General features: G+C 45.3%; 1 protein-coding gene across 1 annotated transcript; it reads right to left on the bottom strand.

The window, feature by feature from the left end:
* Positions 1-25,866: 25,866 nt before the first annotated feature.
* On the bottom strand, positions 25,867-64,109 carry LOC115099380 (alpha-2-HS-glycoprotein-like; the record flags this gene model as incomplete). Its single annotated transcript, XM_029616982.1, is given in 2 exon segments — positions 25,867-28,062; positions 64,023-64,109. Coding segments are annotated over 2 exon segments (345 nt in total), but the record flags the coding sequence as incomplete, so codon positions are not given.
* Positions 64,110-72,089: the final 7,980 nt, after the last annotated feature.

The following is a 72,089-nucleotide window of genomic DNA, read 5'->3' as shown; positions in this document are numbered from 1 at the left end:
ATAAACCAGGAAATAAGATGAGAGGACAAACTGAAGAGTAGTAAATCACCTGGACCGGATGGCCCCAGGGTTCTGAAAGAACTAAAAAATGAAATTTCAGACCAATTAATTTGTAAACTATCATTAAAATCATCCATTCTACCTGAAGATTGGAAGATGGCCAATGTAACCCCCAATATTTAAAAAGAGATCCAGGAGTGATCCAGGAAACTACAGACCGTGAGCCTGACTTCAGTGCCAGGAAAAATCGTGGAAATGGTTATAAAGAATAAAATCACAGAACATTTAGATAGACATGGTTTGATTGGACACAGCAAACATGGATTTACCGAAGGGTAGTCTTGCCTCACAAATCTACATTTTTTTGAAGGGGTGAATAAACACGTGGACAAAGGTGAACTGGTAGATGTGGTGTATTTGGATTTTCAGAAGGTATTCGACAAAGTACCACAAGAGAGGCTTCTAAGAAAACTAAAAGTCATGGGATAGGAGGCGATGTCCTTTTGTGGATTGCAAGCTGGTTAAAAGACAGGAAACAGAGAGTAGGATTAAATGGCCTGTTTTCTTAGTGGAAAAAGAGAAACAGTGGAGTGCCTCAGGGATCTGTACTTGGACTGGTGCTTTTTAATATATTTATAAATGATCTGGAAATGGGTATGATGAGTAAGGTGTTCAAATTTGCAGATGATACAAAATTATGCAGAGTAGTTAAATCTCAAGCGGATTGTGATGAATTGCAAGACGATCTTGCGAGACTGGAAGATTGAGCTTCCAATAGGCAGATGAAATTTAATATGGACAAGTGCAAAATGTTGCATACGGGAAAAATAATCCTTGCTGTAGTTACACAATGTTAAGTTCTATCTTAGGAGTTATCACCCAGGAAAGAGATCTAGGCATCATAGTAGATAATACACTGAAATTGTCGGCCCAGTGTGCTGTGGCGATCAAAAAAGCAAACAGAATGTTAGGAATTATTAAGAAGGAAATGGAAAATAAAATGGAAAATGTCATAATGCTTCTGTATCGTTCCATGGTGAGACCTAATACTGTGTGCAGTTCTGGTCACTGCATCTCAAAAAGGATATAGCTGCACTGGAGAAAGTGCAAAGAAGGTCAACCAAAATGATAAGGGGCATGGAACGGCTGTCCTGTGAGGAAAGGCTAAAGAAGCTAGGGCTGTTCAGTTTGAAGAAGAGACGACTGAGGGGGAAATGATAGAATTCTGCAAAATCATGAAAGGACTTGAACAAGTTAATGTACATCACTTATTTACTCTCTCAGATAATAGAAGGACCAGGGGGCACTCAATGAAGTTAGCATGTAGCTCATTTAAAACAAATTGACGAAAATTCTTTTTCACTCAGCGCATAGTTAAGTTCTGAAATTCATTGCCAGAGGATATGGTTACAGCAGTTGGTGTAACTGGGTTTAAAAAAAGATTTGGTAAAGTTCTAGAGGATAAATCCATAAACTGCAATGACGGTAATTAATAAGTAATAGTAGCTTGTGATCTATCTAATGTTTGGGTACTTGCCAGGTACTTGTGACTTGGATTGGCCACTGTTAGAAGCATGATACTGGGCTTGATGGACCCTTTGTTGATCCAATATGGCATATTTTATGTTCTTATGTTTTAATTAAAATAAGTCACAAATGTTTTCTAATATTTCTCAAACACCAAATATTTCAAACAGCAGACATATGAAATAACATCCAAAACTTTTAAATAGGATTAAAAATTTTCAGCTCTCCATACTGGGATCTTTTAAGAACATAAGAACATGCTATACTGGGTCAGACCAAGGGTCCATCAGGCCCAGCATCCTGTTTCCAATAGTTGCCAATCCAGGCCATACGAACCTGGCAAGTACCCAGAAACCTGTTCATTGTAAAACAAGACTTTGTCTCTGTTATTTTTTGCTGGTTGTAATGTAAACCGAAGTGATAATTAATCTTGTTAATTGAACCTCGGTATATAAAATGTTATAAATAAATAAATAAATAAACTAAGTCTATTCCATGTTACTGTTGCTAGAAATAGCAGTGGCTATTTTCTAAATCAACTTAAGTAATAGCAGGTAATGGATTTCTCCTCCAAGAACGTATCCAATATTTTTTTAAATACAGCTACACTAACTGCACTAACCACATCCTCTGGCAACAAATTCCAGAGTTTAATTGTGTGTTGAGTGAAAAAGTACTTTCTCCGATTAGTTTTAAATGTGCCACAAGCTAACTTCATGGAGTGCCCCCTAGTCTTTCTATTATCTGAAAGAGTAAATAACCGATTCACATCCACCTGTTCTAGACCTCTCATGATTTTAAACACCTCTATCATACCCCCCCCCCCTCAGCTGTCTCTTCTCAAAGCTAAAAAGTCCTAACCTCTTTAGTCTTTCCTCATAGGGGAGCTGTTCCATTCCCCTTATCATTTTGGTCGCCCTTCTCTGCACCTTCTCCATCGCAACTATATCTTCTTTGAGATGCGGCGACCAGAATTGTACACAGTATTCCAGTCACCCACAGATTGTTATGGATTGGGAGAGGGGAACTCACAGTCTGTATCCTCTCTCTCCCCCCCCCCCCCCCCCCCCCTCAACATACACACATGCCCTGTCACCAGGGCCGGTGGAAGCACTAGGCGAACTAGGCCCGGGCCTAGGGCGCCGAGCATTAGGGGGCGCTGAGCCGCTGATGGCCGACATGAAGTCTCATGCGGCCGCCGATGGACCTCATCCCACTGGTGGCTGAGCAGTGAACTACTGCTGTACTGTGTGCCGGATACACACAGCAAGAAGATCAGCAGGGTCGTGGTGGAGCTCACGTCACCACGGTCCAAAGAAAAAGATCTCGTCTAAAAGTGCAGGTGCTCCTCCTCTTTCCTGCCGGCGTGGCCCTGGAAGAAAAATGTTGCCGGAGCCACATGGGCAGAAAGGGAGGAGGAGCATCAACCGCGTGCAGAAGAGGAGCAGCGCTTAATGGGCCGCCGCAAATCCCAAGTCGCAGCAGCCTGAGAAGAGGAGGAGGCCCGGTAGCAGGGCAGCCACCGCAGATCCCACATTGCGGGTGGCCCGAGAAGATCAGGGCCGCTGCAGAGCCCATCCTGAGGCAACCCATGAAGAGGAGGCCCAGAGGTGAGAGAGAGGCTGAGGTCCTGTAGAGTGTGTATGTGTGCGTGTATGAGATGAATTGAGAGATTGTGTGTGAGAGTGAGTTGAGAGACTGTGTGTGGGAGTGAGGACCTGGTTGTTTGCAGAGACAGCATGTGAGAGCCTCTGTGTGTGTGTGTGTGTGTGAGAGAGAGAGAGAGAGACAGCATGTGACAGTGAGAGCCTGTGCTTGAGCAAGACAGCATGTGTGAGAGAGACAGCATGTTCTAGTGAGAGACTGTGTGTATGAATGATTGTATGAAAGAAAGCATGTGAGAGGGTGTGAATGTGTGAGAGAGAGAAAGCATGTGAGAATGAGAACCTGACTGTGTGTTTGTTACGACTGTCGCTGCCCGACGTCTCCACTCCGCCCACCTTACCTTTTTTGTGACTCCTCCCGTGGTTAATGGACGTCTGGCTGCCACGGCATCTGCCTGCCGTCCTCTCCGGTCCGGCTTGGGCGCTGCATCCTGCCATATTGTCCAGGTACCATAGGGTAGGGATGTGAATCGTTTTTGAATGATTAAAATTATCGTCCGATAATTTTAAAATCGTCCAAAATCGTTAGAGTGCACGATACAATACAAATGCCCACGATTTATCGTCAGGGGCATTTGTATTGTATCGTTAAATAGGGGGTGGGAAAACCGGCACACCAAAAAAACCCTAACACCCACCCCGAACCTTTAAAACAAACCCCCACCCTCCCGAACCCCCCCAAAATGTTTTAAATGACCTGGGGTCCCGGCGCGATGATCCCGGCGCGATGTCCCGCTCTCTGCCCACGGCTGCTGTGAAGAGAAATGGCGCCGGTGGCCCTTTGCCCTTATCATGTGACAGGGCAAAGGTAGCGCCGGCGCCATTTTGATTCCTAGCTCCCGACGTCACGCGTCCAGGAGATCGCTCCCGGACCCCCGCTGGACCCCCAGGGACTTTTGGCCAGCTTGGGGGGGCCTCCTGACCCCCACAAGACTTGCCAAAAGTCCAGCGGGGGTCCGGGAATGACCTCCTAAACCCGAATCGTTTTGCCGTACAGCAAAATGGCGCCGACCGTACGGCATGGTCAGCGCCATTTTGCTGTACGGCAAAACGATTCGAGTTTAGGAGGTCGTTCCCGGACCCCCGCTGGACTTTTGGCAAGTCTTGTGGGGGTCAGGAGGCCCCCCCAAGCTGGCCAAAAGTCCCTGGGGGTCCAGCGGGGGTCCGGGAGCGATCTCCTACGCTCCTGACGTCGGGGGACAAAAAAACAAAATGGCGCCGGCGCTATCTTTGCCCTGCTGTCATATGACAGGGCAAAGGTAGCGCCGGCGCCATTTCTACAATGCACCGGAGGTCCGAGAGTAAAAGATCACACCGGGACCCTCCCTCTGGACCCCAGGTAATTTAAGGCATTTTTGGGGGGTTCGGGAGGGTGGGGGATTTATTTTAAAGGGTCGGGGTGGGTTTTAGGGATGTTTTAGTGTGCCGGTTTTCCCGCCCTTCCCCGATTTACGATTTACACGATATTTTAAAAAACAAAACCGCGACGATAAGATTCCCTCCCCCCCAGCCGAAATCGATCGTTAAGACGATCGATCACACGATTCACATCTCTACCATAGGGCGGGCGCACCGCGTGGCCCTGCTTCTTATTCTCTCTTTGGCGCGGACCTCAGGGGCGTCCCCCTGTAATGATGTCACGCATCCCGGATACAAAAGCCTACACTTTTTGCTAGCTAATCGAGTTAGCAAGGGAATCCTTACGGATGGGATTCGCTCTCCGTACCTAGCTACTCTGCCTCTCCAACTTTTGGACTTTATCCTAACAGGGTACCCACTCCTTGGAGGCCTTTCTCATTTCTTGCAGGCCGCTATCAGGAACCGGTACTCGCTCCTCGAGGGCCCATTAAGAAAGGTGGAAGGAAGGCAAAATGATTACCATCATGGTTAAAAGGTGAGGTGAAAGAGGCTATTTTAGCCAAAAAAAATCCTTAAAAAATTGGAAGAAGGATCCATCTGAAGAAAATAGGATAAAACACAAGCTAAGTGTAAAACATTGATAAGACAGTTGAAGAGATAATTTGAAATGAAATTGGCCATAGAGGCAAAAACTCATACTAAAAACTTTTTTAAATATATCCAAAGCAAGAAACCTGTGAGGGAGTTGGTTGGACCATTAGATAACAGAGGGGTTAAAGGGGCTCTTAGGGAAGATAAGGCCATTGCAGAAAGACTAAATGAATTCTTTGCCTCCGTGTTTACTAATGAGGATGTTGGGGAGATACCAGTTCCAGACATGGTTTTCAGAGGTGATGAGTCAGACGAATAGAATTAAATCACTGTGAACCTGGAAGATGTAGTAGGCCAGATTGACAAACTAAAGAGTAGCAAATCACCTGGACCGGATGATATGCATCCTAGGCTTCTGAAGGAACTAAAAAATGAAATTTCTGATCTATTAGTTAAAATTTGTAACCTATCATTAAAATCATCCATTGTACCTGAAGACTGGAGGGTGGCCAATGTAACCCCAATATTTAAAAAAGGCTCCAGGGGCGATCCGGGTAACTATGGACCAGTGAGCCTGACTTCAGTGCCGGGAAAAATAGTAGAAACTATTATCAAGATCAAAATCGTAGAGCATATAGAAAGACATGATTTAATGGAACATAGTCAACATGGATTTACCCAAGGGAAGTCTTGCCTAACAAATCTGCTTCATTTTTTTGAAGGGGTTAATAAACATGTGGATAATGGTGAACCGGTAGATGTAGTGTATTTGGATTTTCAGAAGGCGTTTGACAAAGTCCCTCATGAGAGGCTTCTACGAAAACTAAAAAGTCATGGGATAGGAGGCGATGTCCTTTCGTGGATTACAAGCTGGTTAAAAGACAGGAAACAGAGAGTAGGATTACATGGCCAATTTTCTCAATGGAAAAGGGTAAACAGTGGAGTGCCTCAGGGATCTGTGGACCGGTGCTTTTCAATATATATATAAATGATCTGGAAAGGACTACGACGAGTGAGGTTATCAAATTTGCGGATGATACAAAATTATTCAGAGTAGTTAAATCACAAGCAGACTGTGATACATTACAGGAGGACCTTGCAAGACTTGAAGATTCCGCATCCAAATGGCAGATGAAATTTAATGTGGACAAGTGCAAGGTGTTGCATATAGGGAAAAGTAACCATTGCTGTAGTTACACGATGATAGGTTCCATATTAGGAGGTACCACCCAGGAAAAGATCTAGGAATCATAGTGGATAATACTTTAAAATCTTGGCTCAGTGTGCTGCAGCAGTCAAAAAAGCAAATAGAATGTTAGGAATTATTAAGAAGGGAATGGATAATAGAACGGAAAATGTCATAATGCCTCTATATCGCTCCATGGTGAGACCACACCTTGAATACTGTGTACAATTCTGGTCGCCGCATCTAAAAAAAAATATAGTTGCGATGGAGAAGGTACAAAGAAGGGCAACCAAAATGATAAAGGGGATGGAACATCTTCCCTATGAGGAAAGGCTGAAGAGGTTAGGGCTGTTCAGCTTGGAGAAGAGACGGCTGAGGGGGGATATGATAGAGCTCTTTAAGATCATGAGAGGTCTTGAACGAGTAGATGTGACTCGGTTATTTTCACTTTCGAATAATAGAAGGACTAGGGGGCATTCCATGAAGTTAGCAAGTAGCACATTTAAGACTAATCGGAGAAAATTCTTTTTCACTCAATGCACAATAAAGCTCTGGAATTTGTTGCCAGAAGATGTGGTTAGTGCAGTTAGTGTAGCTGGGTTCAAAAAAGGTTTGGATAAGTTCTTGGAGGAGAAGTCCATTAACGGCTATTAATCAATTTTACTTAGGGAATAGCCACTGCTATTAATTGCATCAGTAGCATGGGATTTTCTTAGTGTTTGGGTAATTGCCAGGTTCTTGTGGCCTGGTTTTGGCCTCTGTTGGAAACTGGATGCTGGGCTTGATGGACCCTTGGTCTGACCCAGCATGGCAATTTCTTATGTTCTTATGTTCTTATATTCCCTGACTCGCTGCCTGACTCGCTGCCTGAACCTATCTCTTCTGCTTGGAAGAATCCGCTGCCTACATCATCAGTGAGTTACCAACTTTATTTCCTCAGAGCTGTTCCCTGGAACCAGGTACTCGCTCCTCGAGGGTCTGCCTCTATTCCAGCTTCTGTGTCACCTTCCGGGAGAAACCGCTGTGTGAGTAACTTTACCAACGAGGCTCTATACCAGTACGCTGTGTATGCTCCACTGTTCTCACTATCTCAGTTTTCTCCACTACAGCACAGCCATAGAGGGAATTGCTGCTCTAATACCCTGAGGAACCCTAGCCCAGCCGGGCTTCATCTCTACTCACTACTGCCACCTCTGGTGGCTTCTCAACTCTGTCTAATAAAAGATATAACTCTGTGTTGTGTGTCCCAAAGCTGAGTCTGGCCTGTAGCCCCTCACAGGACTTCCCCCCATGGGCGTGGTCAGTTGCCACAGTGTCCAAGGGTCCACCCAAAACCTTACACACAATAACAGTGTTTGAGGGAAGAAGACAGATGGAGAGAAAAGAAAAAGAAAAAAAGACAATATAAAAGGAATTGGCAAAAAAATAAGAAAGGGAAGGTGGGAAAAAAAAGCCTGTGACCAACCGATTAGAAAACTAAGATCAGACAGCAAATGTAAAAAAAAATAAATTACTGATTGGCATGTCACCACAGCCCGCAGAAAAAGGTCGCATCTAAACCTACCTACTTTTTACTGATTGGCACGTAATCTTTGGGAATGTGCAAGAATAGCACTTTCTCTATGTGGATCTCACAATGTACAAGATCAGCATGGAGGAAGTGGAAGCCCACGGGGCCTGCAAAGAGGAGGCAGCAGAATGGGTTTCAGTGCCAGTAGCAGCAGTCAGCACCTCCCCAATAGCCATGCGGCAGCAGTGACAGTGGCAGCAGAGGAATGAGAGAGGCTCTGAGGTTGCTGGTAAAAGAAAGAGAGGGGGGTCTGCCTATAGTGTGTGCATGTGTATGAATGGGAGTCTGCATGGGGGTGTATGTGTGTGAATGCATGGGTGCCTAACTGAGGGTATGTCTGTCAAGGTAAGGAAGAAGTACAAAGTTAAAAATAATTAAATGAACAGGAAAGTGGAAGTGAGTAACAATTGAAAATGTGACTGGGAAAGCTATAAAGTCAAGATTTCAAGCAGAAGGGGAGAATTAAGTGCATGAGTGTTGGATAGCTCTCAAGCCAGTTCTGCCAGAAGGGACAAAGGGGAAAAAGCTGGACTGAACCAGTGAGAAGCAACTTTACCCCTTTTTGCCATCTATGGGGTAGATTTTCAAAGGGGTACGCGCGTATCTTATAAAATTCAGCGTACTTTTGTTCGCGCCTGGTGCACAAACAAAAGTACGCCCGCGCGTACATTTATAAAATCTACCCCTATATACTGAGATGTAATGCCACTGAAGGAAAATCAATGTTTTGAGCCAGTGTTACTATTTTATGAATCATCAAAAAGACATTAAACAGGACAATTAAATTGTTTTTTTTTAACCAAGCCAGGCAAAGAGCCAAAATTCTAAAGGAGATTCCAAATCTAGACAAAATCCTCTCTGCATAAGGAAGGAGTGGGACATTTTGAAAGAATGATGGGAAAAAGAATTAAATATTTTCTGTTCCCACCGGAAGAGAAAAGGCCATTAGTTAAGGACAATTGCTTATTCTTTCAATATCTTTTCAATATCTTTTCAATATCTTTGTGAGCGACATTGTGGAAGGGATAGAAGGTAAAGTATGTCTTTTTGCGGATGACACTAAGATCTGCAACAGAGTGGACACGCCGGAAGGAGTGGAGAGAATGAGACGGGATTTAAGGAAGATGGAAGAGTGGTCGAAGACATGGCAGCTGACATTCAATGCCAAGAAGTGCAAAGTCATGCATATGGGGAGTGGAAATCCGAATGAACTGTATTCGATGGGGGGAGAAAGGCTGATGTGCACGGAGCAGGAGAGAGACCTTGGGGTGATGGTGTCTAATGATCTGAAGTCGGCGAAACAATGTGACAAGGCGATAGCTAAAGCCAGAAGAATGCTGGGCTGCATAGAGAGAGGAATATCGAGTAAGAAAAGGGAAGTGATTATCCCCTTGTACAGGTCCTTGGTGAGACCTCACCTGGAGTATTGTGTTCAGTTCTGGAGACCGTATCTCCGAAGAGACAGAGACAAGATGGAGGCGGTCCAGAGAAGGGTGACCAAAAAGGTGGAAGGTCTTCATCAAATGACTTATGAGGAGAGATTGAAGAATCTAAATATGTACACCCTGGAGGAAAGGAGGAGCAGAGGTGATATGATACAGACTTTCAGATACTTGAAAGGTTTTAATGATCCAATGACAACGACAAACCTTTTCCATAGGAAAAAAATCAGCAGAACCAGGGGTCACGATTTGAAGCTCCAGGGAGGAAGATTCAGAACCAATGTCAGGAAGTATTTCTTCACGGAGAGGGTGGTGGATGCCTGGAATGCCCTTCCGAAGGAAGTGGTGAAGACCAGAACTGTGAAGGACTTCAAAGGGGCGTGGGATAAACACTGTGGATCCATAAAATCAAGAGGCCGTCAATAAAGAGTGGGTGGCTCGCCAGAATGATGGCTACTGCCTGGAGATAATACCCTTATTCAATAAACATACACATGGTTACTGTGACTCCAACATCACTCTAAGCTACAACAGCAAGAGGAAATGTGGAAAAAAGGATTCGCACTCACAAAGTGGGGAGTAGCTGGCTTGTTACGGCGGTTACTACCCCAAACCAAATAAGCCTGATACTTCACTTTCAATACATATCCAGCATAGCTCTCTGCTTCAACGGCAGGGGAGAAGAAAAACTGATACTTCACGCATAGCTCTCTGCTTCAACGGCAGGGGAGAAGAAAAACTGATACTTCACGCATATCCAGCATAGCTCTCTGCTTCAACGGCAGGGGAGAAGAAAAAAGGATTCGCACTCACAAAGCGGGGAGTAGCTGGCTTGTTACGGCGGTTACTACCCCAAACCAAATAAGCCTGATACTTCACTTTCAATGCATATCCTGCTTCAACCGCAGGGGAGAAGAAAAACTGATACTTCACGCATATCCAGCATAGCTCTCTACTTCAACGGCAGGGGAGAAGAAAAACTGATACTACACGCATATCCAACATAGCTCCCTGCTTCAACGGCAGGGGAGAAGAAAAACAACCAATAAGGGCTGAATAACACAGTCTGGGTAAAACAAATAAACATGGGTGTAGCTTGCTTATTGCGGCGGTTACTACCCCTACTACCCCTAACTAATCAAGCTTGATATTTCACTTGGTTGCAGCTCCATCACTGCTCTCTACATTAATGGTGGGGGTGGAAGGGAAATAGAACCAAAGAGCTAAGAGAAACAGATAAGTATGAGAAAAAAATGTGAAGCTTGCTGGGCAGACTGGATGGGCCGTTTGGTCTTCTTCTGCCGTCATTTCTATGTTTCTATGTTTCTATGTTTCATGTTATTAGTTAGAATATCAATATATGGTAGGTTCCTGTGTACACAATATAGGGCCACATTTTTAGATTGCTGGAAGATATATGGTGAGAGGCAGATAGTTTCTCTTTTTGATTTTTTTAAAGTCAGGCCAATAGGTTGTTTCTGTAGTTCCTGAAAAGTGACCAAAGAGAAGAGGACCAGAATAATAAAGCCAGGAGTGCTTCGCCCTCAATCAGTTCCATGAGCACCTATTTGGAGCATCAGAGACAACACACCCTGCATCATATAGCTTAAGTTTGCATTCTCACAACAGCCTAGGTCTGGCCAGACACTAGTGACATTCACTAAAAAAAAACCCCAAAAGAAATACATAACAGAATTACAGGAAGAAAATTATACTTACATAAGAGAAAATGTTCAAAGATACTGCAAGCTAGAGAGCAGTACAAAGCATCAAGTTCAGAGAATGCATTGGTGTTAAGTAAAATACAATCTAAAGAACAAGAGTGGACAATATTGTGGCTTGCCTGAATAACTGTTTAAAATGCATCTTGCTTCTTTTGAGAGAGACTTAGAAAAAAGTGCTAATTACTATAGTAACTTAGTTGGTAAAGACTGTTCTGAGAACTGTTCTATCTCATTTACAAAAGATTTAAAGTGCATTGCATTTACTGTTGGCACACAATAGCTATTGAACCTGGTTTTAACATCATTGCCAGCTGGTAAACATTTTTTTGTTATTTGCATTTCATAATTGTTATCACAATAAAACTTTTGTTAATTTTAAATGATTCTTTCCTACATAATATCTTTCTTACTCCCTGCTTCCCCTCCCAACCTCCGGGAGCTCCACTGATTGGGTGGGATTTCCCATTTTGGGAAGAAGGCAACCCCTTTAATTGCAACTCGACTCCAGTATCATCGACCTACCCCACTGCCACTCGGAAACTCAAACCACCGTAGTGGAATAGTCGCCATTTCCACCAGTTGCATCTAGGAGGTTCTACACCAGTATGTCACCAGTTGTAGAGATGGTGGGCCCAGAAAGTCAGCATGGTAAGCAGAAACCAGGCCAAAAAGATGACATATCCAGTAGCAGCAGAAGCAATGGGATTGAGAAGCAATCAACTTGTGTCTCTTTGACTTTGGCCATTATTCCTCAAGTCTTCCTCAATTATACCAGAAAATTTTACAGAAATCAAGGCCATGTGTCTGTCCCCTCTCAGGGTAAACAGCTCCATCAAGGCTCTGCTTTTCTGCCTGGGGGCCCAGAAATATATGCCACCACCCGCTATGCTACATTTCTACAGAAGAATTGGAACTGACTTACCTCTCCAGCTCTGCTGTTTCTGTGGGGGGAACCAGAACTAATTTACACCACCAGCCCTACTCTGCTTCCTTGAGTCCCAGAAAAAAAGATGGCAGAATATCATTCTGGATTGGTCCACAAAAAATTAAGCCCTGGATAACAGACATTAAAAAGTATTGAATTAGCACATGTTCGAAATTTGTGAGCTGTAGTGCCAATCATCCAGTCCAGGGTTAAAGCTTTGACAAATGGCACTATTGCTCAAAAGTTTCAGACTTGTGCTAATTCAAACCAGTGCTTTAGCTAGTGGGGGGCAAGAGAGGGCTAATGCCCCCAGGCACTGGCTTAAGGGGAGGTGCAGCATCTTCATCTTGGAGAGCAGCGGCAGCAGGAGATGTTGCGAGGCCACTAGCGGCCGAAGAAGAGAGGCTGCAGGCCACCAGTGGAGTTCAACCTGACAGCAGTCAAAAATATGGAGAGGCCATGATGTTCCATTTTATCTGCGGGACAGGAAAGTGGAAGTTGTGCACGTCTGATGCTAAAGTTGTGCATGGATATGCACAACTTCCACTTCCCCATCCCAGCTCAGGAACACCAGCAGCCATGGTGGAGCTCATCCCACCACATTCCAAAATCAAGAGGAAGCCTATAGGGCAGTGATGGAGCTCATCCCACCATGGCCTGAGGTCAGGAGGAGATCATGCATATGTATGTGTGTGTGTGTGTGGGGGGGGGGGGGGGGTGCATGAGGATCTGTGTCTCTGTGAGCACTTGTATAGATGTGGGTCTGTGAGAGCATGGATGTGTGTGTCTATGTGAAAGCCTATATACATGCATGTTTCTGTATGAGAGCCTGTGTGTATATGTATATGACTGTGTGAGAGCCTTTGTGCCTGTATGTCACTTAGAAGCTCTCATAGGCATGCATACACACAAACATTTTTTTTAAATTTAGATTTATATTCCACTTTTAGCATTTTTTTTCAGCACTTCATAGTGGATTACATTCAGATACTGTAGGTATTTCCCTATCCCCAGAGGGCTTACAATCTAAGTTTGTACCTGAGGCAATGGAAAGTAAAGTGACTTGCTCAAGGTCACAAGGAGTGACAGTGGGACTTGAACCCTGGTCTCCTGGTTTATAGCCCACTGCTCTATCCACTAGGCTACTCCATTCAGGGACAAATCCTGTGAGGAAGAGAGAGCCTGTTTATGTGAGAGATAGGGAGTATATGTGGGAGCATAGATTTGTATATGAAAGAGAGCTTGGCAGTGTTGCGTCCATCGGTCTTTGACGGCTTCGCCCCGCCTACCTCTCTCTATTTTCAGCTCCTCCTGCTCACCCTGGATTGATGGCCACAGCGGAGTCTGCTTGCCATTCTCTCCGGTGTCCCCAGAGCGGCTTTGGTGCTGCCTCCCGCTATTCTCCTTCAAGGTACCTCTTCGGCGCGCACGTGCGCATGCCACCCTCATCTTTAACTCTACGTTGGCGCGAACCTCAGGGGCGTCCCCCTGTTCTGACGTCACAACTGCTGGGTATATCTGCCTACAGTATTTGCTAGCTCGAGTTAGCAACAGGATTTCTTACGGATGGGATTCACTCTCCATTCCTAAGCTATTTTGCCTCTCCAGCGCTATCTGGAACTCTTACTACCCTTCGGGGTCTCTAACAGGGTACCCGTTCCTCATGGGCCTCTTTGCTTCTTTCAGGTGCTATCAGGAAACCGGTACTCACTCCTCGAGGGCCCATATTCCCCTGCGTCGCTGCCTGCAACCTCTGCCCTTCTACTTGGAAGAACTAACTTACAGTTACCATCAGTGAGTACAGATACCATCTCTTTCCACAGTACTGCTTCACTGGAACCAAGTACTCGCTCCTCGAGGGCCTGCTCTCTGCTTCGGTGCCAGACCTCTCGTGTAGTGGAATGTCTGTTACTGCTAAGTGAATACAACGCTACTGAGTCTCTCTGCTCTAAGGGATCAGGTACTCGCTCCTCGAGGGCCTGCTTTCCCTGTCTCGGAACTTCTCCTATTTCTACATTGGGACTCTGAATGTTATTCTTATTGTGTGCTCATAAGTCTGTCTCTTTCCACTCCAGCACTGCCTTGCAGAGGATCCGCTGTTCCAGCGTTCTGTGTGAGACGCGCCCAGCCGGGTTCTACACCTCTACTCACTACCCGCCACCTCTGGTGGTCATTCAAACTGTTTAATAAAAGATTCAAATCTGTGTTTGTGTGTCCAGAGTCTAGCCTGACACTGTGGTCCCTCACGAGACTGCCCCCGTGGGCGTGGTCAGCTGCCACAGTGTCCATGGATCCACCCAAACACCATTAACCATAACAGATTGCTAACTCCATGGATCCGGCTCAGCTCAACGCCTTGTGGCCATTCCAGGCCTGGCCTTCCGCATTGCTGAACAACAAGACGCATTGGAGAAATTGACTACTGCATTTCATCAGCTGCATGCACAGAGGAATCAAGGCTCTACATCTAGTAATGAAGGTCAGTTATCTGAAGTAACTATAAAGACTATTGTGCCTCTGTGCCTCTTGCTGCTCCAGTACGATTTCTGGGGAGATTCAGAGAACTAGAGGCTTCTTAAACCAGTGTTGTATGCATTTTGCATTACAACCCACTCATTTCCCCACAGCCTATGCCAAGACTACTTATATTCTATCCTACCTGGATGGAAGGGCTTTGACTTGGGCTTTCTCACTGTGGGAATGCAAATACCCCATACTTCAGGATATTGACGGATTTATGGACTTGTTTAAATCCGTTTTTTATGATCATGCCCGATACACTGTTGCTGGTTCTGCATTGGTGGACCTGAAGCAAGGCAACTGATTTCGCTAGAGTTCAATACTCTTGCGGCTGAATTACAATGGGACCCTAGATGCCTGAAAACCCTCTTCTTCAAAGGTTTGGATTCCCGCTTGAAGGAAGAGCTGGCTGCTCGCGAAACACCTGACTCGCTGGATGAGCTAGTGGCCTTAGCTACTAGAATTGATCACCGGCTTCATGATAAGGTGCAAGAACTCAAGCCTTGTAAAGGACTTGTTCAGAATGAAGTTCGTGCTAAACCTGCACTCAGGATGGTTCCTTTGACTCCCGTTGCCAGTGGGGAAGAACCGATGCAACTTGGTCGCAGTCACCTGACATCCAAAGAAACATAGAAACACAGAAATGATGGCAGAAGAAGACCAAAATGGTCCATCCAGTCTGCCCAGCAAGTTTCGCATTTTTTTTTTCTCATACATATCTGTTACTCTTGGCTCTTAGTAACCTTTTGGTTCTATTTCCCTTCCACCCCCACTATTAATGAGAGAGCAGTGTTGGAATTGCATCTAAGTGAAATATCTAGCTTAATTAGTTAGGGGTAGTAACCACTGCAATAAGCAAGCTACACCCATGCTTATTTGTTTACCCAGACTAATCCAGTCCTTGTTGGTTGTTGTCTGTATATAGATTCACTTTCCTTCATTCCCCCTGCCGTTGAAGCAGAGAGTTATGCTGGATATGCATTGAAAGTGAAGTATCAGACTATCTCCCCTGCCGTTGAAGCAGAGAGCTATGCTGGATATGCGTGAAGGCTAGAGTGGCAGACCTGGAGGAGCTGAGGCAGAGAGAGAGGTATATAGATGAGACCTTCAGGGACATAGTAGCCAAGTCCCAACTTCAGACTGGCAGCCCTGGTGCTGCCTTGGAGGAAGAAGGTCTCATGATGGGAGAGCACCAACCAGGTGCAGCAGGAAAGGATCCTGTAGCAAGGACCTGCTCTCCAGGTGATGCATTGTCCTTTCGCACTGAGGATATCTCCCCAAGGCCTACTGCCCAGGAGGGAAGGGTTAGGTTGGCCATCATAGTTGGTGATTCAATTATTAGGAATGTAGATAGCTGGGTGGCTGGTGGGTGTGAGGATCGCCTGGTAACATGCCTAACTGGTGCGAAGGTGGCGGACCTCATGCTTCACCTAGATAGGATTTTAGACAGTGCTGGGGAGGAGCCGGCTGTCGTGATACATGTGGGCACCAACGACATAGGAAAATGTGGGAGGGAGGTTCTGGAAGCCAAATTTAGGCTCTTAGGTAGAAAGCTTAAATCCAGAACCTCCAGGGTAGCATTCTCTGAAATGCTCCCTGTTCCACGCGCAGGTCACCAGAGGCAGGCAGAGCTCCGGAGTCTCAATGCGTGGATGAGACGATGGTGCAAGGAAGAGGGATTCAATTTTGTTAGGAACTGGGGAACCTTTTGGAGAAAGGGGAGTCTCTTCCGAAGGGATGGGCTCCACCTTAACCAGGGTGGAACCAGACTGCTGGCACTAACCTTTAAAAAGAAGATAGAGCAGCTTTTAAACTAGAACAAAGGGGAAAGCCGACAGTCGCTCAGCAGCGCATGGTTTGGAGAGAGGTATCTTTAAAGGATACTAATGATGCATTAGAATTAGGGTATCCCGACAGTGAGGTTCCAATAATTAGAAAAGTAGTCCAAGTGCCTGTAACTAAAAACTCACCTGAGCTAAAAAAATTCTAACTTCTCCCTATCAATTAAAAAGCAGAATGAAAATACAAACAAAAAACAAACTTTGAAATGTTTGTATGCTAATGCCAGAAGTCTAAGAAGTAAGATGGGAGAATTAGAATGTATAGCAGTGAATGATGACATAGACTTAATTGGCATCTCAGAGACATGGTGGAAGGAGGATAACCAATGGGACAGTGCTATACCAGGGTACAAATTATATCGCAATGACAGAGAGGAGCACTCTGGAGGAGGAGTGGCGCTTTATGTCCGGGATGGCATAGAGTCCAACAGGATAAACATCCTGCATGAGACTAAATACAAAATTGAATCTTTATAGGTAGAAATCCCTTGTGTGTCGGGGAAGACTATAGTGATAGGGGTATACTACCGTCCATCTGGACAAGATGGTGAGACGGACAGTGAAATGCTAAGAGAAATTAGGGAAGCTAACCAAATTAGCAGTGCAGTAATAATGGGAGACTTCAATTACCCCAATATTGACTGGGTAAATGTATCATCGGGTCACGCTAGAGAGATAACGTTCCTGGATGGAATAAATGATAGCTTTATGGAGCAATTGGTTCAGGAACCGACGAGAGAGGGAGCAATTTTAGATCTCAGTGGAGCACAGGACTTGGTGAGAGAGGTAACGGTGGTGGGACCGCTTGGCAATAGTGATCATATGATCAAATTTGATTTAATGACTGGAAGAGGAACAGTGTGCAAATCCAAGGCTCTCGTGCTAAACTTTCAAAAGGGAAACTTTGATAAAATGAGAAAAATTGTTAGAAAAAAACTAAAAGGAGCAGCTACAAAAGTAAAAAATGTCCAAGAGGCGTGGTCATTGTTAAAAAATACCATTCTAGAAGCACAGTCCAGATGTATTCCACACATTAAGAAAGGTGGAAAGAAGGCAAAACGATTACCGGCATGGTTAAAAGGGGAGGTGAAAGAAGCTATTTTAGCCAAAAGATCTTCATTCAAAAATTGGAAGAAGGATCCAACAGAAGAAAATAGGATTTATTTATTTATTTATTTAACAGTTTTATATACCGACCTTCATAGTAAATAACCATATCGGATCGGTTTACAATTAACAAGAATAAAAAACTGGGGTAACTATTCAAGTAAACGAAAGATAAACAGTAAGTAGGAATGAGTCAAAGTTACAATCAACAGGGAAGAGAACTTGGAAGCTTGCAACAAGCTGGAAAGAAGATAAGGCAGGAAATAAATATGAAGTGATGCCATAGGGCGTACGAGTTAAAGCTTAATGGTGCTTTAACCTGGGAGAGTCAGAGTACATTCGTGAGTATAATCATCATAACGGGTAAGCGTGAAGGACAACTAGTGATTGTCTGGTGGGTCGGTGAAGGCTTGGTGAAAGAGCCAGGTTTTAAGTCTTTTTCTAAAAGTTAACAGGCAAGGCTCCACTCTGAGACTTGAAGGGATGCTATTCCAGATAGATGGGCCAGCTATCGAAAAAGCTCTGTCTTTGGTCATCGAGAGGCGTGAAGCTTTAGTAGGGGGGAAATTTCAGGGTGCCTTTAAGAGTATCTCTAGTTGGTCTGTTAGAGGAGTGGAGTTTGAATGGGATTTCCAGGTCGAGTTGAAGATGATGATGGATAGTTTTATGAATTACGGTGATTGATTTGTATAGAATTCTGAAATTAACTGGTAACCAGTGTAGGTTCCTGAGGATGGGAGAGATGTGTTCGCTGCGGCTGGTACTGGTCAGCAATCTCGCAGCCGCATTTTGTAACATCTGCAGTGGTTTGGTAGTGGATTTGGGAAGGCCTAGGAAAAGGGCACTGCAGTAGTCTATTTTGGCGAACAGTAGCGCTTGGAGGATTGTCCTGAAGTCGTGGAAGAATAAGAGTGGTTTAAGTCGTTTTAGAATCTGTAATCTGAAGAAACAGTCTTTGGAGGTTGTGTTGACCATTTTCTTAAGGTTTAGACGATTGTCTAGTATTACCCCAAGGTCTCTAACCTGCTTGCAAGTAATGTGAGAGATGTGTGGAGATGGTGGGGAGATATTGATTTCGTTTGAGGATTGATTGATTCCTATCATGAAACTCGGTATATCAAAAATAATAAATAAAATAAAAATATGTGGAGCAGCTCTGTCTTGGAGGCATTAAGAACCAGGTTTAAACTGTTGAGTAGATTAGTGATGGATAGAAGGCAGTTGTTCCAATGGGTGAGCGCTTTTGAGATTGATTCTGTTATCGGTATTAGAATCTGCACGTCGTCTGCGTACAAATAGTGAATTAAGTTGAGGTCTGTTAACAATTGGCAGAGGGGGAGGAGGTAAATATTAAAGAGGGTAGGAGATAAGGAGGAACCCTGAGGTACGCCACGAGTTGATTTAGTTAGGGGTGACTCTTTATTGTTGATTTTGACTTTGAAAGTCCTATTGCTGAGGAAGGACTTGAACCAGTTGTGGGCAGATCCGGAGATGCCGATGTCTGTTAGGCGGTCCAGCAGGATGGTATGGTTGACGGTGTCAAATGCCGCCGAGATGTCTAACAGGACCAGCAGAAAGGAGTGTCCTTTGTCCAACCCCATGATAATATGGTCAGTAAGTGAAATGAGAAGGGTTTCCGTGTTGCGTGATTTACGGAACCCATATTGTGATGGGAATAGGATCTTGTGGTCTTCAAGATATTCAGAAAGCTGGCATAAAAAAAAATAGATGGTACAGTACAATAGATGCAAGCTAGCAGGTGGGCCTTGCGGGCATAAAGCATAAACATTGGCAAGTTAAATGTAAGACATTGATAAGACAGGCTAAGAGAGAATTTGAAAAGAAGTTGGCTGTAGAGGCAAAAACTCACAGTAAAAACTTTTTTAAATATATCCGAAGCAGAAAGACTGTGAGGGAGTCAGTTGGACCGTTAGATGATCGAGGGGTTAAAGGGGCACTTAGAGAAGATAAGGCCATCGCGGAAAGATTAAATGATTTCTTTGCTTCGGTGTTTACTGGAGAGGATGTTGGGGAGGTACCCATAATGGAGAAGGTTTTCATGGGTAATGATTCAGATGGACTGAATCAAATCACGGTGAACCTAGAAAATGTGGTAGGCCTGATTGACAAACTGAAGAGTAGAAAATCACCTGGACTGGATGGTATACACCCCAGAGTTCTGAAGGAACTAAAAAATGAAATTTCAGACCTATTAGTAAAAATTTGTAACTTATCATTAAAATCATCCATTGTACCTGAAGACTGGAGGATAGCAAGGGCTCCAGAGGCGATCAGGGAAACTACAGACCGGTTAGCCTGACTTCAGTGCCAGGAAAAATAGTGGAAAGTGTTCTAAACATCAAAATCACAGAACATATAGAAAGACATGGTTTAATGGAACAAAGTCAGCATGGCTTTACCCAGGGCAAGTCTTGCCTCACAAATCTGCTTCACTTTTTTGAAGGAGTTAATAAACATGTGGATAAAGGTGAACCGGTAGATATAGTATACTTGGATTTTCAGAAGGCGTTTGACAAAGTTCCTCATGAGAGGCTTCTAGGAAAAGTAAAAAGTCATGGGATAGGTGGCGATGTCCTTTCGTGGATTGCAAACTGGCTAAAAGACAGGAAACAGAGAGTAGGATTAAATGGACAATTTTCTCAGTGGAAGGGAGTGGACAGTGGAGTGCCTCAGGGATCTGTATTGGGACCCTTACTTTTCAATATATTTATAAATGATCTGGAAAGAAATACGACGAGTGAGATAATCAAATTTGCAGATGACACAAAATTGTTCAGAGTAGTTAAATCACAAGCAGATTGTGATAAATTGCAGGAAGACCTTGTGAGACTGGAAAATTGGGCATCCAAATGGCAGATGAAATTTAATGTGGATAAGTGCAAGGAGATGCATATAGGGAAAAATAACCCATGCTATAATTACACAATGTTGGGTTCCATATTAGGTGCTACAACCCAAGAAAGAGATCTAGGTGTCATAGTGGATAACACATTGAAATCATCGGTTCAGTGTGCTGCGGCAGTCAAAAAAGCAAACAGAATGTTGGGAATTATTAGAAAGGGAATGGTGAATAAAACGGAAAATGTCATAATGCCTCTGTATCGCTCCATGGTGAGACCGCACCTTGAATGCTGTGTACAATTCTGGTCGCCGCATCTCAAAAAAGATATAATTGCGATGGAGAAGGTACAGAGAAGGGCTACCAAAATGATAAGGGTTAGGACTTTTCAGCTTGGAGAAGAGACGACTGAGGGGGGATATGATAGAGGTGTTTAAAATCATGAGAGGTCTAGAACGGGTAGATGTGAATCGGTTATTTACTCTTTCGGATAGTAGAAAGACTAGGGGGCACTCCATGAAGTTAGCATGGGGCACATTTAAAACTAATTGGAGAAAGTTCTTTTTTACTCAATGCACAATTAAACTCTGGAATTTGTTGCCAGAAGATGTGGTTAGTGCAGTTAGTATAGCTGTGTTTAAAAAAGGATTGGATAAGTTCTTGGAGGAGAAGTCCATTACCTGCTGTTAGGTTCACTTAGAGAATAGCCACTGCCATTAGCAATGGTAACATGGAATAGACTTAGTTTTTGTGTACTTGCCAGGTTCTTATGGCCTGGATTGGCCACTGTTGGAAACAGGATGCTGGGCTTGATGGACCCTTGGTCTGACCCAGTATGGCATTTTCTTGTTTTCTTATGTTCTTATGAAGAGGCCCGACAGCACTGGTGCATCCAATCTCAGCAGCAGCCAGATTGAGGAGAATGCTGCCTTGCCCCCTCCCCCTGCAGACTCCAAGAAAAGAAAGTAAGAGCATGTGTGTATATACATGTATGTGTGTATGAGAACATGTGTTTATAAGAGAGAAAGTATGTAGATGTGTGAGAGAGAATATGTGTGTATGAGAAAAAAAGAAGCCCGACAAGCTACCGCCGCAACCCATCCTGCTGGCTGAGAAAGAATAGGCCCGACAGGCCACTGGCATACCCCATCCTGCTGGCAGCTTGAGTGAGAAGACCATATTACCCCTCCTCCCCTGCAGACTCCAGGAAAAGAGAATGAGAGCATGTGTGTATATATGTGAGTATGAGAGCATCTGTGTGAGTGTGAGAAAGAGAGCATATCTGTGAGTGTGAAAGCATGAGTATATGAGAGAGAGCATGTGTGTATGTATGAGAGCATATGTGTATAAGCAAGAGCATATCTGAGTGAGAGCATGTGCATATGAGAGAGAGAGGGAACGTGTGTGTGTGCAAAAGCATGTATGTGAGAGAAAGGGAATGTGTGTGAAAGCATTTGTGTACAAGAGAAAGGGAGTGTGTGTATGTAAGAACATGTTTGAGAGAACATATGGGAGTGAGAGAATGTATGTGTGTGAGAGAGCCTTTGAGAGTGAAAGCTTGTGTGTGTGAGAGAGAGTGAGAGAAATATATGAGAGCATTAGCATGAGAGAGGGAGAGTGTGTGTGAGAGTATGTGTATATGAGAGAAAAAGTGTGTATAAGAATGTGTGTGAAAATGAACATGTGTGTGTTATAGAATGTGTTTATATGATAGAGAGAGAAGTTTTTGCGCCCTATCCCACCTCACTAAACCAAGAGATTTCAGGGTGACTGAAAATCAAAAGTTGCCAGGTATGGAGAACAGAGGAGTTTTTAAAATTATTATTATTATTATTATTATTATTATTAATTATTATTGTTTGTGCCTGCTGTTATTAATTATTTTATTGTCATTTGGTAAATTTTAAAAACGTTTTGTGAGTTTTTAATCATTGCATGTTATTCTATTCATTAGCTGTTTTGAAATGTTTATTCTTTTATTAATGTGTTTTTATTGTTATGCTTGATTTTTATATTTCTTGATGGTATTTTATGTTTTCTGAGGAAAGGTGATGTTTCTATTTTCCATTGTTGCACTGCATACAGAGTCTGGCTTCTTGGGATTTCCAGTTCAGATTTTGTCTGCACATTTGAATTCTACTTTATGGTCTCTTTATTCTGTATTTGGTGAGGTTCTGCCTGTGTTCTGCATGTGTGACTTAGGTGAGGTATTCTGCTAATATGTAGTTTCTAAAAAGGATCTTGTTCTGTTTTCTTAATAGGAGGTGTATTAATGTTTTAGGGCCTGGTGTAATATTTGCAGTGTTGTCTTTTCATAGGTAGGGTTGTTACTGTCTCAAACATCCCTCCTTCCTCACCATTCTCTCTCTCTCTCTCTTTCTCTCTCTCTGCTCCTCAGTCCATCCCAACAAGTCTCCCTCTCTCCCTCTGCTTGTTCAATCCTACCAGTCGTTCACTCTCTCTCCACCAGTCCAGGCCTGCCAGTTGCTGGTCTCTCTCTCCCCCCTCTACAGTCCATCCCTGCCAGTCTCTCTTTTCTTCCACCAGTCCATCCCCACCAGTCCTTCTCTTTCTCTCTACCAGTCCATCCCTGCCAGTCTCTCTTTTCTTCCACCAGTCCATCCCCACCAGTCCCTCTCTTTCTCTCTACCAGTCCATCCCTGCCAGTCTCTCTTTTCCTCCTCCAGTTCATCTCCACCAGTCCATCTTCACCAGTCTATTTCTCCCCCTTGCTCCACCAGTTCATTTCCTCCAGTTGCTCCAGATCCAGACAGATCCAGCTAAGTGGCTGCCTGTATTTACACTACGTAAGTTAATGAAGATGAGTACTTTCACTGCTGTGCTTTGCAATTATAGGTCTTCAGTTTATTTCAGTAAGCATTATCTGTTTTATTTATTATGAATGAGTCTGATGTTACATTAATAACTTTTCTATATATGGTATATAACTGCAGGTAAAAATTAAAGAGAGGCATGTGGGGGCCTGCAAACATTTAGGTTAAAAAGGAGTCCACGCTCCTAAAAAGGTTGGGAACCTCTGTTCTAAGTGTTTTGGAGGGGTTGTAGGATTTTTGTGTTAGTTCATAAGGTGTTTGACAATGGAGGGAGTTTATTTTGCTGTTTGAATATATTATTTTTGCATGTCCTAGTTCTGTTCTGCACCCATTGCAAATCTTAAATTACTTATTTTTATGAGTATTGCTGTTTTATTGTAGTTATTATATTTGCTGCAATTTGGGAAAGAGGATTCATAAAAGAATGCATTCATATTTGTTTTATTACATGATTGGATCTAATGCTTTTGTTGTGTTCTTTGTCTACTTTTTACATGATATTGTGTATTTATATACTATAATAAATTAATACAGATTAATAAGACATTTTTAAGAGTGGTAAGTGCTTGAAATAATTTAATTAAAATATTTTAAATCATCACTCTTGATGCATGATGGTTGTTGCATGCTGCTTAGAAATCCATTGTCAGGTGCACTCTAAGGTATTATTTAATGGAAAAGAGTACAACCATATGCCTCCTGCCCACCTATGTTACCCTTGGGCACCCCCCCCCCCCCCGCCCCCCAATTCAGTTCTAGCTCCATCGCCTGGCAGCTGGTTCCTGCCGGTGGGGTTACTGCTCATGTGCCTGAGTTGAACAGAAGTGAGGGGGACTCTGTGCCTCAGAGGACTGTTTTGACCTTGGCTTCTGCTATTGGGATGGAGAGTGCAGGGCTGCTGGGCTTAGCCTGGCGGGGGGGGGAGGGGAGGGCATAGGCATCGGAATGGTGTGAACCACCCGGGCCCTGGCCCCATCACGTTTTCTAGCTGTCAAGCTGCTGAAGATCTTCAGTGTTTTGGCCGGGCCCACAAACCACTAATGCTGGCACAGAGAAGCTTTCTATCCATAGGCTGTTCACAACAGTCTTCTTTTTTGGGGGTTTGTATGAGTGTGACTTTCTGCCACCTTAAGCATTACACAAGAAGGACGGAGGTTATGGGAAGGGATGGAGGTGCAAGGGAGGCGCACAAATGCATTGACCCCCTGGGCGCCAGAGACCCTCGCTGCACCAGTGATTCAAACTCTTTTTGTGTCTCTTCTTTGTTTCACAGTTTCTGCTTCAGTAACATCCATTCCCCTCCTGTTCTCTGTAGAACAACAGAAGACAGGCTGAATTAGGCAGCAGAGTGGCTGTTCTCTGATTTGTTCACACCAGCTCACTCTCTCCTTTCCTCTTCCCTGCAGGCTGCCCGAAGGGGAGGGGCTGGAGTACAGCACTCCTCCGACCCTTCCTCTTAAGTCTGAAAAATAGTGCCCTAACTGTGTCCACCCTGTTCCCCCAAAAATCAAGCCCTGATTTCCAATGCGGTCTCACTGCAGAAGACTTTGCTCCACATTGTTTAAAAAAGGATATTAAATAAGGATCATGCATAACGGAAAATTAAAAATCATCGGTGAAGGTCAGGAGACGATAGCATTTGCAGATAAACTGCAGAGTGGTTGACAGACATTTAAGTCTTATGCATGTTAACATAGATGCCATGTTTTTTCTTTCTGCCTAGTTCGTTTGGTGCTTTTATGTATTCATGAGGCTTTGTGTTGTCTATTATGAAAGTCGATTTCTAAATTGTGTCATTAGAAGTACCTGACTGTGCAAAAGTGTGATCTCCAGGTCCAATTATGGGCTTTTTTTCTTGTTGCATTTTCTGGGTTAGAGAGGGATGATTTGCAGGGTTGTAGAAATTGGGTTGGGGGGTGGGAGGGGGAAGGGGGAAGGGAATATGAGAGAGCGAAACACTAAATTTGTTAATGAGGTGCAGATTTTATATTGGGATTCTGTCCTATCCTGCATAGATCCCAGACTTCATTCCCATATAGAAGAATTTTTTATGGATGCTCTTGAATAATTTTGGTAATAGTTTTACTAGTTGGTTGAAACTGGCCAAGGGTTCTTTTATTACTTAGATCCTTCTCTCTAAAGATACTACTGACATATATGCCCAGCACCTTGTGACAATGGTGCAAAATGTTTGTAGCGATGCCTCCTGCTTTACCAGCGGGTTTGTGCCGTCTCTGCATGTACAAAATATGGTTAGAGGCAAGTGTGGAGCTAGCTATTGGGACCCCACCAAGATCGAATTAACAGGATGACTCCCTGATGACAGCGGTATGGGAACGTAGAACAGAGATCATTTTTATGATGTCCAATTAAGTGGTTTTATAGGATTGCTTTTGTGGGGGAGGGGAATCTGCTAATCATGATTGAGTTATCAAAATCTTGGAGGGATAGAAATAGGTAAAGGAGGGTTTATGGGCCCATGCCCAGGATCTTTTAAGTAACCAGCAATACCTCTGTTTCCAACACTAGATATACTATAGAGATGGTGCCAACCTAATTTGGTGATGCATGGATCCCACAAAGATGCATAATCAAGATGCAGCATCAGTGTAAACTGGCCCCATATTTTAGCAGAAATATGTTTTATGTGTATATGGAAACTACTTTTTTGCATTGCTCCCAATTTCATAGTCCAAAACAAAAGCAGAGACAGTTATTTCAATTTAACATTCAGTTTATTAAGTATAAGAGGGAGGATACAGCATTTCACCACAGTGGCATTGAAATAATGCTATCTTTTTCAAGTTATAAAGGTATTTGACATAATATTCAGGAGCAAGTATGGCAGACATTTACTTCTGTGAAAACTGAGATTTATCAATGACAATTTCCTAGTATTTGTCAATGGGAAAAACTCATGGGGAGAGGGAGGGGTAAACCTGAAGCTGAACTTTGATAACTCTGCCCCACAATCTTAATCATAGCTGCAAGGCTTCAATGGATCAAGCATTCAAACATTGTTCAAAAGCCTTATTTTTCAAGGGGTTTGGGAACAAAATGGAAGAAACACTTTTTGAAAACAGAGCTGCAAAGTCTACATTTGTCATGATATATTGACTAATAAAATGGTCTTGCAATACTCCTTTCCCCATCTACAAGTTTAACCTTAGTAGCATATATAGCTTATGTGATGGTCTTTGTGTTCTCTTAAGGTGTGCTCAGGTGTGCTTTAGGAGTCATTCTGGTGCTCATGTAAGGTATTAATTTTATAATACTGTATATAGCACGAATCGCTTGTTAAAGAGCCAGCCAGAGATTCCTCCTATCTCATGCACAAGAAAAGGGCTGCCTATGTTCCTGAGGAACCCCTTGACCCTATCTGCACCCAGAGAAAAGTGCACTGTCATCATGGTCAGGGCGAAGGACTCCCTTATTAAAGGAAATGTCGAACAGACTAATTATTGCTGTCATTCAATCCAATTTCAGAGAAAGAATTTTGGCCAGGTTGTGAACCCACATCTTCCCCCCCCCCCCCCCCCCCACAAATGCATTCTGGTATTTGTAGTCGTGTCTCTTCTGTTTGAGATCAGCATTAAGGGCATCAAAATGCAGCAGGATCGGTTGTCAAAATAAAAGTCAGATCTGGTCAAACATCTTCCCCCCGGAAATGGATTCACTTGGCAGCTCTTTGCTATTGATTTGTACTTCAAGTTTCCTTTCATCTTCCAAATCCGGATGAAATCCAGATTCCAATTATTATAAAACCCCATGGTTTGAAGTATCTCAGATTTGAAAAATTATGCCCATCTTTAGTTACATAGCACCAACATCCAAAGTGCTTCATATGAAACAGATTATACAATAGGCTGAGTGAAATACACTGGGGTAAACATAGAAACATAGAAATGATGGCAGAAGAAGACCAAACGGCCATCCTGTCTGCCCAGCAAGCTTTCATGCTTTTTTTTTCTCTCTCATACTTATCTGTTACTCTTGGCCCTTAGTAACCTTATGGTTCTATTTCCCTTCCACCCCCGCCATTAGTTTGCTCACGATACATGCCAATGTGTTTGGGTCTTTCTCCAAAATGCAGGATACACCATGCATACAACTCTTCCAAAGCCCATTGTTTGACTAATTTTCTAAGGACACACACCCAGAGCTATCTGCTTTATGTCTAGACAACTGTCATTAATCTGCTGTCCAAAGGTCTTGGCCTTACTCTTGATCCTCTCAGGGTTGTTTCTTCATGTAACCCATTTGCAGATCATAGTATCCAGGCTGGCAGATTGTGAATCAACATCTTTATTTTTTTTAATCTTTTGATTGCTAGACCTGAAAGTACTGAGTCAAAGTTGCTGAATGCTTTGGAGAACAGATTGTACAAGAGATTGCATTGAAGTATTCACTTCTTCTCATTGGCACTATTAGCTGAACATAGGTGTTCAGGTGACTAATTATGTTGGTTTGTAATGAAGCTGTATCATTTGTCTGATTTTTAGAAATTATAAAGTTTTTTGACACAGTTTAACTCAATAGCAGTCACTGATTGTCTTGTCGATTTGTTGATTTGATTGCAGTGTTCCATTATTTATTGGATATCACCAGTTATCTAGGATACATCATATCCTGGAAAGACTTATAGATGGAAAACCTAAAAAAAACGTTTTTGTCCAGGACATTTGGGGAGTAATTTAGAGACGGGAATAGAAGGGTTATCAACAAGAAGTAGAGATCTTTTGACGATGGGATTTGCTGCGGTTGGGACTGGTACAACTGGAACTACGCTGAGAGCTTCAGCAGAGGAAGATTCCGATGACAGTGAGCCTGTACCGAGGTTGGAATAACGAAGATCATGGTGAGGGTGGCCCGGCACGACTTTGGACACCAAGGGGACAAAGCTGGATCCAGGCTGGAAAGAAAAAGTGAAGTAATTAGGATTTTTTGCTTTATTATGCCATCCTGATAATGTATGATTCAAGAATGATCCCATTTCTCTAGCTTCTTAGTACAGTTACAGTCAAGGCTTAATTCAGCCAGAGCTGTGCACAGCTCAGCTCCAGTATATATTTTTACTTTTTCTTTTTGTATTTTGGCCTAGTATTTTCATCTTCCATCTCAACTGGACCCATGGGTTGGAATCTGGCACCCATGAGCCTTCATTCACATTTGGATTTTTCCCATTTTAACAGAAACTCCCTTCTACTCTTTGAAGTCTAATCATTCCAGTGATGATCCTGAAGCCAGGCAATCCTTCCAGGATCCTGTATCACAAGCTCTAAATCTGGCCACCTTCCCACCAGTGTCTGTGATCACTGCCTCTACAGCATTCCCAGGTGGCCTGGGGAGTGGAAGGCCTGACCTGGCAATTGAACTGGGGATCCTCCACATGACGGCATGCAACACCTGTTGTTTAGCCACTGGGCTGGGCCTAGTAAATATTTTCTTTAACTCTTTATTTATAGTTATTTATTTATATATACCACAAAACCATGATAACACATTGACTTGGCATAAACATATCAATATAATGTTAAAGTACAACATAGGAGATTATATGTCATCCATTTCTCATCACATCCAATAGGGCCTCCATACAGCATAGTATTTTTCTGTCTGATTTTTTAATTTCTCCATAAAAGCTATATCTACCACCTTATTTTCCCAGCACAGGATAGTTGGAGATCATTTCCACTGATGAACCATTGTTAGTCGTGCCGCGGGCAACTTATGTCCCACCAGTTTTCAATGACCTCTCATTTCCCAACTATTAAGCCACTTCCCTAGCAAGAAAAGAGTAGCATTAACAACCAGCTGCTGCCCACATATGTCTGAAATACAATCAAACATTGAGACCAGAACATTTGAGTTTCCTCGACAATCCCACCACATATGAAAGTAAATTCCTAACTGTCTGCACCCTCTCCAGCAATATTTGCTCGCACTGTTCTTGCCCGTTAGAATATATTACTATATAGTAATATGTCACAACATTTTCCAGATTGACTTCCAAACCCTGCTGTCTAGGTCAGCATTTAAATCTTGAGTTTCATACCTGTATGTTTTTCCGAAATTTCTTTTTCACACAGCTCTGATCGGAGAGTTATATATAAAATAGATATCAGATGCCTCACTCTTCTTTTACAATTTATTACTCCTTCAATCCCCTTACTATCCTCTGTATCTGTATCTGTATCCTCTGTATCTGGATTTTCCCTAATAACATATGTGATATCTTTACATAGATGTAAATATAAATATTGAGTCATATGAGGTATTTGGTCATCTTCCACCAGCTCCGTGAAAGTTTTAACTTTCCCTTCATCAGCCAATTGTCCCAAAACTTTTAGCCCTTCTGCTGCATACAATTCCATATCAGGAGAAAATGTATGGGGTAATAAAGTAGGGTTGCACACTAAAGATGTCAAGTAGAAACAAGCAACATCCATTGATTGAACATGGCGAATCAGCATCCTCCATGTTTTGAGTGTATGTGCAATTATAACATGACCCCGCATAATCTTCCCATATGTGTTGGACGTATACAGCATAAGCTGCAAAGATGCCAGACTGCATCCACTCATTCCCTCCTCCTCCAAAGATAGCCATGACTGCAGTTCACAGCCACGTTCACAGACATGATAATGTTCATGCCCAATAATATCATTGCAAGTGTAGCAAACCAAGCCCTCGAGCTTCCCTACTTTTAACCATAACATCATATTTTAGCCTAGGAGGTCTCCACTGCCATATAAAGCTATACATATCTCCTTTAATGGTCTGTAAAGCTTGCATTGGAACATTACAGGGGTTGTGCATGAAAGGATAAATAAACCTTGGTAATATAGCCAACTTGACAAGGACAGTGCAAGGATGTTAGGTGCCTTTTGCCTGCCCCCCCCCCCCCCCTGGTCCTGACTTCTTTCACTAAGATGCCAGTCATGACCCAGTGAGTGTTTGTTTTTTGTTGCATTGGCCGGCCTCAGAGACCATGGCCGACCGAGCGTACTGCTTCCGGATGTGGGCCGCCGCTCTCCGAGCCCCTGACGCTGGGCTTGGGGGTGCACCCTCGGGTTCCGAGGTCTGTGTCGATGTCGGGGGCTTCTCTCCGCGGCTGGAACGCCACCGCCTCAGAAGCCCCGCCCCCCGACATCCTCTAGGCTCGCGCGGCAAGACCAGGCCCTCTTTTAAAGGGGCCAGCGCGGGAAACTCTGATCAACCCCAGGAGGTTTCCACCCCCTGGGAGGTATTTATACGCATAACTCACCAACCTCAGGTAAGTTAGCAAGGATTTTGCTTTTGCAGCTCTGCCCCTTCTTCTTTGCAGGAAGCTCTCTCTCTCCCTGCCCTTCGGGGTATATTCTGCTAACTTGTTATCCGCTCCTCGGGTGCCTTTGCTTTCTTTCAAGTGACTTTCAGGGATCAGGTACTCGCTCCTCGAGGGCCTGCTCTCCCTGCCGCGGTGCCTGTATTCAACTACTTCTGCCTGTTGGGATCTTCACCTATACAGCTACCAACTTAGTGAGTAATCTAACATTCATATACAGCTCTGCTGCATTGGGAACCTGCATCCGGATCTCCCTATACTATCTCAGTGAGACAGGTCCCCTCTGCCGAGAGTCTCTGGACAGCTATCTCTGGATCACCTCACTACTGCCACCTCTGGTGGTATACATCAGCTGTATAATAAAAGACGAATCTCTGTGTTTGTGCGTCTTGAGTCTAGCCTAGTACTGTGGTTCCCTATGGGGCTCCTCCCTGTGGGCTTGGTCATCTCCACAGTACCCAAGAATCCACTCAAACACTTCAAAACCATAACAGATTGCTAACTCCATGGATTCGGCTCAACTCACAGCGTTGCAGGCCATTCCAGGCTTAGCCCAGAGAAGTAAAGAACAGCAAATGGTCTTGGAGGCACTATCTACAGCTATTGATCATCTGAATACTAGACTGGACTCTCAAACAGAAGAATTGAAGGTACTCCAGTCCATCCATAACTTTATTCAGAAGATACAAAGTCTCCAGAACTCATTGGAATTAGTGAGGGCGGACGTCCATCGCTTGACCCTTGGTCAGGATCTCTTGAAGAAACTTGATGTCTTCCCTTCACCAGCCGGTTCTTCAATGGTCTCTGGACCTAATCACATGGTAATCCCTCTCTCTAATCCACCTCGTTATTCAGGAGACTCAAAACGATGCCGGGGTTTCTTAAACCAGTGCCATATGCAGTTTGCGCTGCAGCCTGCATTGTTTATGAACGATTCGATAAAGACTACCTTCATTCTTTCCCTATTGGATGGGAAAGCCCTGGTGTGGGCTTCACAGCTATGGGAACACTCTGATTCTCTGCTTTCCAATCTGCCACTATTCGTCTCCGCTTTTAAACAGGTCTTTGAGGATCCCCGCAGGTTACCAGCGAAGGGTGCTGATTTGCTTCGTCTCCGAAGGGATTTCCGTCCCTCGGTGAATACGCCATTGATTTTTGTACCATGGCTACAGAATTAAATTGGCAAGGAAGCAGTCTCAATACCATATTTTTGGAAGGATTAAATCCACAGATCAAGGACGACTGGCGGCCTGGGAACTTCCCACTTCCCTTGAAGATCTTATTGACCTTACGGGTAGAATCGATAGAAGACTCCAGGAACAGACCCAGGAGAACTACACAAGACGACGCGGTCGTTTTTCCGACTCTCTTTTTCTACCAGAGATCTCTGCTCCTTCCGGGGATGAACCAATGCAACTGGGTCAAACCTATGTTTCAGCGGCAGTAACCGCACCTCACCTTCAACCTGGTGGTGACAGTAACTCTAGATACCCAGTTTCTCCATTGTTGGGACAGAAGAAGAAATCGTCTTATCCAGAAACAGCGAAGGTGGCTACCCGAGATCTCACGCCAGGGTCACCTTTATTTCTTCTACCTGTTTCCCTGGAATTGTCTGCCACCAGTATTCCCACACCGGCTCTGGTGGATTCTGGCGCCGGAGCAAATTTCATCCGGCAAGACCTCGTTGATCATTGTCGACTTCTTACCTCGCCAGTGAACCCTCCATTGGTTCTCTCATCGGTGCATGGGAACCCTCTCCCCGGAAAGGTCATATGGATTACTCAGCCATTATCACTGAGAATTGGAACAACTCACAGCGAACATCTTTCTTTTTTCATATTACCTGAGGCAGTGAGTCCTATAATTTTGGGCCTGCCTGGCTTCAGAGACATCAGCCTCAGTTCAATTGGTCTTCTCCTGATCAGATTCAATGGGGACTTCATTGTTCGGAAACTTGCTTAAAACCTCCTGGGCCATCCCGTGCCATATCTGTTGCAACAGCACCGTCAGTGCCCTTACTCCACCAGGAGAGTGCCGAGGGGAACCTTTGGAGGCCTGACTCTTCTGGGGCATACGTTCTGCAAGATGAGCTCACACGGTTAGAGGAACAAATAATCCATAAAGATTTGGTGAATAAGAAACTAGTAAAATCGCATGGACAAGCCACGCAAGGCCTCCTAACCATATTGACTTAAAAGGAACAGGAGATCCAGCATCTAAACTCCCTCTTACAACTGAGGAATGCCCAAGGGGACCTCACCGTATCTCCATTGAGTATCCCTGAACTTGAGACTTCCTCTCAAGATACACCTGTGATATCTTCTTCCATACATGCTACGGACAAACACGTTTTCGATTCCGACGACAGCGAGGAGGACTGGATCACAGAAAATGAGGAGGACTATTTGAGGGAGAATGACGATCCACCGAAGGGGGTCCTTGAAGACAGGGTACTGTTGCGTCGGCCAGCCTCAGAAACCATGGCCGACCGAGCATACCGCTTCCGGATGCGGGCCGCCGGTCTCCGAGCCCCTGACGCTGGGCTCGGGGGTGCGTCCTCGGGCTCCGAGGTCTGTGTTGATGTTGGGGGGCATCTCTCCGTGGCTGGAACACCACCGTCTCAGAAGCCCCGCCCCTGACATCCTCTAGGCGCACGCGGCAAGACCAGGCCCTCTTTTAAAGGGGCCAGCACGGGAAACTCCAATCAACTCCAGGAGGTCTCCACCCCCTGGGAGGTATTTATACGCATAACTCACCAACCTCAGGTGAGTTAGCAAGGACTTCGCTTTTGCAGTTCTTCCGCTTCTTCATTGCAGGAAGCTTTCTCTCTCCCTGCCCTTTGGAGTATATTCTGCTAACTTGGTACCCACTCCTCGGGTGCCTTTGCTTTCTTTCAGGTGACTTTCAGGAATCAGGTACTCGCTCCTCGAGGGCCTGCTCTCCCTGCCTCGGTGCCGGTATTCAACTACTTCTGTCTGTTGGGATCTTCACCTATACAGCTACCAACTTAGTGAGTAATCTAACATTCTCAGTCTGTCTCATCTACAGCTCTGCTGCACTGGGAACCTGCATCCGGATCTTCCTATACTATCTCAATGAGATGGGTCCCCTCTGCCGAGGGTCCCTGGACTGCTACCTCTGCATCACCTCACTACTGTCACCTCTCAACAGAAAACCGTGGTTCACTCCGGAACTCAAAGCCCTAAAACAAAAACTACGAAACAAAGAACAAAGCTGGAGAAACAACCCTTCACCCACATCCAGACTGGACTACAAAGCCACCCTCAACACCTACAGAAACGCCATACACAAAACAAAAAAGGACTTCTATGCAAAAAGAATTCATAACTTCATCTTCGACTCTAAAGCTCTATTCTCTTACGTGTCATCTCTCACCAAACCAATGCCACCTTCCATTCCAGACCAACTAGCGCTCAGCAAAGCCAACGAATTAGCCACTTACTTCAAGACAAAAATCTCAAACCTTACTAGCTCCCTTACAACCCATCAAACTCTTCCAACACCTCATAGCACATACCTACCCACGCTGAATTCTAGACTAGAGTCATTCGAGCCCACATCAGCCATGGAGATTGAAAATTTACTTAAAAAAATTAAACCATCTGCACATCCCTCGGACCCACTCCCTACTAATCTGCTCACCGCCATCCCTAGCACCGTCGCAAAACCTATTGCAGAAATCATCAATACCTCTCTAGCCATGGGCACAGTTCCTAATCAACTAAAACTTGCAATCCTCAAACCCCTACTGAAAAAACCAACTGCATCACCCACGGACCCAGCCAACTTCAGACCCATTGCAAACCTGCCCCTGATCTCCAAACTGATGGAAAAAGCCGTAAATAAACAACTTTCCGAATATCTCGAGGAGCACAACATTCTTTCCCCTGCACAATATGGTTTTCGTAAATCACTAAGCACAGAGGCTCTTTTGCTTTCTCTCACAGATAATTTACTTTTGAACCTGGAGAAAAAACAGTCATTCTTACTGGTCCTGTTAGACCTATCTTCAGCGTTCGACACAGTAAATCACTCACAACTACTAGAACAATTATCAAACATAGGAATCAAAGGCACAGCTCTCAGTTGGTTCAAATCGTTCCTATCAAACAGGTTTTACAAGGTCAGAATTAACAACAAGGAATCTGACCCCATCCTATCAGACCAAGGTGTACCACAAGGCTCATCCCTCTCTCCCACCCTGTTCAACATTTACCTCCTCCCCCTCTGCCATCTCCTATCACAACTCAAGCTTACTCATTACCTCTATGCAGATGACATCCAGATCCTCATCCCCATCACAGAATCAATTCAAAAAACCTTCGCCTACTGGGAGAATTGTCTTCAACCAATTAAACATCTACTCTCCAGCCTGAACCTGATTCTAAACCCCAGCAAAACAGAGTTGCTACTGATTTCTCACAAACCGAACACCCACGCACCCAGCCTGGCACAAAACATGGAGCTCTCTGCAGACGTCAGGAATCTAGGAGCATGGCTTGACAACCAACTTAACCTAAAAAAATTCATTAACACAACCACCAGGGATTGCTTCTTTAAACTACAGGTCCTAAAGAAGCTAAAGCCACTCCTTCACTTCAATGACTTTCGCCTCGTTCTTCAATCCATTATTTTTTCGAAACTTGATTACTGCAACTCAATCTTACTTGGCCTCCCCTCTAACAGCATCAAACCCCTACAGATGGTACAAAATGCCGCAGCCAGAATCCTAACTAACACTAATAGAAGAGACCATATTACCCCCATCTTGAGCTACCTCCACTGGCTACCCATCAAACAGAGAATCCTATATAAAACCTTAACCATCATTCACAAAGCAATCCATAACGCCGCACCTATATCTCTACAAATTCAACTTCAGCCACACTTATCTTCCAGACCCATCAGAAGCGCCTACAAAGGCACATTAGTCGCAGCTCCTGCCAAATCAACACTAAGAAAAAGAGCACTCTCCACTGCAGGACCACACCAATGGAATGCGCTCCCACCAGACCTACGACTCGAACCCAATCTACCAGAATTCAAAAAAAGGTTAAAAACCTGGCTCTTCAGGCAAGCATTCCAATTCCCAGAGTGTAACTAAGCACCTCCTCCTGTCTTTCAGATCCAACCATTGTAGGGTGTCACGAATAGCTTGACACTTAACTTCTTACACGTACTTGCTTATTCGCAATACCTATTTAACATTTAACTATTTAAAATTGCCTACTTAACAGTCATTTAACAGAGGACATATTATATAACCGTTGCAGTCGATATACGCTACTAAAGTCCATTGTAAAAAGGGGAACACACACATACTATTCAAAACACGAACAAGGTTATTTATTATTTGTTAAATATTATTGATATTTCACTGTTCCTTGTAATAATGTTCATTGGTTGATTGTTATTGTTCAATGTTCTATGTAAAAAACCCTGGTCTAACCTCCCAGACCAGGGCAACCTTTTTGTTACTTGTAAACCGGATTGATTTGTATTGCATACAGGAATTCCGGTATATAAAAATTAAAAATAAATAAATAAATAAATATAATAAAAGACGAATCTCTGTGTTTGTGCGTCTCGAGTCTAGCCTAGTACTGTGGTTCCCCACGGGGCTCCTCCCCGTGGGCGTGGTCATCTCCGCAGTACCCAAGAATCTACTCAAACACCTCAAAACCATAACACTTTTCTTGGCCGTGAGCAGGATGGGCACAAGTCACAGCCTGCCGAGTCACTATTCCTCCCGGCTATGAGCGGGATAGGCTCCGCTCCCGGCTATGAGCGGGATAGGCTCCGCTCATGGCCCCACATGGCTGCTCTTCACTGCCCCTAATGGTTTGCACCCTAATTTGCCATGGAACGCACCAGTCCTGCATCTTGATCAGATTCACCTGCCACAGTAGCAAGGCTCATCTCTCTCATCCACCCTTTTCAATATTTACATCACCCCCCTCTGCCAACTCCTCTCTGATCTCCATCTCAAGTTTTACCTCTACGCTGATGATGTTCAGATCATCATCCCCATCCAGAACTCCATCTCTGATGCACTAGAACATTGGGAGAAATGCCTTACAGCCATCAACTCCCTGCTCACCAACCTACACCTCGCCCTCAACACGAACAAAACGGAACTTCTACTCATCTCACCTCACGCTGCCCCTGCACCTCCGCCATCAGGTACCTCCAAACTCCACCTCCTCTCAACACAACCAGCTGTGAGAGACCTTGGACTTCTCCTTGACCACCAACTAAGCATGAAGAACTACATAAACTCCATTCTCAAAGCCTGTTTTTTCAAACTCAACGTACTTAAAAAACTCAGACCCCTTCTTCACACCCAAGACTTTCGTACAGTCATACAGGCCACCATATCATCCAAATTAGACTACTGTAATGCTCTTCTTCTAGGACTCCCTTACTCTTCCATCAAACCTCTACAAATGTTACAACATGCCACAGCGAGACTCATTGCAAACTCTCGTAAATACGACCACATCACCCCTATACTCAGAGACCTACACTGGCTCCCCATAGCCTCTCGTATTATCTACAAAACACTCACCATAATGCATAAAGCAATTTACACCCACAACTCCAACTGGCTAGACCTACCCATCACAACCACCCAGTCAAATCGACCGACTAGAACGACCAATAAAGGCACCCTAGTTGTGCCCTCCCTTAAAGCAGCCCATCTCACCTCTACACGTGACCGTGCTCTTTCCATAGCAGGTCCCACTCACTGGAACACACTGCCGCCTGACCTACGCCTTGAACCATGTATGAACAACTTCAAAAAGAAATTGAAAACATGGTTGTTCAAACATGCCTACCCAGAATAAAAACTCACACCTCCTCTAATAAAAAATAGACCACATTGCGTCTGCTCCATCTTCCTCATACTGAGGAACCATATGTTGTTATCCTCTCTCCTCGTTCACACCGAGGAACCATGTTAATGTTAATGTTACTGTTATTTCTCGTCTATCCTATTTAATTATTTACCCTCCTCCCAGTTTCTAATTCCCTGTTAAAATGTAATTTCCATACTTTACCAGTTTTGATGTAAACCGGCATGATGTCCACAACTAATGCCGGTATATAAAAATGTTTAAATAAAAATAAAATAAAATATTCATTGTAGACCACCTCCTTAAGTCAGTCTTAGTCTTATTAAAAATCAGCACACAGTTATCTCTATATAGTCTGTTATAGTCCTTAGAAACCCAAATTCCAAGATATTTAAACCCTTCCCAGCTCTTTTAAATTTGTGCTCTTCGGGAGGGCATCTCTTCTCCGGACCCAATAACATCAGTTCTGATTTTGTGAAATTTATCAAATAGGCCAAAATTACCCCATTTCGCTCAATAAGGTCCATCGGCACAGGTAGCAAGCGCAACAGATTAGTCACATACAATAATGCATCATCCACGTAAAACGAGGTTTTATGACTTCCATATTACATATAACCCCTTCTATCCTCCCAGACCTCCTAATGGCCCAAGTCAACGGTTCTATGACCAGATAAGATAATAATGGGGAAAGGGGGCACCTGTCTCATACCTCTCTCAGTTTCAAAAGGGGCACAAACCACACCATTAGGCAATATCCTTACTGTCAGGTTTTTATATAGGGCATTTTTCCAAGGGACAAACTTCTCAGGTATACCAGCCACTTTCTTTTGTTTTCCCATTGAATTATATTGAACAGTCGCCTTGTATTATTTGTAGTCTCCCCTTGATAAATCCCATCTGGTCTTTATGAACCAGAATAGGCCTTACATCTTCCAAATGGGTTTGTAAGATTTTTGCTAAGATCTTTATATCCACATTTATAAGATATATCGGTCTATAAGGAGAACACTTCAGCAGGTCCCTGGCTGCCTTGTAGAAACATAGAAACATAGAAAATGACAGAGAAAAAGACCAATCGGCCCATCTAGTCTGCCTAGCAAGCTTCCACACTTATTTTCCCATACTTATCTGTTTTATCAACCTTGTTGGTAACTGATTCAAATTTCCTGCCATACCCTTTCATTGATGAGGAGAGCAATGTTGATGTTGCATCAAAGGTGAGCATAAGGCTTATGGTTAAGGGTAGTAATCACCGCACCCAGCAAGTTACCCTGATGCTTGTTTGCCCAGACTGCACAGATCGATGCTTTGTTGGATGTTGTCTGAATGTAAATCCTTTTTTCCTCATTTCCCCCTACCGTTAAAGCAGACAGCAACGCTGTATATGCTTTCAAAGTGATGTATTAGGCTTAATTGGTTTAGGGTGGTAACCGCCGTAATAAGCAAGCCACCCCCACACTTATTTATTTATCCAGATTATGAAGTTCAGTCCTTTTTGGTTGTTGTCTGAATGCAAATCCTCTTTTCCACATTTTCCCCTGCCATAGAAGCAGAGAGCAACGCTGTATATGTATATGTATTCTAAGTGATGTATCAGGCTTAATTGGTTTAGGGTAGTTCCCACCCTTTCTCCCTGGGATCTAAGATAGTTAAATAATTAATTCAGAGTAGGAACCAGCTCTGCCGTAAAAGTTTTATAGAATTCTAATGGGTACCCATCAGGTCCCGGACTTTTCCCTCCCAATACTGCTTTCATGGCCCTCGTGACCTCATCCAGAGTGATGTCAGTCAACAACCAATCTGCATCTTCTATCTCAATACAGGGCAAACCCAGCGGGCAAAACCATTTGCGCCTGGTAAAAATTTGCAAAATGGGAGGTAAAACAAATCATTAATATCTTTGGGCACTTGTTTGATATTCCACTGGCCATCCCAAATGCCAAAGATTACAGGACTATCATTCTGCAACTGCATCTCTCTATATAATAAAGAGCCTGCTTTGTTTCCATGTTCATGATATCTTTGTTGTGTGAACCTCATAGATTTTTCATCATCTGCCACTTGCAGTTCCTCAAGTTTGTCTCGCAGCACGCCCAGCTTTTTAAAAGTCTTGCGGTTGTTCAAGCAGTTGGATTTGCATTTCTGGCTCTATCTGTTTTGCTTTTTTCTGTTTAATCTTGTAACTGGCATATGATATCACATGGCCCCGGATCACTGCCTTTAGGGCATCTTAAAGTCGGATTACATTTATCAGATGGGTTATGCACTGCAAAATCCTCCATAACCTTCTTCATTTTATCCCTAAAATCTTTTGCCCCAACAGAGAAATATTGAGCCTCCAAGGTCGGTGGCTCCTGTCCCTTGCAATTTAAATGAGAGGAAGATAGCATGCATGATGGTCAGATATTGTGCACACCAAAATATCAGGTTGGAGATTTGCTGTCATCATCCCCCTTGCTACAAAGAAAAAAAATCAATTCAACTATAAGTTTGATGCTTCGGAGAGAAGTAAGTATAGTTCTGCTGCTTGGTTTCTTCTCTCTCCATATATCCACCAGACCAAACATTTATATTAGATTTTCAATGCCTCTCCCACTATCATCTTGAATGTCCCGTGTTGCGGATTTATCCAAAGCCGGTTGAATGCATGCATTCTAATCGCCTCCCACATGTACTCTTGTTGTATCATATCCTACCAGAATCCCTTGCACCTTAGTGTAAAATTCTTTTTGTCTCACATTTGGCCCATTGATATTCACATATGTAATCAATTGCTCGTATAAACTCCCCTCCAGAATCACATATCGACCCAGTGTATCTGTAATGGAAAATTTTTATGAATTAAGACACAAACTCATCTACATTTGGATGAATAAGAAGCAGCATATACCTGTCCAACCCACGCCCTTTTTTGTTTTGCATGCTCGCAAGCCACCAGATGAGTCTCTTGCAAAAATGCAATAATTGCCCCCTGTTACTTCAGAAACTGTAATATCCTTGATCTTTTCACAGGGTTCGATATTCCCCGAATATTCAAGGACACAATTTTACCCTCAGCCATTTACCAAGAAAAAAAAAAGAAAAAAGATCATAATAGTACCTCATAATATCATTGCAATTACTGACATACCAAAGCCAATATCAAAAAGCCATCTCCCATAACAAAGTACAAATAATTTTGTGTTATCAAAACATAACCCGATATAGGTACCTTTTACCCTGAACCAACTCGCCCCTCCCCCCCAACCTTCCCTACACCACCCTGAACCCCCTTCTTTCCCTCAACCTCCCTAATTTACCCTTCTACCACCTTCCCTCCTCCCCCATCTCCCTACCCTAAAGCCCCCAACTTTAAAAATCACACCTCCTACAATTTCCACACACAACATTGGAGAGGAAAAACTTCGGTGCAACCATTGAACACTGCAAGACCTTTGCTCATATAGATAAGGTGATCATCCAGCCAGCTGATCAGACACACCAGCACAAAAAAATAGTAAAGCAGCAACCCCCAGAGGCAGTGAATGGGCCTCGGGGATGCTACTCAACACCAAAGTCACCAATAAAAATGAAAAAAAACCCACAGATCATTGTGAAAGTACAACATATACAGTCCACCAGCGACCACAGGACTTTTGAGACAGATCCATTAGAAGAAACGCCTTGACTTCCACAACGTCTAGCCTTTGGAATCTAGTCTGGCACGCGATGCAAATATGTGATCCAACCGCTTGCCGCAATACGTTACCCCAGAGATAAAGTATGGTTATGAAAGATGTGTACCACTGCAACACGCCCTGATTACAGCGAATTTTACATTCCAATGACTCCATCGCCCATTGCAGATATCTCTTCTGGCAGCATACATCTGACAAGTGCCTTCCCGCACCCAGTGGGTCCATTATAAAAAAAAACCACCAATCCAGGGCGATCCCATGTAAATAACAGGAAAAAATATCAAACAAATCAGAAAAACCATTTAATATGTTTAGCCACAAACAAGGGGTTACGTGACATGCCACGGTGGTATATTAATGTACTCCACTCCTCCCCCCGCCCCCCCCCCCCCCCCCCGACCATAGCCTGTCCTCTCTCACGATTACATTCTTTACTGGCACTGCGGACCATCATTCTTACCAGCCACTCTGGCATTTATATCAGACAGGAATTTTTTTGTAGCATCCAATGTATCAACAAAAAAAAAAGAGGAGACTGCCCATCCGACATCACCTTTAGCCTCGCGCAGGGCCGGTGGAAGCACTAGGCGAACTACTCCTGGGCCTAGGGCGCCAAGCATTAGGGGATGCCGAGCAGTGGTAAACCGAGGGGAGGTCAGGGGGAACCAATGGCCCTGGGAGCAGGGCCATAGGGGGAGCGCTGATGGCCGACATGAAGGCTCATGTGGCCGCCGGTGGACCTCATCTCACCGGCGGCTGAGCAGTGAACTACTGCTGTGCTGTGTGCCATTCTGCCAGATACACACAGCAGGAAGATCGGCAGGGCCGTGGTGAAGCTCATGTCACCATGGCCCGCAGAAAAAGGTCGCATCTAAACCTACCTACTTTTTACTGATTGGCACATGTAATCTTGGGGAATGTGCAAGAGTAGCACTTTCTCTATACGGATCTCACAATGTACGAGATCAGCATGGAGGAAGTGGAAGCCCACGGGGCCTGCACAGAGGAAGTAGTAGAATGGGCTTCAGTGCCAATAGCAGCAATCAGCACCTCCCCAATAGCCACGCGGCAGCAGTGACGGTGGCAGCAGAGGAATGAGAGAGGCTCTGAGGTTGCTGGCGAAAGAAAGAGAGGGGGGTCTGCCTTTAGTGTGTGGATGTGTATGAATGGGAATCTGCCTGGGGGTGTATGTCTGTGAATGCATGGGTGCCTGCCTGAGGGTGTGTCTATGTATGAGAAATGAGAATGAATGAGTGTCTTCCTGGGGTTTGTATGTGTGAGACTAGGTGCCTGCTTGTGTGTGGTGTGTGTGTGTGTGTGTGTGAGAATGAATTGGTGCCTGCCTGGGGGTCTGTGTGTGTGAGAATGAATGTGTGCATGCCTGGGGGATGGGGAGGGAGTGGTGTGAAAATTAATGGGAGCCTGCCTGGGGGTTAGTGTCTGTGTGAGAATGATTGGGAGCTTGCCTGGGTGTATGTGTTTGTGTGTATGTGAGGGAGCCGGTGAGAGTGAGAGCATGAGCGTGTATGAGAAAATCCAAGTAAGAGAGTGTATGTGGGGGGGGGGAGAGAGTGTCTTACAGCCTGAGAGTGTGTCAGTGTCTGTGAGAGCGAGAGGTTATGGTGGGTATAAGGCATGAATGTGTATGTATGTGACAGTGTATGTGTAAGAGAGAATGGACATGTGAGTATGTGTGAGAGAGAAAGGATAACCTCCTAATCTTCGACAATATCAGGGTGACTGAAAATCAAGAGCTCCCACGTATGGTCAGCAGGGGCTTTTTAAAATCCGTATTTGTTTTAATTATTGGGTGTTATTTGATATATGTGCTATTTTGAAATATTTTATTGGTGTTTGGGAAATTGTAAAAGTATATGATTTTAATTAATAGAAATTCTATTTATCAGTAGTTTTAAAATATTCTTTTATTAGTATGGTTTTACTATTATAACTGAGGCTTTATATTTCTTGATTTTATTGTTTTATGAGGAATGGTGGTTCTGTTCTTCCATCGTTAATACAGAGTCTGGCTTCTTGGGGTTTCCATTTCAGTTTTTTTCTAATTTGTGCTCCTTTATTTTGTATTCTGTATTTGGTGAGGGTCTGTCTCTGCTCTGTGAGTGTGACCATGATGAGAGATTCTGCTACCATGTAGTGTCTGTATAGGGATCTATAGCAATCGGGTTTGTTTTGTTTCCTCAGTAGGTGGTGTATTGGTATTCTAGGACCCAATGTAATATTTACTCTTGCTTATTCACAGGTAGGGTTATCGTGGTTTGAGTCCTTGGTGTTATTACTGTTATGTTAGGATGGGATTGCAGTATAGATTTTGAGTGTCTTTTTTGCGGGGTTTTGTGTTAGTTCACAATGTGTCTGGCAGTGGAAGGTGTTTGTGCTGCTGTTACTGTGAGGTGACACCAGAATTTGAAAATATCTTTTAGTATGATGAGCTGTAAGGGAAACATCCAAGCTCCATTGTTTGGGGGAATTTCAGTGGATGCACAGAGTTAGAGAACTGGAGGTTCAGGATTTGTATTGACATTCTGTCCCTTCCTATATATTCCAGACTTCACTCTCATAGCCATATAGAGTTAGTTGAATGAGGCTATCAAATAATTTTATAGTGTGAAACTGGCCAGCTTTTTAAAACTACGCAGAAGACCCTGTGGACTTTTTTATTAATGCTTTTTTTTATAACCAATTTTAAAGCAGGATCCATGCTGTAGAGGTGGGTGTGATGAAGAAATGTCATTTTAGCTCCCCCCCCCCAAAATTCTTCTGTCTAGAGACATCACAGATTTTCTGTGACCTTAAGCATTAGTACAAGAAAGATTAAGGGGGCGATGCTGGAGAGGCACACAAATGCACTAGCCCCCGGGTGCCGGACATCCTTGGTGCGCCACTGGGTGTGAGTCATATGGGGGCCGCAAGCGGTGGCAAAGAGGAGTGGAGATTTAGCGGGCCGCAAGCAGTGCCCAACCTGCTCACGACTCAGAAAACCACACAGTCAGCGGGCGTGATCAAGAATGAGGTAGGAGTAGGGGCCGAGATCGGGTGGTGGCGACGCAACCAGGGGGAGGGCGCAAGGAAGAAGGCTCGCCTAGGATGCCTAATCCCCTTGCACCGGCCCTGGCCTCGCAGGGTAAAAAAGGGCAGAAGAATAGCCTTTCGCCTGCAAGCCTGAATGCTCACGCATTTTTTTTTTTTTGCACTGGTTAGGAAAAGTCCTGAAAGAACATTATCTTGTGCGTATCAAAGATTATTGAAGATTGTGTTCTCGCTTTGGCCATAGTGCGAGCTTTATCCGCATAGCTGTGCATTTGTATAATTACCGCACATGGCATTCCTCCAGCCGCAGGAGTGGCAGCTAATGCTCAGTGGGCCCTCTCGATCTTCATGCAGTCTTTCCATGTCCCCAGACCCAAAACCTCCAGCAGCCATTTTGAAAAAAGGCTACTGGGTCTATGCCCTCCATGTGTTCAGAGTCAGGCAGCTCGATTATTTGGATATTTTTCCTGCTGCCACGATTTTACATGTCATCGTTTTCTCTGATAATACTGAATATCTTTTCTCCAAGGCATCCACTTTTGATCGAGCATGCGTCAGCGACATCTCAACCTCCTTGACTCTGTCTATGGTTTCACAAATGCGCGCAGCATTCTCCTGAATGAGGAGGCCAAAGTTGACACCTTCTTGTTGATATTTTTCATCGACTTTTCTGAGAGCCTGTCAAACATTGTTTGTAAAGATTTCGTCTGTTCCACCGAAGTGTGAAGGGCCAGCCAGTCTGCTTCTGAACCCGAGTCCTTGGCCGGGCTCTCTTTGGGGCCGATGCAATTCAGTGCGCTCAGTCAAGCGCACTCTATAACCGGCAATCAGATGCGGGTTGAATAAGCGCTAATGAATCCCCTAATGCAATAAGGGGATTAGGACCTATTCAACGCGTGTCCTACCCGGAGTGAGTCTAATAGCGCTAATCACATGCAGATGCATGTGACTGAGGCTATTAGCATTCACTCCAGATACAAAAAAGAAAAGTGCATCTAGGACCACCAGTACAAAAAAGCAGAAAAAATTGCTTTTCTGTACTGCCTTCTATTTAATATAGAGTAGGAGGAAAAACAAACAAATAAAGTTAAAGAATGGAAAAAAATTAAAAAAACACTGGCAGTCGGGTGCTGGAAACAGACGCTCTTCTGTTTCCTGAACCCCCTGGCTATGCAACGTTTAGGAAAACTGATGCTGATAAACTGTCCAAGCAACCCTGGCGCCTCCTTACTAATGCGACCCCCTAATTTAAATATTGCATGGTGCCCCCCTTGGGGGGGACACTGGGGTGCGTTAAGAAAGCGGGCGCTGACTGTTCAGTGCCCGCTTTCTGCGCATATCGATTTCTTCTCAGTCCGCTGACCCTTTGCAAATTTTTCAGCCCATCTCGCCCGTAGGGATATCTTTCCCCAAAAAAGTTGTTCTTTAGCGCGAGGGAGTGTATGAAGAAAGAAAATGTTGCTTACCTGTAACAGGTGTTCTCACAGGACAGCAGGATGTTAGTCCTCACATATGGGTGACATCACAGGATGGAGCCCAATCATGGAACACTTTTGTCAAAGCTTCTAGAAGCTTTGACAGGCACCTACTGGGCATGTCCAACATGGCACTAAACCTGCAGCCAGCAGGGGTCCCCCTTCAGTCTTGTTTAAAGCTACAGGAAATGCCAAAAAATAAAATAAGAAAATGTTGCGAACCCAACACCACGGGGCGGCCGGCGGGTTTCATGAGGACTAACATAAGAACATAAGAAATCGCCATGCTGGGTGTTATGAATTGCTCTGCCCGCGGGTTCCCCCGCGAGCAGGCACGGACTTACCCACGCAGCGTTCTTCGCCGATGCAGCAGGACGCCGCTGTCGGCCTGCCCACGCGGCCAGGAGGCCGCCCTGCTTCCTTCTTCGCTCCGCGGTCGGAGCCGCGGCCTCCCACGGGGCCTGGGACCGCTCCCGCCGTCTTCCGGATCTTCGCGGCGTTTAGGCTGCAGCCCCGGGCTCGATTAGCGGCAGGAGCCGCCCCCTGGGCCTCCCGCAGCGGCTGGAGCCGCTGCCGACGCTGGAGCCTGCGTTCAGGCTCTCCCCTGCTTCCTCTGACGTCACCGACGTGCAGACGCTGTGCAGGCCGCTGTCCAGAGTCCTGCACAGCCCTGCTCTGCTCCTGCCTAGGCGCGCGGCCATGTCTCTTCACACTATTTAAAGGGCCAGACACAGGAAGTGTCTGGGCCCCACCTAATGACTGTTTCCTGGTTCCAGCCCTATAAAGGGGCTGCTCCGTCAGTTCTTCGTTGCCTTGCATCGTCATTGGTCTTCACCCTGGAGGCTCCTGCCTGCCAGGGCCCATGTAAGGTCTTCTTGTGGAGCTCCTCATCTTGATGTCTCGTTCCTTGTTCTATGTCTTCACCTGAGGTCCATGTCCAGGTTTCTTCAGCCTTCATCTTGGTGTTCCTGCCTTCCTGGATGTTTCCTTCCTACGCCATGCCTCGTCTCTGCTCTTGAGCCTTCTGGTACCGGTAGGCCGGGAGTCCCTCAGATGCAGTATTCCTGGGTGGGCTGCCGGCCGGTGGACGGTTGTCCTGTGCTCCTGAGCCGTCTGGTCCTGATGTGTCTTCCTGCGCTGTCCCGCTCCCGTCGTGGTCCATGACCAGCCTTGGGGCTGTGTAGGGCGCGTAACGGACAGGGTGGTCCGCGACTCAGTCCCGCGGGTGGCCTGAGTAGGGCGCCCTGAGAGACAGTGCCAATGTCCATGCCTTGTCTTGCCTCCCTTGGATGTCATAGAAACATAGAAACATAGAAACATAGAAATGACGGCAGAAGAAGACCAAATGGCCCATCCAGTCTGCCCAGCAAGCTTCACACATTTTTTTCTCATACTTATCTGTTTCTCTTAGCTCTTGGTTCTAATTCCCTTCCACCCCCACCATTAATGTAGAGAGCGGTGATGGAGCTGCATCCAAGTGAAATATCTAGCTTGAGTAGTTAGAGGTAGTAGGGGTAGTAACCGCCGCAATAAGCAAGCTACACCCATGCTTATTTGTTTTTACCCAGATTATGTTATACAGCCCTTATTGGTTGTTTATCTTCTCCCCTGCCGTTGAAGCAGGGAGCTATGCTGGATATGCGTGAGGTATCAGTTTTTTTCTTCTCCCCTGCCGTTGAAGCAGAGAGCTATGCTGGATATGCATTGAAAGTGAAGTATCAGGCACATTTGGTTTGGGGTAGTAACCGCCGTAACAAGCCAGCTACTCCCCGCTTTGTGAGTGTGAATCCTTTTTTCTTCTCCCCTGCCGTTTAAGCAGAGAGCTCTGCTGGATGTGTGAAGTAACAGTTTTTCTTTTCCCCTGCTGTTGAAGCAGAGAACTATGCTGGATATGCATTGAAGTGAAGTATAAGAATGGAGTGATCAAGCTAGTTGAAAGGCATCAGGAATAGAGGAAGGTGGAGGTAGTAATTTGGATATTTGGTTTGGGGTAGTAACCGCTGTAACAAGCCAGCTACTCCCGTCTTTGTGAGTGCAAATCCTTTTTTCCACATTTCCTCTTGCTGTTGAAGCTTAGAGTGATGTTGGAGTCACAGTAACCATGTGTATGTTTATTGAATAAGGGTATTGTCTCCAGGCAGTAGCCATCATTCTGGCGAGTCACCCACTCTTCATTGGCGGCCTCTTGACTTTATGGATCCACAGTGTTTATCCCACGCCCCTTTGAAGTCCTTCACAGTTCTGGTCTTCACCACTTCCTCCGGAAGGGCATTCCAGGCATCCACCACCCTCTCCGTGAAGAAATACTTCCTGACATTGGTTCTGAATCTTCCTCCCTGGAGCTTCAAATCGTGACCCCTGGTTCTGCTGATTTTTTTCTTATGGTAAAGGTTTGTCGTTGCCTTTGGATCATTAAAACCTTTCAAGTATCTGAAAGTCTGTATCATATCACCTCTGCTCCTCCTTTCCTCCAGGGTGTACATATTAGATTCTTCAATCTCTCCTCGTACGTCATGCGATGAAGATCCTCCACCTTCCTGGTCGCCCTTCTCTGTACCGCTTCCATCTTGTCTTTGTCTTTTTGTAGATACGGTCTCCAGAACTGAACACAGTACTCCAGGTGAGGCCTCACCAAGGACCTGTACAAGGGAATAATCACTTCCCTTTTCTTACTCGATATTCCTCTCTCTATGCAGCCCAGCATTCTTCTGGCTTTTGCTATCGCCTTGTCGCATTGTTTCGCAGACTTCATATCATTAGACACTATCACCCCAAGGTCCCTCTCCTGCTCCGTGCACGTCAGCCTTTCCCCCCCCATCGAATACAGTTCATTCGGATTTCCGCTCCCCATATGCATGACTTTGCACTTCTTGGCATTGAATCTCAGCTGCCATATCTTCGACCACTCTTCCAGTTTCCTTAGATCCCGTCTCATTCTCTCCACTCCTTCCGGCGTGTCCACTCTGTTGCAGATCTTAGTGTCATCCGCAAAAAGACAAACCTTACCTTCTATCCCGTCCGCAATGTCGCTCACAAAGATATTGAACAGGACCGGTCCCAACACCGATCCTTGCGGTACACCACTTAAAACCGCTCTCTCTTCAGAGAAGGTTCCGTTTACCGTCACACATTGTCTTCTGTCCGTCAACCAATTTGCAATCCAGGTCACCACCTTGTCACTCACTCCCAAGCTTCTCGTTTTATTCACCAGTCTCCTGTGCGGAACCGTATCAAAAGCTTTGCTGAAATCCAAGTATATGACATCGAGCGCTCTTCCTTGGTCCAATTCCTTGGTTACCCAGTCAAAAAAGTCAATCAGATTTGTCTGACAGGATCTTCCCCTGGTGAATCCATGTTGCCTCTGGTCCATCAATTCTCCGGACTGTAGATAGTTCACTATTCTCTCTTTCAGCAGAGACTCCATTACTTTTCCCACCACCGAAGTGAGGCTAACCGGCCTGTAGTTGCCAGCCTCCTCCCTGTTCCCACTCTTGTCTCGTCTCTGGATGCCGTTGCATCAGCCATGTGTCTTGTTCCTGGATGCCATCGCATCAATCCACAGTCACGTCTTCATAGCCCTGGTGTCATGTCTTCAGCCAAGTGTCTTCGTTCCATGTGATGCCGTTGCATCAATCACAGTGTCTTTATGTCAAGGCCCGTCTGCCCTCAACCTCAGGCCAGGCCTGCTGCTCGATGCTGCTCGCAGCAGGTCCAAAAGGGCCCGGAATGGTCGGAGGACCATTCACCTTCCAACATCCTTGGATGTTTGGCAATGGGAGCTTTCCGGCCTGGCAGAGGGTAGAGTGTTTAGCCATGCGGGGCCACCGTCAACCCTTGGTTCAGCCCTGGACGACCGGGGTCGGGCTGATGCCCATGGGCACACTAAACCACCGATTCGTAACAGAATGCAAGGCCCTTCGAGGCAGTTCTCAACAGAATGCAAGGCCTTTCGAGGCCGAAACATAAGACTGGGTCAGATCAAGGGTCCATCAAGCCAAGCATCCTGTTTCCAATAGAGGCCAAACCAGGCCACAAGAACCTGGCAATTACCCAAACACTAAGAAGATTGCAGGCTACTGATGCAATTAATAGCAGTGGCTATTCCCTAAGTATATTTGATTAATAGCCGTTAATGGACTTCTCCAAGAACTTATCCAAACCTTTTTTGAACCCAGCTACACTAACTGCAATAACCACATCTTCTGGCAACAAATTCCAGAGCTTTATTGTGCATTGAGTGAAAAAGAATTTTCTCCGATTAGACTTAAATGTGCTACTTGCTAACTTCATGGAATGCCCCCTGGTCCTTCTATTATCCGAAAGTGTAAATAACCGATTCACATCTACTCGTTCAAGACCTCTCATGATCTTAAAGACCTCTATCATATCCCCCCTCAGCCGTCTCTTTTCCAAGCCGAACAGCCCTAACCTCTTCAGCCTTTCCTCATAGGGGAGCTGTTCCATCCCTTTTATCATTTTGGTTGCCCTTCTCTGTGCTTTCTCCATCGCAACTATATCTTTTTTGAGATGCAGAGACCAGAATTGTATACAGTATTCCAAGTGCGGTCTCACCATGGAGTGATATAGAGGCATTATTAACCATTCCCTTCCTAATAATTCCTAAAATTCTGTTTGCTTTTTTGACTGCTGCAGCACACTGAGCCAATTTTAAAGTATTATCCACTATGATGCCTAGATCTTTTTCCTGGGTGGTAGCTCCTAATATGGAACCTAATATTGTGTAACTACAGCAAGGGTTATTTTTCCCTATATGCAACACCTTGCACTTGTCCACATTAAATTTCATCTGCCATTTGGATGCCCAATCTTCCAGTCTTGCATGATCCTCCTGTAATATATCACAATCAGCTTGTGATTTAACTACTCTGAATAATTTTATATCATCTGCAAATTTGATAACCTCACTCATCGTATTCCTTTCCAGATCATTTATATATATATATTGAAACGCACCGGTCCAAGTACAGATCCCTGAAGCACTCCACTGTTTATCCTTTTCCACTGAGAAAATTGACCATTTAATCCTACTCTCTGTTTCCTGTCTTTTAATCAGTTTGTTATCCATGAAAGGACATCGCCTCCTATCCCATGACTTTTTAGTTTTCTTAGAAGCCTCTCATGAGGGACTTTGTCAAACGCCTTCTGAAAATCCAAATACACTACATCTATCGGTTTACCTTTAGCCACATGTTTATTACCCCTTCAAAAAAATGAAGCAGATTTGTTAGGCAAGACTTCCCTTGGGTAAATCTATGTTGACTATGTTCCATTAAACCATGTCTTTCTATATGGTCTATGATTTTGATCTTGAGAATAGTTTCCACTATTTTTCCTGGCACTGAAGTCAGGCTCACTGGTCTATAGTTACCTGGATCACCCCTGGAGCCTTTTTTAAATATTGGGGTTACATTGGCCACCCTCCAGTCTTCAGGTACAATGGATGATTTTAATGATAGGTTACAAATTTTAACTAATAGATCATAAATTTCATTTTTTAGTTCCTTAAGTACCCTAGGATGCATACCATTCGGTCCAAGTGATTTGCTACTCTTTAGTTTGTCAATCTGGCCTACTATATCTTCCAGGTTCACAGTGATTTCGTTCAGTTCGTCTGACTCATCACCCTTGAAAACCATCTCCGGAACTTGTATCCATTTAGTCTTTCTGCAATGGCCTTATCTTCCTTAAGAGCCCATTTAACCCCTCTGTCATCTAATGGTCCAACCGAACACCTGTTACAGGTAAAAAACATTTGCTTTCTCACAGGACAAGCAGGATGGTAGTCTTCACATATGGGTGAGTACCGAGCTGAGGATGTCCAAGAAATGCACCAAATGTACCCAGTTGTGCAATAGGCACTAGGACTGGGGTGAAATTTGGTAGAGGGCATCCTGAACTCTAACGGGCAGGTGGAAGGATGTTGGTACATCAAGTTGCGAAAAGGTTGTGCAAGACAGACTGGCCAAAGATGGAATCTTGTCTTCCGGCTTTGTCTAAGTAATAATGGGCTGTAAAGGTACGGAGAGAACTCCAGGTAGCAGCCCTGCAAATTTCAGGAAGCGGCACTGAGCGTAGGTGTGCTACTGAAGTTGCCATGGCCCTCACAGAGTGTGCTTTAACAGGGTCTTGGAGTGGAATGCCTGCGTGCTGATAGCAAAAAGATATGCAGTCCGCTAACCAGGAAGAGAGAGTCTGCTTACCCACAGGCTGCCCCAATTTGATGGAATGGAAAGAGACAAACAATTGAGTGCTTTTCTTGTGGGCAGCTGTACGGTCTAGATAAAATGCTAGAACCCGTTTACAGTCAAGGGTATGCAGAGCTTGTTCTCCTGGACTGGAGTGGGGCCTGGGAAAGAAGGTAGGTAGTATAATGGATTGATTAATGTGAAAGCCTGATACTACCTTAGGTAAGAACTTAGGGTGAGTGCAGAGTACTGCCCGGTCCTGCAGAAGTTTAGTGTAAGGCGGATAGGTAACTAGGGCTTGTAACTCACTAACTCTGCGAGCAGATGTTATTGCCAAAAGAAATATCACTTTCCATGTGAGATAGCGAAGATCACAGGATTGGAGAGGCTCAAATGGTGGTTTCATGAGCCGACCCAAAACCAGATTGAGGTCCCAAGAATGGGCCTGAGGGCACAGAGGAGGCTTGAGGTGAAGCAAGCCCTTCAGAAAACGTGTTACGAGGGGTTGTACTGAAATAGGAACATCCCCGACACCTCTATGGAAGGCGGGTACCGCACTAACATGCATTCTGATGGAGGAGGTTTTTAGACCAGATTCTGACAAGTGCCAGAGATAGTCTAGAAATTTCGTGGTGGAACAGGTAAAGGGATCAAGGGATTGAGAAGAACACCATGATTTAAACCGGTTCCATTTGTAAAGATAAGATTTTCTCATGGAAGGCTTCCGTAAAGCAATCAGGACATGGGAAACTGGCTCCGAAAGGTTAAGTGGCTGAAGAATTAACCTTTCAACATCCAGGCCGTCAGAGACAAGGCCTGAAGATTGGGGTGGTGTAGGCACCCGTCGTTCTGAGTGATCAGAAGTGGGTCCTTTCCCAAAGGAATGTGCCTGCGAATGGAGAGGTCCTGAAGTATTAGAAACCACACTTGGTGAGGCCAGTGAGGTGCTATCAGGATCATGTGTCCCTTGTCCTGATGTAACTTCACGAGAGTCTTCGAGAGAAGTGGAAGTGGAGGGAATGCATATAGGAGACCTGTTGCCCATGAGAGGGAGAATGCATCTCTTGGCTGAGAGTGTTGGCTGCGAGTGAGAGAGCAAAAGTTCTCTACTTTGTGGTTCTGAGGTGACACAAAGAGGTCTATCTGGGGGTAACCCAACGTTGGAATATTGAGTCTGCTTCAGTGGGGTTGAGGGACCACTCGTGTGGTTGATAGGCGTGACTCAGTTTGTCCGCCATCACATTGTCCACTCCCGGCAAGTAGGTGGCCCTGAGGTACATCGAATGGGAGAGGGCTTCCACCCATATCTGTGCAGCCTCCTGACACAGTAGGTAGGAGCCCGTCTCTCCCTGTTTGTTGATGTACCACATGGCCACCTGATTGTCCATCTGAATGAGGATGACCTGGTTGGAAAGGTGATCCTGAAATACCCTGAGAGCATATCTGATTGCTCGCAGCTCCAGGAAATTGATTTGGTGTTTGGCTTCCTCTGGAGACCAAGTTCCTTGTGTCTGCAAATCGGCGACATGGGCTCCCCAGCCGAGGTTGGAAGCATCGGTGGTGAGAATTATTTGAGGGTCTGGAGCCTGGAAAGGCAGGCCTTGGAGGAGATTGATCTGATTTTGCCACCAGGCTAGAGACTGACGAAGTGAGTCAGTGATGTGAACAGTGGTCGATAGAGATTGGATGGACTGAGTCCATTTTGATCTTAGAGTCCACTGCATGACTCTCATGGCCAAGCAGGCCATTGGGGTAACCTGTACTGTGGACGCCATGTGTCCTAGCAGGATGAGGAACTGGCGTGCAGTCGTGCGGTGCTGAGACTGTAGCTGGTGAGCGAGAGAGATGAGAGCGAGAGCTCGCTGTCGAGGCAGAAATGCCTTTGCCTGCAAGGTGTCCAAGTCTGCCACTATGAATGATAAAGTTTGAGATGGGACTAAGCAGGATTTCACGTAGTTGACGATAAATCCTAGTGAATAGGGATGTGAATCGTTTTAGGACGATTAAAATTATCGTCCGATAATTTTAATATCGTCTTAAACCGTTATGGAACACAATACAATAGAGATTCTAACGATTTATCGTTATAAATCGTTAGAATCGTGAGCCGGCACACTAAAACCCCCTAAAACCCACCCCCGACCCTTTAAATTAAATCCCCCACCCTCCCGAACCCCCCCCCCCAAATGACTTAAATAACCTGCGGGTCCAGCGGCGGTCCGGAACGGCAGCGGTCCGGAACGGGCTCCTGCTACTGAATCTTGTTGTCTTCGGCCGGCGCCATTTTCCAAAATGGCGCCGAAAATGGCGGCGGCCATAGACGAACACGAATGGACGGCAGGAGGTCCTTCCGGACCCCCGCTGGACTTTTGGCAAGTCTTGTGGGGGTCAGGAGGCCCCCCCCAAGCTGGCCAAAAGTTCCTGGAGGTCCAGCGGGGGTCAGGGAGCGATTTCCCGCCGCGAATCGTTTTTGTACGGAAAATGGCGCCGGCAGGAGATCGACTGCAGGAGGTCGTTCAGCGAGGGTTCCGGCGCCTCGCTGAACGACCTCCTGCAGTCGATCTCCTGCCGGCGCCATTTTCCGTACGAAAACGATTCGCGGCGGGAAATCGCTCCCTGACCCCCGCTGGACCTCCAGGAACTTTTGGCCAGCTTGGGGGGGGCCTCCTGACCCCCACAAGACTTGCCAAAAGTCCAGCGGGGGTCCGGAAGGACCTCCTGCCGTCCAATCGTGTTCGTCTATGGCCGCCGCCATTTTTCGGCGCCATTTTGGAAAATGGCGCCGGCCGAAGACAACAAGATTCAGTAGCAGGAGCCCGTTCCGGACCACCGCTGGACCCGCAGGTTATTTAAGTCATTTGGGGGGGGGTTCGGGAGGGTGGGGGATTTAATTTAAAGGGTCGGGGGTGGGTTTTAGGGGGTTTTAATGTGCCGGTTTTGCGATTTTACGTTTTTTCGATTTTTTACGATTTTTCACGATTTTTCACGATATTTTACCCCCCCCAAACGGCAACAATACGATTCCCTCCCCCTCCCAGCCGAAATCGATCGTTAAGACGATCGAGGACACGATTCACATCTCTACTAGTGAAATCAGAGTGTGTAAAGTAAGACGTAGGGACGACAGAGCAGTTTGCTGAGTGGGAGCCCCGATCAACCAATCGTCTAGATAGGGATAGACGTGAACACCTTGAGTCCTGAGGAAGGCTGCTACTACTACTTCGAAGCACTTGGTGAAGACTCGTGGTGCAGATGCCAGGCCGAATGGTAGCACTCGGTACTGATAGTGCTTGGGGCCTACCAGAAATCTCAGGAACCTGCGATGAGATGGAGTTATCGCAATGTATGTGTATGCGTCTTGGAGATCGAGAGAGCAGAGCCAGTCTCCTTTTTGCAGAAGAGGAAGGAGGGAACCCAAGGTCACCATCTTGAACTTTTCTTGGTGGAGGTACTTGTTGAGGGCGCATAGGTCCAGAATTGGACGAAAGCCGCCTGATTTTTTGGGAATTAGAAAGTACCGGGAATAGAATCCTAGGCCTTGTTGGGAGTAAAGCACTGGCTCTATTGCTCTGGACTGGAGGAAGAGGGAGACCTCCTGCTCCAGGAGAAGTGAGTGGTCGGATGTTCTCCACATCGGTAGAGGTGGGGAGTCCGGTGGGATGGAGAGAAAGTTCAGGTGATAAACTTGCGAGATTATGGCAAGGACCCACTGGTCTGAGGTGATTGTGTGCCATCTGTTGTTGAAATGGCACAATCAACCTCCCACTGGTATCTGAGGAAGTGGAAACTGGCTGCTGCTCTCTATGCAAGAGTCAAAAGCTGGAAGCAGGGCCCAGCTGAGGAGCTGCCTGCGGCTTTTGTTTCCGCGATTGACGAGACTGGGCCTTTTGGAAAGGTCTCGTGGAACAAGTTCTAGATGGTGGTGGATAGGACTTCTTTGGACGAAGAATGACTTTTTAGTATCCTTCCTGAAAGGCTGTTTGGAGGAATACTCAGAGGGCATCAGAGAGAGCTGGCGAAGAGTCTCATGATGGTCCTTGAGTTCCGCCACCATCCGCTGAATCTGTTCGCCAAACAGATTGTCTCCTATGCAGGGCAGATCAGATAATCTGTCTTGTACTTCAGGACGCAAGTCCGAAGACTTAAGCCAGGCCCATCTTCTTGCCGAAATAGCAGTTGCAGATACCCTGGAAGTGGTGTTGAAGATATCATGAGGATCTTATTTCATGCTTCCTTGCCTTGAAACCCTTGTGTAGGGTCCCTGCCTCAGCAATTGTGTAGGGTCCCTGCCTCAGCAATTGTGAAACCCTTGTGTAGGGTCCCTGCCTCAGCAATTCCAGGAACAGCTTCAAACCCAGGGTTTGAAGCTGTTCCTGGAATTGCTGAGGCAGGGACTCTGCAAAGTCCTGTATCTGCTTGAATAAGACCCTGTTATACTGGGTCATATACAGCTGGTAGGAGGCGATCCGATAGATAAGCATTGGGAAGACACGCCGGCCAATGGCATCCAGGAATTTCTGTTCCTTACCTGTTCCTTACCTGGGGGAAAGGAAGAGTGGGATTTTGATCTTTTTGCCCTCTTTTGGGCAGATTCTACAACCACAGATTGGTGATCCAGCTGAAGTTTCTGGAATCCTGGGGCTGACTGGACCAAATAAGTGGTATCAGCTTTTCTGTTGACTGAAGCAACAGAACCAGGGTGTTCCCAGTTCTTTTTGAGGAGATCCAAAAGAACCTGGTGAATAGGGATGGAGGTTATTTCCTTGGGAGCATCCAGGAATTGTAACAGTTCCATCATTTGGTGCCTATCATCTTGCTCAGTCTGTAATTGGAAGGGAACCAATTCAGAAATTTACTTCACAAAATTTATGAAGGACAAGTCCTCTGGAGGAGAATGCTTCCTACTTTCAGTAGGAGAAGGTGGCGATGGTAAATCATCGGTGTCTTGAGATGAATCGTCAGTCCAGGTGTCATAGGAATCAGCACCTGTCCCTGTAGGAACCTGAGAAGGACAGGACAATGGTATTCCTGAAGGTCCTGGTCTAGGATCTGAAGGCATCGAGGGAAGTACTGTAGGCACCGATGAAGGCATCGAGGGCACCGGTGTAGGCATTGTGGGCATCGATGGATGGATCGGTGGCACCGATGGGCGCATCGGCATCGATGGTTGAGGATTCAGAAAGACTCCCGATGGAGGAATGCGGAATGGTGTTTCCCCTCCCGATGACAGGGTAAGTGGGGAAGGCACCAGAGCCATCGGTGACCCAGGATCTATCGGTGGAAAAGCGGCTATGAGGGCTTCCATCTTCGAGAGATGCAGTGCCAATGCTGCTGGAATAGGATCGATGGTCGGTTCCACGACCGGCACTGATTTCAGCGCTGGGGGACCTTGGAGCCTGTGCATCGCCTTATCGATGGCCTCCTGAACCATCCGGTCCAGTTCTTCATGGAATCCTGGAGCAAGCAGCCCCGGCTCCGGAAGGGAAGAAGGAAGCAGAGGCATAGCCGGAGGGACCACCATTAAAGGCGGAGTCACGGCTCCCGATACCTGTCCGGGTGAGGGTTGCCTCGGTGACCCGGTCGCAGAAAGGGTCTGTGCCTTTTCTGGATGGGGTTTCTTTGATGGCAGCTCGGATGATGGCGAGGTCGATGATTTTCCTTCATCGATTGTCTGAGACATCTGGTGTCAATGCCAATGTTTTTCTCTACGATCCCCTCGGTCCTGAGGGGGGAGTAGAGGTAGTCGAAGGCCGAGAAGTCATCGACGCCGGACGGTCACCAGCCGGTGGCCAATACTGGCACGAAGTGGACGGTGCCGGTTCAGACGACGTCGATGCAATAGACGGCGTCGGAGTTTGAGAACGGAAGAGAAGTTCCATTTTCTCCATTCTGGCCTTGCGACCTTTTGGTGTCATTAAGGCACATTTGGTGCAAGTCAGGACATCATTCTCGCACCCGAGACACATTACACAGACTTTATGTGGGTCTGTTATGGACATGGTGTGAGTACAGTCCGGGCAACGACGGAACCCCGACGCCATGGCCTTTGAAAAATTTAGCTGCAGTTCGGTCGATGGCCAGTAGGCCGCGAGGACCAAACCCGACGGAATCAACCGAAAACGGGTAAAAACTTACCGGAGTACCGCGGAGTCAAAAAATTCAAAGGAGGGACCCCTGTGGAGTATGAACGTTTTTAGTAATTACATGAGGAAAATTTCTGTCAGGAATCTCTGTGGAGCTCCTTAACCCACGTGGCTACTGCTGCGTGGAAAAAAGAAGACTGAAGGGGGACCCCTGCTGGCTGCAGGTTTAGTGCCATGCTGGGCATGCCCAGTAGGTGCCATTCAAAGTTCTAGAAACTTTGACAAAAGTGTTCCGTGATTGGGCTCCATCCTGTGATGTCACCCATATGTGAGGACTACCATCCTGCTTGTCCTGTGAGAAACACAGAAATTTGCGTGGGGGCCAGAGGAGCTTCACCACCTAATGCCCAGCTCTTAGCCGAGCATCCCTGCCTGGTAAAAAAACAATGCTGGCCATGCGAGCTGCAAGCGTTTTTAAACTTTTCTGGCTCACCATGATAGGCAGGATCAACACAGCCGGCTGGCAAGCTTTGAAAACATTGCTCAAGCGCCATCAGCACGCAGGCCGGAGGAACGATGGAAGAGGGGCCTGAGAAGCCGCCACAGGAACAGGATTCTCTGTGACTCTCCCTCCTCCTTGTTCCATTAGGATTACACAGGGTAAGTGCGTCCCTCCCCACCAAAGTATGCTTTTATGATTTTATTTATTTATTTGTTTATTTATTAGCTTTTATATACCGCTGTTCCTGTATGAGATACAGATCGCCTCGGTTTACAGTAAACATTAACTTCGCTCGTAGACCGTACATAGAACAAAAGAAAACAAGAACAGTAGGAAACTTAGCTCGCAGGCCGTATAAATAACAGAGGAAAAACAAGAGCTGGCACAAACTGGTACAACGGCACAAACTGGTACAACTGGTACAACTGGCACAAACTGGTACAATTGGCACAAACTGGTACAACAGGTACCATTGGTGCAACTGCTTGGGCGAAAATATTAGAACTGGTACAGTTAATATCTCGAGTGAGTGGAAATATAGCAGGGGACAGGCATTAGGGATGGATGTGAAGAACAGTGAACAACTGTGAGACCAGTCTGGGGGATTGCATCGAGGAAATGGAGGGAGAGTTTAAAACAAGTGGGAGGCACAGGGGACATATGTAGGTGGGGTAGCAATGCTTCATGGAAACTGAAGGGATAGTCCTCGCGGACACTCAGAAGAGGGGGAAGAATGGGGAGGAGCACGACTGTTAAAAACAGTCAGAGGCAAAGATTAGGTGTCAGGGAAAGCTTGGGTGAAGAGCCAAGTCTTAAGTTTTTCTTTGAAAGTCAAGTGGCATGGTTCCATTCGAAGGTCTAGAGGGAGAGCGTTCCATTGGTGAGGGCCTGCTGTTGATAGAGCTCGCTTCCTTCTTGAAGTTTTCGCTGGCGGGGCATACAGTGTGCCTTTGTATGCGGATCTGATGGGTCTGGCCGACGTGTGAGGTCTCAGTTGGATGCTTAAAGAGAGTGGAGCGAGGTTGTGCGTCGCTTTGTGAATAATTGTGAGAACTTTGAAAAGTATCCTGAATTTGACGGGCAGCCAGTGAAGGGAACGTAGGATGGGGGTGATGTAGTCTCTTTTTTTGGAGTTGGTGAGGATTCTAGCGGCGGCAGTCTGTACCATCTGAAGAGGTTTGATGGAGTTAGTTGGGATACCAAGCAGGAGGGAGTTACAATAATCAATCTTAGATAGAATGATAGATTGTAGCACAAGGCGGAAATCGTTGAAATGAAGGAGTGGTTTAAGGTTTCTGAGGACTTGCAATTTGTGGAAGCATTCCTTTGTGGTGTTATTTATACATATTTTTAGGTTTAGTTGGTTGTCTAGCCAAGTTCCTAGGTCCTTGACAGCAGATGAAAGGTTGATGTTAGGGGTTGCAGGTTGAGGGGAGCTAGGAGGGTTGAGCTGGGTAGAGGTGCCGTCCTGCGATATGATGAGCATCTCTGTTTTATTGGAGTTGAGAACTAGGTTGAGACTGGAGAGTAGGTCCTTGATTGTAGACACACATTCCAATGAGCCAGGGTTTTATGAAGGGACTCTGTGATAGGGATGAGAATTTGAACATCATCCGCGTATAGGTAGTGAGTTAGCTTGAAATTGGTGAGTAACTGACAGAGAGGGAGAAGGTATATATTGAAAAGAGTTGGAGAGAGGGAAGATCCTTGGGGGACTCCTTGGTCAGAGAGGACAGGTGGAGAGTCTTTGTTATTTATCCTCACTTTGAAGAATCTGTTGTCTAAGAAGGACTTAAACCAGCTAAGAGCAAGACCCTTGATGCCTATGTTTGCTAGTCGTTCTAAAAGAATTGCGTGTTTTACCGTATCAAATGCTGCGGATAGATCTAACAGAACAAATAGGTAGGACTGACTATTTTCTAGGTTCAGGAGGCTGGAGTCTGTGAGTGATAGAAGGAGGGATTTAGTATTCAGAGTTTTACGGAATCCGTACTGCATCGGGGCAAGTATGTTGTTTTCTTCCAGGTATTCCGAGAGTTGTTTGTTCACTATTTTCTCCATCAGTTTGGCAATCAACGGTAAGTTGGCTATGGGACGGAAGTTGGCTGGGTCCGTGGGTAGAAGGTTTGGTTTTTTTAATAGAGGTTTAAGAATTGAAAGTTTTATCTGGTTTGGTACTAGGCCCTGGGTTAGGGAGATATTTATGATTTCTGCGATAGGTTTGGAGATAGTGTTCATGATGGAGATGAGAAGTTTCGTGGGTAATGGGTCCGAAGGGTGAGAGGAAGGTTTGAATTTCTTGAGGATATTTTCTACCTCGAGAGAGGAAGTGAGCTCGAAGGATTCCAGACTTGTGGTTGGTTGAGGTAGGGTCACAAGCGCCGAAAGAGGCGGGAGACTGAGTGTAGAGAGAGGATCGGTCAAGGTGGTGATTTTTTTCTTGAAGTAATTGGCCAGTTCGCTGGCTTTGTTGAGAGCTTGGTTGTCTGGGATAGTAGGGGGAGATGGTTTGGTGAGTGATGAGACATAGGAAAAAAGAGCCTTGGAATCAAAGATGAAGTTGTGGATTTTACTGGGAGAGGCTCTGCCAAGCTGGGAAATAACTAATGAATACATTCATTTCTGCGAGTATGCAAAATCCTACAGGACCTAATCACTGTGCATGAGGAAAAGGAAAACATCAAAGCTAAAGTTCTAATGAGGGTTCTCACAGTATGAGCTTGCCTTTTTACCGGCTCTGTAGCTTCTGATTTTGACCTTATTCCTACGTCTCCTTTCTTTGTTATGCTCAAACATAATTTCTTGATTATATTCTAGCCTGAGTTTTGCATTAAGAACTTGGTGTTTACTGACTTATCTTCCTCCTCCGAGTACTCTTTGTTTACTTGTTTCTATCGGAAGTCCATCGGGTTGGGCCTCCGTACGGGTTTTTTTGTTTTGTTTTTTGCTGAGGATCAGCACAGCGGTGCCTTGATTTGTGTGGCTTCAGAATGGCAGAAGCTCGAGGAAACGTCAAGCGCTGAATCTTTTTTACCTCAGACGCAAAACGAACATGGAAGAGAAAATAATCCACCTTTTCACCTAACTGTTAACATGGAAGAGAAAAGAATCCACCTTTTCACCTAACTGTTAACATGGAAGAGAAAAGGATCCACCTTTTCACCTAACTGTTGAAATACCTCGCTACGTTATTCTGCTCATGTCACTGCTTTAAGGAAACCAGCAGAGGGTGCTGCATGCTGTTTTTTTGTCTGTTTTGGCAGCAGCTTTATGACAGGCACTGGCAGAGCATTCTAGTGATCTGCCCTCCTACTCACAGCAATGGTCTCGGGTGAGATAACTTGCTCAGGACCTAGAGATCAAAACGAATAGCCAAAGGGCTTTAAACAGGATGTTGAGATGGCGGAGGAGATGTGGACCCTTTGCCCGAAGGGGAGGAAGTTGGTACTCCCTGAGAGAGCAAACTCCCACAGGCCCCCACCATCGGGAGGCGAGGCGAAACTGAAGCAAGAGCTGACTGGAGCTTCATCAATACCAGCCCCGTTCCCCACAGGTTGAGCCCTTGGGTGCTTAGGGCCGGCTGGACTTAGATGGGCCCTTGAGAAGATGAAGGATTCATCGATGTTCAGTCCGGGGTCAGAAGCCAGAGAATCGCGAGTCGCCAGTTCGGGGTCAGAAGCCAGAGAATCAGTCCAGGAACAGAAGCGGGGACAATGGAGACGGAGCTCGGAGAGGCATCAAAAGGACTCAGAGAGGCAGGAACAGGAGCAAGAGCACCAGAGGCACAGACAAACTCACCGAAGTAAGCAGACTTGTTGCCAAGTCGAAGAACAGGAAGAGGAAGCCTCCATAAGTACTCCCTGAGCCTTTGTCATCATCCGGGCAGCTGAAGGCAATTTGGTGATGATAGCCCTTTAAGAGCAGGCAGGAGGCATGGCCACGTGCCTAGGAGAGGGACGGTCTGCTGGAACCCGGAAGTGAGCCGCGCGGCCTGACGCTGCAGAGAGGAGGACGGGGAACAAGCGTTCTAGCGCCGACCTGGCCGAAGAAGACGAATTCAGCCCAGAGGGGAGCAGGGCCTGCCTCGGGAACGTCTTCTCGCCACTGCCACGGTGCTGGCGGCAGTCTTGACACCACGGAGAAGGTTAGCGGGGGCCAGCCACGGATGGCTGCGGCTGGAAATGCTAACACAGGACAGGTAATTCATGAATTAATGGTGACCATCTCATAAATCTCCCCCTCTCGCTCTCTCTCTCTTTATTATAGGACCTGAGGAAGGGAGTTTTAATTCCCAAAAACTAGTCAAGAAATGAATTACGTTAGTCCAACAAAAATGTATCACTTTCTTAACCTTTATGTGATAGGACCTCCAAATTGATTCCACATCTGGGAGTAAGGACTGGAAGAGACTTTGGGTGAGGGGCGGGGGTGGGGGGGGGGGGAATGTTATAAGTGCAGTACCTGAAAATTGCCACAAGATGGTGAAATATTTGCTAACTGAGCATAAGAATATAAGAAATTGCCATGCTGGGTCAGACCAAAGGTCCATCAAGCCCAGCATCCTTTTCCAACAGAGGCCAAACCAGGCCACAAGAACCTGGCAAGTACCTAAACACCAAGAAGATCCCATGCTACTGATGCAATTAATAGCAGTGGCTATTACCTAAATACACTGATTAATAGCAGTTAATGGACTTCTCCTCCAAGAACTTATCCAAGCCTTTTTTGACCCAGCTACACTAACTGCTCTAACCACATCCTCTGGCAACAAATTCCAGGGCTTAATTGTGCTATGAGTGAAAAAGATTTTCTCCGATTAGTCATAAATGTGCTACTTGCTAACTTCATGGAGTGCCCCTTAGTCCTATTATTATCCGAAAGCGTAAATAACTGATTCACATCTACTTGTTGAAAACCTCTCATGATTTTAAACACCTCTATCATATCCCCCCTCAGCCGTCTCTTCTCCAAGCTGAACAGCCCTAACCTCTTCAGCTTTTCCTCATAGGGTAGCTGTTCCATTCCCTTTATCATTTTGGTCTCCCTTGTCTGTACCTTCTCCATTGCAACTGTTGCAGTTCTGTTTTGGAAGAACTATTTTCACCCATGGGGATTGTCATCTGTTCCAGCCTTTGTTTAATGCTGGAACTTGAAAGCGTAACAGAATATGTGTGTGGAAGAAGTAGAGAAGTGAGTGCACATGTATGTGAGAGAGTACATGTGTGTGTCTGACAATGAATCTGTATATGTAGGTGAGAGAGAGAGTGTAAGTGAACATGTGAGTATGAGAGAAGAAGCTTGTATGAATGCTACTGCTGCTGTTGCTGCTGCCCTGCTAATCTGTGACAATATCAGGAAGACAGTAAATCAGAATTTCCCAGGTATGCTGAGACTCCCTTCCACCATAGGAGCTGTGAAAGGGGTCTCTGCAGCATCTCCCTCCCCACTTGCCGCAAGACAAGAAGGTCTGACCTAGGAGCTGACCTGAGTCCTGCATATCGCAGAGCACAGCATTTGCCACTGAACCCTCAGGGCTGATCCTGACGCCGAAGTCACTCAGACATAACATCCACTGGCGAGCTGAGTGCTTTTGGCTTTAAGGAAGGCGGAACAGCATTGGTGATGGATTCTGCCTCGTATCATTTTGACCTGTCTAAAAACAGCAGACATTACCTGAGGGTCATAGACTTCACATTTCAATGACGCATCTTCACCGCCTAGAGCATCTTTCACAACCACTCCTGAACAGAAACCGTACTTCTGTAAAAATAAAAAACATATCCATGTTAAACACAGAATGAGAATATATCAATATCCATGTCATCGAATGTAAAAACGATTTTATTCCAAACTTGAAAGAATTCATTTTTGTTTTCTTTGTGAGATACTATGTAATACTGCCTGTTGGAAAATGAAGCAATCATTCCCATCAGAGAATTTGGCACAGATAGTGCACACTTGGGGATAATTATAAACTCAATGAATGTTTCATTTTCAAGCTGATGACTGGAAGCATAGTTTGATAAATTTCCATGGACTTTACTATTTTGGTGTTTTATACACACCACAGATGTCCCAAACCGTACCAACCTTTACTTGGAATGTCGGTAGTCCTAATGTAACTTTTATTAGGCTTTCCCTGCACTCAAGAAGCACTTTCCCTGCACTCAAGAAGCACTAAAATTGCTTGAAAAAAGGTGAACACACACATACTTTTCAATACAAGAATAAGGTTATTTGTTATTTGTTATTTGGTTAAATATTATTATTACTTTCTATGTTCCTTGTAATAATGTTCAATGGTTGATTGTTATTGTTTCAATGTTCTATGTAAAAAAAAAAAACCCCGGTCTAACCTCCCAGACCAGGGCAACCTTCTCGTTACATGTAAACCGGATTGATTTGTATTGCATACAGGAATTCCGGTATATAAAAATTAAAAATAAATAAATAAATAATAAAAAAATGCTGAGGTCCCTTTAAGAATTTGGTAAAATTTGCAGGATCCTCTAGGGGGCACCCTTCTGAGGACAAGTCCATTGGAGCTCAGAGGGCTGGATGGGATGCAGTGAATTTCTCAAGCTGATAGTTTGAGAAGAGACCCTAAGCAATATATTTTTGTATATATCCTGTTCGACTGACAGAAAATGTTAATGAATAATATAAGTAATTTTGCCATGTAAAAACTTTAGTAATTAAAAAGAGGAATTTCCTGTCTGCGATATGAGTCAGAAGCCTGTATTGCTTAGCAAATTATTTCATGATTTAGTCAGTTGAAGATCAGAGGCCGCATCAGTACTTTAATTCAAGGCACATTGGGATAGATTTAAAAAAGCGCGCCTTCGCGTACTTTTGTTGGCGCATCAGGCGCAAACAAAAGTACGCTGGATTTTAGTAGATACGCGCGTAGCCGCGCGTATCTGCTAAAATCCTGGATCGGCGCGCGCAAGGCTGCCGATTTCGTGTAGCCGGCGCGCGCCGAGCCGCGCAGCCTGCCGCCGTTCCCTCCGAGGCCGCTCCGAAATCGGAGCGGCCTCGGAGGGAACTCGCTTTCGCCCTCCCCTCACCTTCCCCTCCCTTCCTCTATCTAACCCACCCCCCCGGCCCTATCTAAAACCCCCCCTACCTTTGTCGGGGGATTTACGCCTCCCGGAGGGAGAAGTAAATCCCCGCGCCCCAGCAGGCCGCTAGCGCGCCGAGACGCGACCTGGGGGCGGTTCCGGAGGGCGCAGCCACGCCCCCGGACTGCCCCGGGCCGAAACCACGCCCCCGGGCCCGCCCCCGAAACACCGCATCCCGCCCCCAAAACGCCGCGCCGATCGGCCCCGCCCCGACACGCCCCCCTCGAAAAACCCCGGGACTTACGCGAGTCCCGGGGCTCTGCGCACGCCGGTGCGCCTATGTTCCATAGGCGCACCGGCGCGCAAGGCCCTGCTCGCGTAAATCCGGGCGGATTTACGCGAGCAGGGCTTTTAAAATCCGCCCCATTGGGTGTAGGGGGCCATGGAGAGATTAATATTTCCTCCAAACCGCTACATAACCGGCTATATTTTCTTGAGTGTAGACGGTTATGTGTACAGTTATCCCGCTAACAGTAGCCAAATACATAACTGACCATATTCAAAATAATATCCAGTTATGATTTAAAGTTATCTGGCTACTGTTAGCAGGATAACTTTAATCGGGGATATTAGATGGAATGTTTATTCTCCATTAAATGGCCTACTGAATATTGACCAAGGAGGTCAATATTCAGGAGGCTATTCTATGGTGAAGGTTTATCTGTTCTGTAAGTGTGACCAAGCTGAGGTATTCTGCTGGCTTGTAAGGATCTGTAGTAGTCTTATTCATTGTGCTTTGTCAAAAGGAGATGTATTGGTGTTCTAGGCCCAGCAGTGCTGCCTTTTCATTGGTAGGGTTCTTGCTTTTGGAGTCCTGTGAATTAGTGCTTCTGTGGTATAGCAGATTTTGCATTTCACAATGTGGCTGGCAATAGAGAGAATTTGGCCCTCTTACTTAGATGACATGAGAATTTAGAACATAAGAACATAACTGTTACGATTTAGTGAATCCTTGATGATTAACAGTCTTACCTTTAGGCTAAAAGGAAGGATATCTGCGGCAGGGATGATGATGTCCACCCAGCCAGTGAAGGTACACCAGGAATAGTCCAAATCCAGTCCTGGGTTGAGGCAGGCAGCAAGGCAAGAATAATCCAAGTCCCGTCCGGGTCCAGGCAGGTAGCAAGGCAAGAGTAATCCAGGTCCGGTCCAGGTCGAGGCAGGCAGCAAGGCAAGAGTAATCCAAGTCCGGTCCGGGTCGAAGCAGGTAGCAAGGCAAGAGTAATCCAAGTCTAGGTCGAGGCAGGCAGCAAGGCAAGAGTAATCCAAGTCCCATCCGGGTCAAGGCAGGTAGCAAGGCAAGACTAATCCAAGTCCGGTCTGGGTCGAGGCAGGCAGCAAGGCAAGAGAATAAACGGAGAGGCAAACCAAGTCAGGCAGCAAGACAACAGAATCCGCGCAGAGCACCAGCACAAGATAGCCTGTAGCTGAGGCGAGGTTATGCTGAAGTCGGGGCTTTAAATAGTGAAGTTCTCCCGCGCAATTTGCCGCACTTCCGGGGATGACGCGCTTAAAGGGGGCGGAGCCTCAGCCCGAGGTGCGTAGTGTGATGCCGCTGCCTGCCGGTGACGCCGCGCGCTGGAAATGCCGAGAGCCCGGGACCCTGCTGATTGTGAGTGGTAACAATAAAATTTGCCATACTGGGTCATACCAAGGGTCCATCAAGCCCAGTACCCTGTTTCCAACAGTGGCCAATGCAAGTCATAAGTACCTGGCAAGTACCCAAACAGAAAATAGATGTATGATGAGGTGTTTGGGAAATACCTGCTCTGCCCCCTTGTTGGAGGGGTGTGTGTGTATATGTGTGGGAGATCCTGTGGATACAGGGTATACATTTAAAGTATTTATGTTGGTTTTGTTTTGCACAAACAATGACAAAAATGAACCTCACTCTTAAGCCGGGGTAAATTATGAATGATCTGAAGCTCTGAAATTTACTGCTGGTGGCTCTTCTTAATACTTGCATTGTTCCAAACTGTTTCTTTCTGAAGCTTGTAGAGTGTAATATATACAGGTAAAATTATCAACGTGAGGATGTTCCTCTTTAATCAGGCAAGAGGTGCTTGCAAATATCAGAACTGTGTCAGTGTCTTTAGGACACATTTTCCTGGTCTCTGTTTACATCTCTTGGTACTTGATGATCTTCTCTCTCTCTCTCTCTCTCTCTCTCTCTCTCTCTCCATACAGTATAGAATAGTTGCTTAGTTTGTGCTTTGTGCTTTGTGCTTTATCTCCAAAGTTGTATTTTCCCTTTTTGCTTTTTCCCTAACATACCAAACAACAATGCCTCCTTTAATCTGTGAATGCTCCATATCCTATCAGCTCGGATACCACGTAAACACACCCCCATTAACACCCCACAAGACTACATACCAGACCACACACCACAAGAACTCACACAACAAAAGAAGACTCATACCGATACCTAGCTTCACTCGCAATCAAGCCATCAGTCTTGCACTCATTTATTTATTTATTTATTTAACGTCTCTTATATACCGATAGCCGTTCGTACATCGTATCGGTTCACAAAGAACAAAAAACTTATGGGCAGCGCCCTTACAAATAACAGATAACAATACAAATAACTGGGGGAGGAGGCAATGCAACTTAATAAGTCAATAAATCGGGAGAAACTATAAATATAACATACATAAAACTATATACAAAGCATTAGTCGTCGTCAAAAACATCAAGGCATAAATCGGTGGTCGTGGGCATTCTTGGTCGAGGTCGTGGAGCATACTTAATCGTAGGTTGCTGAATAATTATGAATTGGATGGTGTCAGGGGGTAGGCTTGCTGGAAAAGCCAGGTTTTCAATTTTTTTTTGAACTTGGGGGTGTAGGACTCCATGCGTATGTCATAGGGCAATGAGTTCCATATTGAGGGTCCGGCAAGGGAGAAAGCTCTGCTTATGGTGGAGGATAGTTTGAGAGATTTGATGGGTTGTGTGCGTAAGGTTCCTTGCAGGGCAGGGCGGGTGGGTCTGTTGGAGGTACGTGGGAGGAGGGGGGGGGTTGATCCAACTGAGATTGGAGTGTAGCAGACTTTTGTGTATGAGGGAGAGTACTTTATAAAGTATTCTTGAGCGAATTGGGAGCCAGTGTAATTGGATGAGGGTGGGAGTAATATGGTCTCTTTTTTTAGAATTTGACAGTATCCGGGCGGCGGCGTTTTGTAGCAGCTGTAACGGCTTGATGTGTGATCTGGGGATGCCAAGGAGGAGTGCATTACAGTAGTCTATTTTTGACAGTATAATAGACTGGAGCACAGTACGAAAATCCGAGAAGTGTAGAAGGGGTCTAAGTTTTTTTATCGTTTGCAGTTTAAAGTAGCATTCCTTCAAGATAGATTTGATGAATGGTTTAAAAGTAAGATGACTATCAATAAGGACACCTAAATTGCGAATGTGTGTGGGGAAAATCGTGGATGAGTATGTGGGGGGGATGGCAGGGAACGGTTGCCTATTGGAGATGATAAGTAGTTCAGTTTTGTTGGGATTTAGTGCGAGGTGCATATCGGTGAGTAGTTGGTTGATTGAGGAGAGACAGAATTCCCAATTTCGTAGCACAGTCTGGAGGGAGTCAGAGAAGGGGAATATGATTTGCACATCGTCAGCATAAATGAAGTGCTTGATGTGGAGTTTGGTGAGGAGGGTGGTAAGGGGTAACATGTAGATATTAAAAAGGGTGGAGGAGAGGGAAGAACCTTGGGGTACCCCTTGAGGGAGACTGATCGGGTCAGATTCATTGTTATCCACTAAGACGGTATAAAATCGGTTCTGGAGATACGATTGTATCCAGGCCAGTGCATTGCCAGTGATTCCAATACTCCTGAGGATGTTGAGGAGGGTATCATGATTAACTGTGTCGAACGCAGCAGATATGTCAAGCATGGCAATCAGATACGAGCAACCTGCGTCTGTTCCTCTGATGAGTGTGTCGTGGAGGGAGAGTAATAATGTTTCAGTACTTAAATGCTTCCATTATACTGCTCAACGCCCAATCCCTCCAGAAGAAAACACATCTCTTACATGACATCCTAACTGATTCCAAACCAGAAATCTGTGCTGTCACTGAAACCTGGTTTAAACAACATGATACCCCCCTTATCAACCAGCTACCCTTAGACAACTATGACGTTTTCTCAATCCCACGCAAAAAGAAGAGAGGCGGTGGCTTACTTTTGGCTGTGAAAAAGGAGATCCAACTCATATCCCAGAAATGTGATCTCCCCAAACAGTATGAAATTGGCTTCTTTAAATCTAAGTCGCTGCAAATTTGTCTCATTTACACTCCACCGGGTCTACTAGAGAAAGACCCATCCCCTTTGATTGAATTCGTTGCTAACTCCCTTTCCAGCGATTTACCTACGATTCTCCTTGGTGACTTTAATTTACATGTGGATGCCTGCCCACAAACAGCAGCTTGTGAAGCATTCTCCTCCCTTGAAGCCATGGGTTTCTTTCAAATTGTTCACTTCCCTACACACAAAGCTGGCCACACCCTAGATCTGATTTTCATAAACTCTCCTATCAGCATAATCAATCCCCCAACATGCCTACCTGTACCATGGTCTGATCACTCTTTGATTCTTACTAACCTCTCTCTGCCACCAACCTCCCCCACCCTTCCTTTGAAGCCTATATCCTTCAAATACCGCAAAACTTGTACCCTAGACACCATCACTCAAGCATGCTCTGACTTAGACAATCAAATTGACCTCTCTTCGCCAGACAATGCCTTCTCCTCCTGGGTCAACATTACCATGAACATTGCCAACAAAACCTGCCCACTAACAACAAAAACCTTCAACCCGAACCGTAGAAATAGGAAACCATGGTACACACCTGACCTTAGAACGCTTAAAACTCAGCTTAGAGCCACTGAAAGGTGCTGACGTAAGCACCACTCCCCAGCAGCCAAAACCATCTATTACCAACGTATGCATGAATACAGAAACGCCATCCACCTCACTAAACGTGAATACTATGCCCGAAAAATACAAGGTCTACAATATAACCCCAAGACCCTTTTCTCTATGGTTGCTGATCTTACCACCCCTGCTCACACACAACCACTATCCACTACATCCAAAAATCGTTGTAATGAGTTAGCACAATTCTTTAGAGATAAAGTTACCTCCCTCACGGCACACTTTTCTCTCGACAACAACAAGGTGATTCATCCTATCGTCAACGCTTCAGCTACGCTTTCCTCTTTTGACTCTTCCTCCTCCCTGGAAATAGAGAATATCCTAAGAAAGATGAAACCGTTGTCACACCCATCTGAAACTATCCCTACTAAACTCCTTTTATCCATACCCAAAGTAATCGCTAAACCAATAGCTAACATCCTCAACTGCTCTTTAGAACAAGGCACAGTCCCTAACTTTCTCAAACAAGCAATAGTGAAACCCCTACTCAAAAAACCCAATCTGGATCCTAACACTTTGTCTAACTACAGACCTGTTTCCAACCTTCCGTTCCTAGCTAAAATCCTTGAAAAACTAGTCAACTCTCGCCTCTCCCTTCACCTTGAACAAAACAGCATTCTCCCACAAACCCAACATGGTTTCAGGAAGCATCTCAGTACTGAAACATTACTACTCTCTCTTTCTGACACTCTTATTAGAGGAACCGACTCTGGATCCTCTTATCTGATTGCCATGCTAGACATCTCCGCTGCTTTTGACACTGTAAACCACTCTATCCTACTTAACATACTCAGAAGTATTGGGATTACCGGAAACGCACTATCCTGGATACAATCTTATCTCCAAAATCGCTCTTTCACTGTCCTAGTTGACAATAATGAATCTGAACCTATCAGTCTCCCTCAGGGTGTTCCCCAGGGCTCCTCTCTCTCCTCTACCCTCTTTAATATTTACTTGCTTCCCCTTACCACCTTGCTCACCAACCTTCATATCAAGCACTTCATTTATGCAGACGATGTGCAAATTCTCTTCCCCTTTTCTGACTCTCTCCAAACTGCTCTGCAAAACTGGGAATCCTGCCTTGCCTCCATTAACCAACTCCTCACAGACATGCACCTAGCTCTTAATCCCAACAAAACTGAACTCCTAATCATCTCGAATAAACAGCCTCTTCCAGCTATCCCCCTCTCATATGCATCCACTTCTTTCTCCTCACACACTCACAACCTAGGTGTCCTCATTGATAACCATCTCACCTTCAAACCATTTATTAACTCTATCATAAAGGACTGCTACTTTAAGCTACATATGATAAAGAAACTCAGACCATTGCTACACTTTTCTGATTTTCGTACAGTACTTCAGTCTATTATCCTTTCCAAAATAGACTACTGTAACGCCCTCCTCCTTGGTATCCCCTCAACACACACCAGACCATTACAACTATTGCAAAACGCTGCTGCACGCATTCTAGCAAACTCTAAAAAAAGGGACCACATTACGCCCACGCTTATCGAGCTACATTGGCTCCCAATATCGTCACGAATACTTTACAAAGTACTATCTCTTATCCATAAAAGTCTTCTTAACGCAAATCTCAACTGGATCAACCCACCTCTCCTCCCTCGCACCTCCAATAGACCTACTCGTACAGCCCTCCAAGGAACCCTCTGTACGCAGTC

This window comes from Rhinatrema bivittatum, chromosome 9 (assembly GCF_901001135.1).
Source record: "Rhinatrema bivittatum chromosome 9, aRhiBiv1.1, whole genome shotgun sequence".
In the NCBI taxonomy this organism is placed as follows: domain Eukaryota; kingdom Metazoa; phylum Chordata; class Amphibia; order Gymnophiona; family Rhinatrematidae; genus Rhinatrema; species Rhinatrema bivittatum.
This window is presented reverse-complemented; position numbering and strand designations above follow the sequence as displayed.